General features: G+C 39.2%; 1 protein-coding gene across 1 annotated transcript; it reads left to right on the top strand.

Annotated features, from left to right (window-relative positions):
* The first annotated feature begins 11734 nt into the window (after positions 1-11734).
* Positions 11735-71683, top strand: RAB10 (RAB10, member RAS oncogene family). The gene is made up of 6 exons (XM_040224472.1): positions 11735-12543; positions 54096-54156; positions 64443-64581; positions 67057-67146; positions 67449-67550; positions 69162-71683. Exons 1-6 carry the CDS (start codon positions 12417-12419, stop codon positions 69243-69245), a joined length of 603 nt encoding a protein of 200 aa, XP_040080406.1. The 5' UTR covers positions 11735-12416; the 3' UTR covers positions 69246-71683.
* The last annotated feature ends 406 nt before the right edge of the window (positions 71684-72089 follow it).

Below are 72089 nucleotides of genomic sequence, written 5' to 3'. Positions count from 1 at the left end.
TTTGTTGGCAAAGTAATGTACCTAATGGTTTCAACACAAAATTGATCTGGAAGGTAATTTCTTCTCAATCAGTTACCAAACCATCTCAGTTTTAAAGAGTATCCCAACAAGACTTTACCATTAATATTATCAATATAATCTGCTGGTGGTAGCTTGATTTGGGCATTTTCACAGGTATTATGTTCTTAACTCAGCACTGTGTTCAATGATAGATACCACATTTGGAAAGGGAGATAGGCAAATCAGAATGGTGGCACTATTAGTTATCTAGGGTCATCTTCAGAGAAGGCAATGGCAACGCACTCCAGTACTCTTGCCTGGAAAACCCCATGGGTGGAGGAGCCTGGTAGGCTGCAGTCCATGGGGTCAATAAGAGTCAGACATGACTGAGCGACTTCACTTTCACTTTTCACTGTCATGCATTGGAGAAGGAAATGGCAACCCACTCCAGTGTTCTTGCCTGGAGAATCCCAGGGACGGCGGAGCCTGGTGGGCTGCCGTCTATGGGGTCGCACAGAGTCAGACATGACTGACGTGACTTAGCAGCAGCAGCAAGGGTCATCTTATTTGAAGAGGGTTAGCTCAGAGCAGCTTAGAGGAAAATGTCAATGCTATCTTTAAATAGTTGAAGAGTTGTCATGTGAATGTAGGGAAAGGTTTATTCTGTGTTGCTCCAGAGGACAGAATTAAAACAAATGGATGATATTATATGGGAGCACATTTAGATGTTTCTCTCAGCCCTGAAATCAGTCCTCTTGACATCAGCGAGCTCAGCGGCTATGTTCATTCAGAGGCGGACATAGGTTGCTTATGGCATTTCTTCACGGAACAGAAATTAGTTTAGATGACATCCAAGCTCTCTTCTAATGCAGATGCAATTCAACCTAATTAATATTTATTGAGTCCCTATTACATGCGAGATACTGGGCTAGAGAGAAGAGATGCAACAATAATTCCTTAGATGGTTTACATCTTACAGAGGGAAGAGAATCAATATTTAGTGAATCGCTTGTCCACCTGCCAGGTTCTTTGCATAGATTATTTTAATCTTTACAACAAATTGAATTTGGTAGCTATTGATAACCTCAATTTCCAGATGAGGAAACTGAGTTCAAAATGCTAAACAATGGTCAAGATGAGTCAGCTAAAATGAGATGGAACAAATATTCAAGATCAGATCCCCATGACTCCATTATACCATGCCATGAGTCTATGAATTGTAAGTCTTAAGTAGCTTCACATTACTTGACTTGGCAGAGAGTTAAAGCATTCTCTTTTTAAGTATGATGAATCCTTCTCTAGGTCTTGACTCTCGAGATAAAGTTTTCTGGAGTTTCCATTCCATTTGGGTTTCAAATCTTTCCTTAAGCAGACCTCTTTCCTCACTTTGACAACGCTCCCCTGGGTTCTGCCTTTGGTGGTGGTTGTTTAGTTGCTGAGCTGTGTTTGACTTCTGCGACCCCATGGACTATAGCCTGCCAGGCTCCTTTGTCCATGGAATTTTCCAGCCAAGAATACTGGAGTGGGTTGCCATTTCCTTCTCCAAGAGATCTAGTCAATCCAGAGATCAAACCTGCATCTCTTCTTGGCAGGCAGATTCTTTACCACTGTGCTACCTGGGAACCCCTGGGTTCTGCCTTTAGAAAGTGCCTTTCTCTCCAATTCTATTCTGTCCCAACTTTTCGTGGCTGCTAAGATTTTTTTCCAGTTGTCTCATGCAGATCAAGTTGCCATAACTTTTGCTCTCTGAACTTTTCTCTCAGTTTACCAAAAGCCTCGTTAGCTTTGCTCTTCAGAGCTCTGACCCCTCCTACCATAAACATCCCAATTTTCCTCTGATAGCACAAATGTGCCTGATAGCTCTGTTTTGTATTGCTTCATTCAGGGATCTACTATGCACCTTTCCATGTTAAAAGAGAACTACTGTGTTTGTTTATTTCTTGGTGTGCTCCATTTTCTAAGTAAAAAAAGAATTAACTAATTAAGTAAGTAAATTAATTACTTTAATATATAGTTGAATAGCCAGTTATTAGAAAAGAATCATCCTTTGTCTTGGATGATTCTTTTGTTTTCCTCTAGACATTAAAAAAAAAACAGGATAACTTACATATTTACACTTTAATATGCAAATGTAGGAGAAGGCAATGGCACCCCACTCCAGTACTCTTGCCTGGAAAATCCTATGGATGGAGGCACCTGGTAGGCTGCAGTCCATGGGGCCGCTTCGAGTCAGACATGACTGAGCGACTTCACTTTCACTTTTTACTTTCACACATTGGAGAAGGAAATGGCAACCCAAGCTAGTGTTCTTGCCTGGAGAATCCCATGGATGGAGGAGCCTGGTAGGCTGCAGTCCATGGGGTTGTGAAGAGTCGGACACGGCTGAGCGACTTCCCTTTCACATTTCACTTTCATTCATTGGAGAAGGAAATGGCAACCCACTCCAGTGTTCTTGCCTGGAGAATCCCAGGGAGAGTGGGCTGCTGTCTTTCGAGTCACACAGAGTCGGACATGACTGAAGTGACTTAGCAGCAGCAGTCTGGGTAGGTTCTTGCTTAATTGATAATCACTTATAGAGTAGGCATAAAGTTGCAAAAGATGGATTTCGAGGAATCTTTTCCCTTCCCTTTCAAGATCCCCATGGATTAGCAGAATATGTTCAGTTCAGTTCAGTTGCTCAGTTGTGTCCGACTCTTTGCGACCCCATGAATCGCAGCATGCCAGGCCTCCCTGTCCATCACCAACTCCCGGAGTTCACTCAAACTCACGTCCATCGAATCAGTGATGCCATCCAGCCATCTCATCCTCTGTCATCCCCTTCTCTTCCTGCCCCCGATCCCTCCCAGCATCAGGGTCTTTTCCAATGAGTCAACTCTTCGTATCAGGTGGCCAAAGTACTGGAGTTTCAGCTTTAGCATCATTCCTTCCAAAGAAATCCCAGGGCTGATCTCCTTCAGAATGGACAGGTTGGATCTCCTTGCAGTCCAAGGGACTCTCAAGAGTCTTCTCCAGCACCACAGTTCAAAAGCATCAATTCTTCGGTGCTCAGCTTTCTTCAGTCCAACTCTCACATCCATACATGACTACTAGAAAAACCATAGCCTTGACTAGATGGACCTTAGTTGGCAAAGTAATGTCTCTGCTTTTAAATATGCTATCTAGGTTGGTCATAACTTTCCTTCCAAGGAGTAAGTGTCTTTTAATTTCAAGCCTGCAATCACTATCTGCCATGATTTTGGAGTCCAAGAAAATAAAGTCTGACACTGTTTCCACTGTTTCCCCATAAATATGTGATTTTCAAAAATCTATGTTCATTGAAATTTGTTTTTTTCAACAAGTCAATGACCTGCAAATGGAAAGTGTTCTCTGTTCTTGTGGTGGTAATAACATTTCTGAACATTAACTGAAGGCTAAACACTGTGTCTTATTTAATCCTCATTTAACCCTATGGTAGTTTTTATCTAGTTCCTACTTTACAGATGAGGAAACAGGTTGAAAGAGGTTAGGTAACTCACTCAAGATCTCTAACAATGTGACAGATAGAGAATCTTAGGTCTAGCGGACTCAAGTGAAGTGTGAAAGTGAAAGTGAAAGTCGTTCAGTTGTGTCTGATTCTTTTCAACCCCATGGACTATACACAGTCCATGGAATTCTCCAGGCCAGAATACTGGAGTGGGTAGCCTTTCCCTTCTCCAGAGGATCTTCCTGACCCAGGAATTGAACCTGGGTCTCCTGCATTGCAGGCAGATTCTTCACTGCCTGTTATCAGGGAAGCAAACTCAAGAGCCATGTTTATAACCATGGGACTGGATCAATTGTTCCAATGGAGGTGAATACAGATTCATGGTTGGATTTTTTTTATATTGGGGGGAGTTGTCTGCTACTTTCAGCCATTGAGTTTTCTCTTTTTGTCTCCTTTCGATAATTCCATGAAAGCTTCACAACTCTTCAGTTTCCTTGTTTCTCTCAATTTTAATCTTTCATTTCTTGTTCTGACCTATTCTTGTTCTTGTTCAACTTCCTATGGCATCATTTTTCTTCCAGCATGGCTTGTTGCTTTGATAATTTATAACTATTCTAACTTTACTTGTAATTTTCTGCTTTCTTTTTCCTTATGGTACAAAGCTCTTACCTCTTAGTAATAATAGTAATCATTTATATTTGCATAGTGCTTTATGCTATATAAAGTACATTTACTTGCACTCTCTTATTTAATTTCTAAATCAGTCTCATGAAGTATTATATCCTTTTGACATTTAAGGAAAATAGGCTTAGAGAGGTTAAATAAATCATAGAGCCAGTCAGTAGCAGAGTTGTTTCTTGAGTTTATGTTATCTGACTCCAAATTTAGTGTTCATTCCACTATATCATAGTTGTACCATTTGTCTTAGTGGTATTTCATGTTCATAGAAATAAACTCTGTGATGGAGTTAAGTGAGTTCTTCACGTATTTTCTAAAATTAATAAAATATTACTCTAAATGTATTATCTTCCCATTCACTTCTCTTGAATTTTCAAAATTTTCTGCAAACATTCTGAAAATGTCTCCAAATTATTTCTCCAAATTAATATTGTTTTGCTTACCTGTAGGGGTTTTTTAAATTATTTATTTTTGGCTGCATAGGGTCTTCGTCGTGGCACACGGGCTTCTCTTGAGGGGCACAGGCTCAGCAGTTGTGGTGCACGGGCTTCTTTCCTGTCGAGGGGCACGGACTCAGGAGTGTCACACAGGCTTCCCTCTCCTTAAGGGGCGTGCGCTCAGTAGTTGTGGCCCATGCGCTTAGCTGCCCTGCTGCATGTGGGATCTTAGTTCCCCCACCAGAAATTGAGCCCATGTCCCCAGCATTGGAAGGCAGATTCTCAACCACTGGACCACCTGCAAAGTCCCCTATATGTGGGTTTTACGTTTCTAAAAGTAAATGTGTGTTATTTGTGGAAATGAAAAGGAGGACACGTACTAGAGTTTTTTAAAGTGCTACGGAAGTTCAAAGGGAAACACGTTCCTTCACAGGAGAATGTGCTGGGGAAGACAGGCTATGGTGAGAACATTCAAGCCAAAGGGATATAGATGGAGTGGGGAGAAAGTGCATTTTTAATGTTTTTGGTTGTGCTGAAAGGCATATGGGATCTTAGTCCCTGACCAAGGATTGAACCCACAGCTCCTGCATTGGAAGCTCGGAGTCTTAAACACTGAACCGCCAGGAAAGTCCTGAGGGTGTATTTTGTATGGAGAAAAATGACAGTAAACTGAGCATGAAATCAAGAGGATACATAATAACTGTGAGGAAGGGGACTAGTTCAGCCTGTCTAGAGGCTAGTATGCAGAAGATAGGGTAGGAAATAGTTTACTGGAGTTCCTTAAGTGCCAGGTGAGGAGGCCAGCATTTCAGAACTGAGATATCCCTGAAGGAGACTAGGACAAACACATCCAGTGTGCTGGGCAAAGCTCATGGGGCAATCATTCTCTAACAGGAGGTTGGACTAAATCAAGATATGCAGGCAGAGCAGAATATTGACAGGCTATGGTGATAAGAACACCGGTCTCCTCTGCGCAATCAGTACCTAGCATCAGGAAGGTCAAAGACCTTCCTCTAAGATGGCCCTAGGCAGAATGGGAGGGGGAACAAAGGAACCAGATAGTAGGAGTCAGGCAAAGTCCGAGACTGGAGGGGCAGGTGTTACAGCAAGGTGATGACTTAGCAGTGGTGCTGCCATTGGAGGGAAGATGTGATTCTTTTTTTCTTTTCAATTGTTAAAAGAAAATGTATTTGTTTGGCTGCCTTGGGCCTTAGTTGCCACACGTAGGATCTTCGATGCCTCACATGGAAGCTTTCACTGCTGTGCTTGGACTCTCTAGACTCTAGGTGCAGCACTCAGGCAGTCACTCTGCAGCTCTGGGATCTTAGTTTCCCAGCCAGGGTTCGACCCTGCGTTCCCTGCAGTGAAATGTGGATTCTTAGCCACCAGACCATGAGGAAAGGTGCAAGACTTCATTCTTCAGAGCAAGCAAGGGGTAGAAGGAAGAAAGAGGAAGAAATCAAGGAGAGAGATTGGAAAATATAAGTGGGAAGAATGATAAAGATGATCCTGAGTCAATATCTTTTCAGGCAAGGATTTCTTGCCAACATCCGCTGGATCATGGAAAAAGCAAGAGAGTTCCAGAAAAACATCTAGTTCTGCTTTATTGACTATGCCAAAGCCTTTGACTGTGTGGATCACAGTACACTGTGGAAAATTCTGAAAGAGGGGAATATCAGACCACCTGACCTGCCTCTTGAGAAATCTGCATGCAGGTCAGGAAGCAACAATTAGAACTGGACATGGAACAACAGACTGGTTCCAAATAGGAAAAGGAGGATGTCAAGGCTGTATATTGTCACCCTGCTTATTTAACTTATATGCAGAGTACATCATGAGAAAAGCTGGACTGGAAGAAACACAAGCTGGAATCAAGATTGCCGGGAGAAATATCAATAACCTCAGATATGCAGATGACACCACCCTTATGGCAGAAAGTGAAGAGGAACTAAAAAGCCTCTTGATGAAAGTAAAAGAAGAGAGTGAAAAAGTTGGCTTAAAGCTCAACATTCAGAAAACTCAGATCATGGCATCCAGTCCCATCACTTCATGGGAAATAGATGGGGAGACAGTTGAAACAGTGTTAGACTTTATTTTTGGGGGCTCCAAAATCACTGCAGATGGTGATTGCAGCCATGAAATTAAAAGACGCTTACTCCTTGGAAGGAAAGTTATGACCAACCTAGATAGTATATTTAAAAGCAGAGACATTACTTTGCCAACTAAGGTCTGTCTAGTCAAGGCTATGGTTTTTCCAGTGGTCATGTATGGATGTGAGAGTTGGACTGTGAAGAAGGCTGAGCGCCAAAGAATCGATGCTTTTGAACTGTGGTGTTGGAGAAGACTCTTGAGAATCCCTTGGACTGCAGGGAGATCCAACCTGTCCATTCTGAAGGAGATCAACCCTGGGATTTCTTTGGAAGGAATGATGCTAAAGCTGAAACTCCAGTACTTTGGCCACCTCATGTGAAGAGTTGACTCATTGGAAAAGACTCTGATGCTGGGAGGGATTGGGGGCAGGAGGAGAAGGGGACGACCGAGGATGAGATGGCTGGATGGTATCACTGACTCGATGGACATGAGTCTGAGTGAACTCTGGGAGATGGTGATGGACAGAGAGGCCTGGCGTGCTGCAATTCATGGGGTCGCAAAGAGTTGGACACAACTGAGCGACTGAACTGAACTGATAGAGGCAGGGCCTGAAAGTTGAAGCTGAAGAGTGGAACCATGTGCTGGCTAGCTGTGCACTTTCTAGAAAAATATAGAAATAATACCTAATAATTACTGGTTCGTTGTTTAGTCACTAAGTTGTGTTCAACTCTTTTGCAACCTCATGGACTGCAGCCTGCCAGGCTTCTATGTCCATGGGAGTTTCTAGGCAAGAATACTGGAATGGGTTGCTATATACTTCTCCAGTGCATCTTCCCAACTCAGGGATTGAACCCACTTCTCCTACATTGGGAGGAGGATTCTTTACCACTGAGATACCAGGGAAGCCCAATAACTACTGATATGAACATATAAATACACCTATTTTCTTTCTTGGTTTTTCAAATTATTTGTACTAGATTCTATACAGATCAATTTTTTAAAAAGGTATAAAACCCAAGCTAGTACTAAATCAGTAATTTCTTTCACTATTTCAACTATTATCAACATTACTTCACAACTCTACATTTACCTTTTAGGCCTACATAGACTCTCATTTTATTCTCCCCATCCCCCATCCCCGCCAGAAGCAGAGATCATGCCTGATCATTCTAGTGGTCTTTAGTGGTAAGTAGGGTTTGAGGCTTAGGCTTCACTCCAGCAAAACTTTTAATTTTAGAGAAACCAAACATTACTGGCTGAGCCTCCCAGTTCTTGCCTTCATGCAATATGATGTCCTATAGAGGTTTTCTTTTTCCCTTTAGCATACAGTGCTGGCTCTGCCACTGCCAGTGTGACCTCTCATCACTCCCTAACCTGAACCTTAGACTCACCTGAAAATTATGTGCAGGAGTTGAACTATGACTTAAAAGATATGACAGCTCTAAACTTCTAGGATCCTGATTCAATAGTAAATAAAATTTGTTGGGACTTCCCTAGTGGTCCAGTGATTAAGACTCTGAGCTCTCAATTCAGGGGGCCCAGATTGGATGCCTGGTTAGGAAACTAGATCCTGCATGCTGCAACTAAGACTTGGCACAACCAAATAAATACATAAGTAAATTTTTTTAAGAGTGTAATTAGGAGAAGGCAGTGGCACCCCACTCCAGTACTCTTGCCTGGAAAATCCCATGGACGGAGGAGCCTGGTAGGCTGCAGTCCATGGGGTTGCTAAGAGTCGGACACGACTGAGCGACTTCACTTAACTTCACTCTTGCGACCCAACCACACCTTTGGCCAAGGCCCTCCCCTTGAGCCCCTCGCCCTTGGCCTAGAACGAGCTTGTGCACCCCTCGAGCCCCGTCCCTTCCTTGGCCTAGGCTCTTCCCGGTGTCCAGTGTATTGTCTTCCACGCAGCCCAAGTTTGCAATAAAGCGAAGACTGAGAAAAAAAAAAAAGAGTGTAATTAATACCTAAAGCTCCAGAATATTGGGTCCATGGAAAAAAGGTTCTAATCGATAAAACTGTTGGAAATGACTGGGATAAAGAATAAATTTGTGAAAACTTTTTACATTTTTTACATTATTTTTCACTTTTCAGTTCAGTTCAGTTCAGTCATTCAGTCCTGTCCTACTCTTTGTGACCCCATGGACTGCAGCACACCAGGCCTCCCTGTCCATCACTAACTCCCAGAGCTAACTCAAACTCATGTCCATAGAGTCAGTGATGCCATCCAACCATCTCATCCTCTGTCATTTCCTTCTGCTCACGCCTTCAATCCTTCTCAGAATCAGGGTCTTTTCCAATGAGTCAGTTCTTCAAATCAGGTTGCCAAAGTATTGGAGTTTCAGCTTCCACATTAGTCGTTCCAAAGAACATTCAGGACTGATTTCCTTTAAGATGGACTGGTTGGATCTCCTTGCAGTCCAAGGGACTCTCAAGAGTCTTCTCCAACACCACCCTTCAAAAGTATCAATTCTTTGGCACTCAGCTTTCTTTATAGTCCAACTCTCACATCCATATATGACTCCTGCAAAAACCATAGCTTTGACTAGACGGACCTTTGTTGGCAAAGTAATGTCTCTGCTTTTTAATATGCTGTCTAGGTGGGTTGTAACTTTTCTTCCAAGGAGTAAGTGTCTTTTAATTTCATGGCTGCAGTCACGATCTGCAGTGATTTTGGAGCCCCCCAAAATAAAGCCTCTCATTGTTTCCCCATCTATTTGCCGTGAAGTGATGGGACTGGATGCCATGATCTTCGTTTTCTGAATGTTGAGCTTTAAGCCAACTTTTTCATTCTCTTTCACTTTCATCAAGAGGCTCCTTAGTTCTTCTATGCTTTCTGCCATAAGGGTGGTGCCATCTGCATATCTGAGGTTATTGATATTTCTCCTGGCAATCTTGATTCCAGCTTGTGCTTCCTCCAGCCCAGCATTTCTCATGATGTACTCTGCATACAAGTTAAATAAGTAGGGTGACAATATACAGCCTTGACGTACTCCTTTCCCTGTTTGGAACCAGTCTGTTGTTCCGTGTCCAATTCTAACCATTGCTTCTTGACCTGCATACAGATTTCTCAGGAGGCAGGTCAGGTGGTCTGATATTCCCATCTCTTGAAGAAGTTTCATTTTTAGCTGCCCGCTATCCCTAACGTTATAAAGAAAGCTGAGCGCCGAAGAATTGATGCTTTTGAACCGTGGTGTTGGAGAAGACTTTTGAGAGTCCCTTGGACTGCAAGGAGATCCAACCAGTGTTCATTGGGTATTCATTGGAAGGACTGATGTTGAAGCTGAAACTTCAATACCTTGGTCACCTGATGTGAAGAGCTGATTCATTTGAAAAGACCCTGATGCTGGGAAAGATTGAGGGCAGGAGGAAAAGGGGCAACAGAAGATGAGATGGTTGGATGGCATCACCGACTCAATGGACATGGGTTTGGGTGGACTCTGGTAGTTGGTGATGGACAGGGAGGCCTGGCGTGCTGCGGTTCATGGAGTCACAAAGAGTCGGACACGACTGAGTGACTGAACTGAACTGATCCCTAACGTTTATGTAGTGGAACTAGTCTTTCTACACTTAAAAATCATAGCATTTCTAAAGTGCTTCACAACATTGGGGTTTTAGTTAATCAAACTTATTTTGAAAGGAAGACTAACAGTGGAGATTTTCCTGAATGTTATGACTTGGAATTGGTGACAACTGTGAAGTACTCATAGCTCATTTTGTGATTTGCATGCCTATTTTAGAATTGTTGGTATTATCTGAATAAGGCATTTCCAATGGGAGAAAGAATGAGTCACAGAGAATAAGGTTTAAGAGACAAGAGCAATCACAGAAACAAACTAGAGAGTGAGATTAGAGAAGACAGGCATTTTCAGAAATGAAGCCTTAGGGGTAGTTGTACAGGTAGAATGTAAGACAACTCTTCAAAGAATGAGCCTGAAATACGATCACACTAACTGCCTGAAAGACTAATTTTAATTACATATTTAATATGTAAATGTGCACTGAACTGAACTGATTCAAATACATAAACACTTTGGTGGTGGTAGTGGCGTGTAATACAGTTTCTACCTCTCTGGCAAGCCCTGTTTCTTGTTTTCCGAACGTCCCGGCGTTTACTCCTGGGTCAGGTAGAACCAGCCTACCAGGTTCAACGACTCTGCCATCACACCCTAGGTGTGCTTTGGAGCCATGAAGCACACTGAGAATGGTAGGGCAGGAGTATAAATGTTTAAATTACAGAAAGGAAGAAGAAAGGGAAGGTATAAACTGATTGATGGGAAGTATGAAAAGAAAGTGCAAGTAAGAAGCAGCGGGGTTGGAGTTTGCTTCACTATTCCCCAATTTGGGACACTGGGGGTTCGATTTTGGCGGCAGAGGGGCGGGCCCGGATTCCTCTGTATAGCGCTCCTGGATTCTCCCAGTTCCAAAATGTGGATCAGTTCTGGAGCGGGTTCTCCGTGTTGAGAACACACCGACGCTGCCATTTGGCGGGGAGGTTTCCCCAGCGCCCAGGTGTTCCTCGGTGTTCTTTTTCCCCTCCCTGGAACTTAGATTACATCATCCCAACCTGAGCAGCGTGGCCAGATTTTTACCATTTCAAACTCCCGCTCTCTTGAATGCCAATTCTTGTTCCTTAAGCAAACCAGGTTGGAGCTGTTATGTTTCCCCCAACAAGGGGGAGGACACTCCAGGAGGAACCTCATTTTAGCGAAGAGGCTATTAAATGACCCAGGGTACTACTTTTCCTCGCATTTACAAGCTACAGCTGCACAGGAAACACACGGCCACCCAAGGCCGTGGCTGCGCCAAGACCCTCAGCTCCATACGCTTGTCAAACGCGACCCGAAACATCCTCAGCGAAGTCGGAGAGCAACCGGAAGAAGAAAATCCGGGGTGTCAAGGCGGAGAGGGGGGCGAGGTAACGCCGGCATGCCGCGCCTGCGCAGTCACTATACAGCGCCTCCCCGCGGGGCGTGCTCGCAGGCCGCCGCACCCTATCAGGCGGCCGCAGGGAGCGCGCCCGCGGCCTCGCCCTCTCTCGCTCCACCCCTCTCTCATCTCCGCCGGGCCTTAGACTGAGGTTGGGAGACCCAGAGCGAGCTCCACTCTCCGCCCCGAGCGGTCCCGCACTCCCCCTGGCGCGCGTGCGCAGGGGCGGACCGCAGGACGAGGGCGCAAGGGGAGGGCGGGCGTACGTCCTTGCGTGCGTCTCAGGCAGCGCGCACGCCGGCGTGAGAGGGCACGGGGAAAAGGTGGCTCTGGCCGGGGCGGCTCGGTTTCCTGTGGCTATGTAGCTGAGCTCGTCAGCTCCGGGTCCTCCTTCGCTGACTTCGCCGCGTCCTAGAGCGGAGCTGCTGCTTCGGAAAGAGAGGCTGTCCTCACGCCTACCGCGCTCCCTCGACGGCCGAGCCTGCTCGCTCGCCCGTCGGAGCGTCCCGGCCGAGCAACCCTGAGGGGGGAGGGGAGGCCATTTTGTCCCGACCGACTCCCCGGAACCGGGCGGAGCTGCTGGGAGAGGCTGCGGAGCAGCGGTCGCCGCCCTCGGAGGCACCGGACGCCGCCACCGTCGGGGCTTCCTCGGCGAGGCACTTCCTAGGTCACCCGCGCCCTCTCGAGTCGTCCTTTTTCCCACGGTTCCCCCGGTCCTCCGGCCTGAGAACGCCCGAGCGAGGAGGAGTTGGCCGTAGTGAGAGGGACCGATCCCTTGGGGCCGCCGGCGGCGAGAGCCTGAGCCGCTCCTCCCAATGGCGAAGAAGACGTACGACCTGCTTTTCAAGCTGCTCCTGATCGGGGACTCGGGAGTGGGGAAGACCTGCGTCCTTTTTCGTTTTTCGGATGATGCCTTCAACACCACCTTTATTTCCACCATAGGTAAGACCTGTGGGAGGATGGTGTGCGATCTCTGCAGCTGCAAACCGTTCCTTTTACTCCAGACATCTTTGCTTCCCGTAATATACGCCTTTGTTTCAGTGATCCCGATTCCAAGCGACAGACCAAGTTACTGTTTGAATCGGCATTGAGCTTTCTGGGGCGGGGTCTTCCCCGCTTTCCATCCGGTCTTTTGCTCTCAAGTCTCCCACTCTGCTCAGTGCCTGCTGTTACAAGATATGCAGCATTAGCAGCGTTCCAGAATCCTGTTTCTTTAAGCGTCAGGGTTGGCTTTTTCCATGTTTGTGTGGCGTTACTAGATGTACGATACTTGTAAGGGATTATTTTGATGGTTGGAGTTGAAGCAGTAGGGGTCATTTGGTAAAGACCTGAATTTATATTTCAGGGCAAAGAGATTGCATATGGTCGTAACTTAGAGTAAGCTTGAGGGTTTGTGTAAGGAATAATTAAAGTAAATTAGAAGGGAAAAGTGAGTTGCCCCGCGTTGACTAATCCATTGATGTGTCAAACAATCGGAGGCTCTTAGTGCTTGGGGTGGGACTCTGGCATGTTTGCACACAGTGCTTTTCGAGACATCAGCAGAAGCAGTAATCTGATGGAGATGGTCAGTTTCTGTCCTCGAACCTGAAAAAATGAAGTTTTCCCCTCCTGTGTTACACTAGCATCTTATAGGGAAGTGTCTTGCAAGTCATAGCCTTGGGACTTCTAATGTACTTTTCACCTCATGTTCCAGAATTATTTAATATGAAAGTAAGAGCTAAAGATTGACCTTTTAAATCGGTTTCTTGTTTAGGAAAAGAAAAGGGAAGGCTCTGGGAAAGTCCCTTTCAACTCTACTGAGAAAATTGTCATTTACACGAATTGTGTTAAATTGGGCTGGATGTGAGATCCTTTTCTTCCCCCTCACACGATAAATATCTTAACACCAGGTTGTCTCTGTCACTTGGGGACCAGTACACAGCATTAGGGCAAGTGCAATAAAATTATTTTAAGTGTAATTAATTTTATATTGAAATGATTATAAAAAGCAAGCATAGTTTTCTTTGAACTCTGGGAAGTGTCGAATTTAAGCTGATCTCAATTTATAGCATTTGGAATCGATTTGGATTTCTTGTGATAAGTGTCAGTTACTTAGTTCATTCTCATAAAACAATACTGAAATTTGGCATTAGATCGTTTTGACTAGATTTTGATTTTACTTGTTTTTGGGGGAGGGCGTCTTTGTAATTCTTGTTTCCTGAATCATACTGCTCTCTAGACCTGTTGTAAATTTTGTGAGACTTAGAACTTGTTATCTGCCTGTGGGTTAGCACTTCCTACCACTAACTTTAAAGATTCCACTTTTAGCTGTAGCTGGGTGGATCAGGTGGTTAGATCCTTCAGCAAATATTTATTGAGCACCTAACGCTAGGCACTGTCTTGGGGATAGATAAGTGGTGAACATGGTAGGAGCAGTCTAGAGAGGAAGCACAAGAGTGTGGACAGTGCTGCATTGGGGGTTGGCACAGGGAGAGGGGTGCTTAGTCTAAATTAGGCTTGCATGGAGATGACGTCTGAAATGAAGTCTGAAGGACAAGTAGAAATTGAACTAGAGGGGTGGGATGGGGCCTTACTGGAAAAGGGAGTGTAGACTAAACCTGTAGTAAGATCAGAGATTTAATCCACGTTGGTCAGCTTTAACCTGTGGTTGAGAAAGGTAGAGTGGAAAGTAGGAAGCAAAGCATTAACTCCCATCTACTCTTGGCCTTTTGTAATGGGTGCAGTCGTGTTTATTGTACTCACAACTAAAACCCAGTCCTGTAAGATAATGACACAATCTTCTTACGTAGTTTTGTGGGACCTTAGTTCCCAGACCAGGGTTTGAACCCTCGCCCTCAGCAGTGAAAGCATGGAGCTCCAGGGAATTCCCTCATGTAGTCTTTTTACTAGTGAGAGTGTGTGGTGATTTTGGATCTCACCTGCTGGGTTGGAATCCTAGTTCCACAGGTTACTGGCGGCAGTTTGACAAGTTCATTAACCTTTTCTCCTACTTCAGTTTCTTTATTGTTAATAATAGTACCCATCACAGAAGGTAGTTGTGAGAATTTTATGAGAGCAAAGTGCCTGGCATGGTGCCAGGCACACTGTAGGAGCACAGTGCATGCATATCAGTTACATAGGGAACATGCCCCATGAGCTGTAGGGGGGTGGAATGCCCTGTATGCAGTGGTCATGCAAATATTGGTTAGTGCTCTGCTAAACATTTCACTTTACACTCTGGAATGTTCATATTTTGATACGAAAATATTTGATGTGTGTGATATTTTGATATCTAAGACATACTGAACAGAATATATGGATGTAAAATTCTGAGTGCATCCCCAACATGTGGCATGTATTAGCTCTATACGCATGTTTAGACGTCTCCTGGTGTCTTACATCAGTGCTATCCAAAAGAAACATAATGTGAGTCACATAAGATTTTTTAGTAGCCACATTTAAAAAGGAAAAGAAGTATTTAATACTGTCTTTTAGCTCATTTTATCCGAAGTCTTCTCATTTTATTATATAATCAAAACTTAAAAATAGTTGAGACATTTTATACTTTTCTCCAGCGTGTATGTATGTTATCTTTACAGTTCATCTCAGATTAGGCACATTTGGACAGTGCATGTCTAAACAGTATAAACTAGCCAGTTGGCGAATATGCAGATGATTAGAGATACTTAAAATATGTACTACTTTTAGGGCTTTTAAATTTCATCAGTTGGCTAAGATTTTTGTTTTGCTCTTCTTTTTTAAAAATAAAGAGCATTCTCTATGAATGATACTGAAATTTGAGTTGGCATTTGATTGTTAAAACGTCTTGAGGTTTGAAAGGAAGTGGTTACCTTGCAGGGGTTCAGAAGGGCCAAACTGCGAGTATAATGTAGCCTCTCATTATTTTAGACAGTCATTTTAGTTGCTTATTGATTCTTGGAAGAAATAATTTTTATAGGCTTATGGTCCTTATTTACAAAGCTCACAAAGGCTATTTAAATTTTTCTATGTACTTTTCCACACATCTATATCAGAAGTTGTGTGTGATATGTATGGTCAGATTTACTGCAGATAGAATTTTAAAAACAAATTATGATGGTATGTTCCACACTCACCAATCTCAAAGGAAATTCAAGGGCACTAGAATATAAGCTGCACAAGGGCAGAAGGCTTTGTCTTTGTTTTTTTGCTGACAGATGCTAAGCACCTAGAACAGTCCCTGCATTTAATGGGTGCTTGGTAAATAATGAAGGCAGGCAGACAGGTGGTAAGTACAGTGTAACCAGGATCCTTTAGAATTAGCTAGTTTCATTTTAACATTTCTTCTTTACCTACTTTCTAAACATTAAATATATGATCTAGAGAGAGTTGCTGGATTTTGGATGAGCATATTTCATTGGTTGATTTGGCCAAAGTCACAAAAGCATTACCTCTGGGTTCTAGGTAAAAAACTAAATTGGTAAAGGCTCTTGCCTCTGGGAGAGGCAATGGATGCATCCTTTTTGTTGTCTTTCAGCATATTTTTACCAAATGTTGGAAGTGTAGGTTCTACTAACATGAATTTAAAAATTGGTTTATTGAACTGAGCCCGTTTTATATGGAGAGGCTGCTTTTTAGAAAATTGAGCAAAACCTTTTTCATGTAAATGTGTCTGGACTTTGCTGTGACACCCAGACAGTGGCTCATGCTGCAGAAATGCCAGAGTACATAAGAAATGTCTTTCATTTCAAGATGTATTTTTAGGATTGATTAAAACTATCCAGACATTTTCCCAAGGAAAGTACACAAATGGCCAGTGAACACATGAAAAAATGTTCAACATCTTTTAATAATAAGGGAAATGCAAATCAAAACCATTATGCGATGTTACTTCACACCCATTAGGATGACCGACATAAGAACTGAACTTTTGTCACGCAGTTATCTGTTCCCGCTTTCGGTTCGTTTGGGTCTATACCGAGAAGTGAATTCTGTGATAATAAATGGTTTGAGAAACCACCATATCGTTTTCAACAGTGGCTGCACTGTGTTTACATTCCCACTAGCACGGCACCAGGATTCCATTTCTCCACATCCTCCAACACTTGTTACTGTCTGTTTAGCAGCATTATCACAATAGCCAAAGGATAGAAGCAACTCAAATGTCCATAGACAAATGAATTGATACACAAAATGTAGCATAACATACAATGGAGTATTATTCAGCCTTAAAAAGGAATGAAATTCTGATAGATTTTACAACATGGATAAACTTTGAAAACACTGTGCTAAGTGAAACAAGCCAGAACAAAAGGACAAGTGTTACAGGTAACTGGAATAGGTCAGTTCATAGAGAAAGTAGAATAGTGGTTACAGGGACTGGGTAATGGGAAGTTATTTCCTAATGGGTACAAAATTTCAGTTAATGGGGAATTACTGCTTAAAGGGTACAGAGTTTCAGTTTAGAAGGATGAAAAAGTTGTGGAGATGAATAGTGGTCACGTTTGTACAGCAATGGGAATATATTTAGTGCTACTGAATTGTATACTTAGAAATGGTTAATATGTACAAAAAGACAAATACTGCATGATTCCAAGTACATGAGATATTTAAAGTTGTCAAATTCCTAGAAACAAAGTAGAATTGTAGAAGGTAGGTTGATTGTCTCCCAGGGACTGGGAGAAGGGGGAAATGGGGAGTTGTTTAACGGATATAGTTTTAGTTTTGTGAGATGAAGTAGCTTTGGAATTCTGTTGCATGTCATTGAGGATATACCTAACACTCCTGCACTATACACTTAAAACTGGTTAGGTTGGTAAATTTTTATTTTATGTGTTTTTTTTTCTTTTAAACTGCAATTTAAAAAGTGGTTAAATGTCAATTTTATGTTGAGTATATTTTACTACCAAAAAAGAAAAACAAACCCAAAACACCCTTTGACAGTTGATGCAGCTCTCTAAAAGAGCATTTAATCTCAGACAGCCCCGGCACTGTTTCATGTGGTAGCTACTGTTAACTGGGGGTCATTGAGTCAAGAGGATCCTTTAAGGTACTTTCCCATGCTTAGTATTACTGGCTGTAATTTCAGATACTAAAGGCAGGTTTGTCTTTTTGTTTTGTGTCTCCCTATAGAACCCCTTAGAATATTAATATAGAAAGAACTCGGCAGTGAATTTCAAGTCAGAAAACTGAGACTGATGAGGTGAGAAAGTGGAAGTGTCAGTCATCCAGTGTCTGACTCTTTGCGACCTCATGGACTGTAACTCACTGGGCTCCTCTGTCCATGGAATTCTCCAAAAAGGAGCTTCCCAACTCAGAGATCGAACCACAGTCTCCTGCATTGCAGGCAGATTCTTTACCATCTGAGCCACCAGAGAAGCCAAAAGATTATATGGCTAATTAGTGGAGTTTTGACTAAAATCCAGATACAATCCTGTTTGTCACTGTGTTTCTCATCCTGAGAATGTCATTGTTTTGTTTGAAAAAATTAAGGGTAAGGTCATTCTCCTACTCATCAATTTGTATTTGAAAAATGGAGTTGCAATAGTTTTGACAGAAGTGGGAAAGTCTCAGCACCAAATATCAAGGGGTCTGTTCAGGGTACTTGTCCTTTGCAAACAAAGCATAATACAGCAGACCTGAGGTAATAATGTTGTTGTTGTTCAGTTACTAAGTTGTGTCCAACTCTTTATGACCCCATGGACTGCAGCCTGCTAGGCTAAGGTGTGCTTCACTGTCTCCCAGAGTTTGCTCACACTCGTGTCCTTTGGGTTGGTGATGCCATCCAATCATCTCATCCTCTGTCGCCCCCTTCTCTTGCCCTCAATCTTTCCAAAAGCTCTTAGGATCTTTTCCAGTGAGTTGGCTCTTTGCATTATGGTGTATAATAGTAGACACGAATTGGCAAAGGAAATACTGATTGATGTTACCGTTTGGTTTGTAAAAAGTAAAGAATGATAGAAATACTGGCAGTTTGTTTCAATTAGCAGTAGAGAATTGCCTGGTTAGTTCTGTGGTAGCAGTTTAACAGAGAAATAGGGGCTTTTTGAGTGTTGATTTACAAATAAGAGACCGTTATTTAGCAAAAAATACAAGTTTGTGTGTATCTAAGAGAATCTTCATGGGAACACTTTATGGAGATGGTTCGGTCATAAAGGAAGAGTGTAAAAGCTATAGAGAGCGTTGAGAACATTGTGTGAACCCTAAGACTATAAAAGTCTTTCAAAGGTTTTGCTGCCTTCAAAGAGGTGAATATTGGAGGTTAGTGGGGGTAAATTCTTCAATTTGGATTATAAGAAGAGGAATTTAAAATGATGATTAGAATAAAATTTTGGTGAAGAAAACCTCATCTGAAGGGATATTTCAAATGAGAAATAAATTTTTGTTTGAAGATAGTATCATATACTTTAGCAAAAGTGATTGCTTGATACTTATCCTTCTTTCCAGAGATGCAAAATCATATTTTTGAGGAAAACAGCAACTGGTGATGGAACACTAAGTTTCCAGCATGACCCAGAAACAGAGCATCCAAGGTTGTAAAACGTTAGAAAATGGGAAAAAACCATTATTCTGGAGACCCAAAAAGTACAACGTATCAAAATCAGAACAGAGAGCAGTGTTGATTTGTCTCTTTCATATCAATGGCAATGCTTATGCAGGCTTTTTTAAATTGATGTTTTTATTAAGGCAATTGTAGATTCACATGCAGTTGTGAAAAATAATACAGAAGGATCCCTTGTGCACTTTGCCCAGTTCTCCTAATGGTAACGTTTTATGAAACTGTAGTATCACAACCAGGATATTGTCCTCTGGCACAGCACACCAGTCTTATTCAGATTTCTCTAGTTTTACTTGTACTCATTTGTTTGTGTATATTAAATTCTCAGCAATTTTGTAACTTTTGTAGGTTCATTTTGCCACCACCACAGTCAAGATGCTGAACAGTTCCAAGGGACAAGGATCCTTTGTGTTCTTTTTTAACTATACTCTGTTCCCTCCCCCCCAAAAAATTGTTCTCCTTTTATAAAGTTTTGTTATTCACAAATATAATATAAATGGTGTCAATAGGTTGTAACTTTGGGGGGTTTGCTTTTATTCAGTTGGCTTAATTCCTTGGCAGTTCATCCAAGTTGTGTGCACCAGTAGTTCCTTTTACTGTTGAGTAGTATTTCATGGTATGCATTCCCTACAGTTTGTTTAACCACTCACCCATTGAGAAACACCTGAGTTGATTCTGATTTTTGCCTGTTGTAAATAAAACTGATAGGAATTTTAGTGTAGATGTTTTTGTGTGATTATAAATGTTCATTTCTCGGGAATAAATGCCCAAGTGTGCAGTTACTGGGTCAGTATGGTAACTGCATGTTTAGTTTCATAAGAGTACCAAACTCTTTCCAGAGTGACTACTATTTTATAGTCTCACAGTAGTTTGTGAGTGAGCTAGTTTCTCTGTATCTTCACAAGTATTTGGTGGTGGTGTTCTTTTGTATTTTAGCTATTCTGGTAAATGAGTAGTAGTAATCTCATTGTGGTTTTAATTTGCATTTCCCTGGTGGCCATAGGTGTTGAAAACTGTTTCTGTGTTCCCATCTGCCGTCAGTATATTCTCTGCTGAGATACTTGATCATGTCAGTTGCCCGTTCTCTTGATTGGATTGATTCCTTTTTGTTTGTTTTTTTCCTGTTTTGAAAGTTCTTTATACATTTTAAGTACTCATTGTTGAACATGTGGACATTTGCAAATATTTTCTTCCAGTCTCTGTAGTTGGATTATATTTATTCAGTTATTTTGCTGCATCAGGCCTTAATTGTGGCATATGGGCTTCTCTCTATTTCTCAACTACAATACATGGTTAGTAGTTGTGGCACATGGGGTTAAGGGTTAAATGCCCTGCGACATGTGGGGTCTTAGTTCCCTCACCATGGATCAAACCCATGTCCCCTGTATTGGAAGGCAGATTCTTAACCACTGGACCACCAGGGAAGTCCCCACGTGGGCTTTCACACAGCAAAAATTTTAAATTTAGATGAAGTTGAATTTATTAACTTTTCTTTTCATAGGTCGTGTTTTGGTGTCTAAGAACTCTGTCTGGTTCTAGACACTGAAGATCTTTTCCCATTTTTGTTTGGTAAAAGTTTTATGTTTTACATGTGAGCCTATAATATATTTTGAGTTAGTTTTTGCATTGGGTTTGAAGTTTAGGTTGAGGTTCTTTTATCTTGCTTATGATGGCATCTAGTTGCTCCAGTACCGTTATTGAATGTGCGGGCTTTTGTTTTTTAAGTCTCATGTAGTCAGTTGATGCAGATGTTCTGAAGGCTTCAGAGATACCCTATATGATGCTATGGGATTGAAAGTTGATTTAGTGATTGACTCTTATTTGCAATAATTTATTCTTTGCTTTCTGAAAGGTTTTTAAAATTAATTTTTATCAGTGATATGTACACATATTTGAAGTTAAATAAACTGCTAAAAGATGTATAGTAACAAAATTAAACAGTCTCCTGTCTCATCCCCTTTCTACTCCTATTCTTTAGAAGCATTGTCTAACTCTTCTGTTAAATATTGCTATTTTTCAAAAGATATGCTATATCAACATCTTTTGAGTTACTAATTTAATATTAAACATTTAACCTTTTATAATCTTATCCCACTCTTTATCCCAATTTTTTTTGTTAAATTGATACCCTGTGGTTACATTAATATGCCCATGGGAATATTTCCTTTAAAACCAAGTAGTCTGTTACAACTCTGTTTCCTTTTCTCTGTTGTTAAAAATTCTCTTTATTTGATTTATTTCCTTTACCCATTATCAAGTCTTCCTACATCTTCCAGCAACCTCTCAAAATGAATTTCTGCACAGACAGACCGTTAGAGATTATTGATAAGTTTTTTTCCTGGATACCTCTGTTTGTTCTACGTCTTTCTCCTTCCTGCTTCAGTTCCCTTGGCATCTCTCATGTGAGAGACTGCTGGTTTATTGCTCTGGGTCATAGTAGCTTCTTACAAGAAGGGTGTATGGCAAAGGAAATTTTTTGAGACTTCCCATGTTTGTTTGTATTTACTTAACTGTGTTGGGTCTTAACAACACGATAGATCTTTGTTTTGTCATGCAGGATCTTTCTTTGTGATGCATGGACTCTCCAGTTGTGGCTTGGGGGCTCAGTAGTTGCGATGCATAGGCCTAGTTGCCCCACAGCATATGGGATCTTACTTCCCTGACCAGAGATCCCTGTGTGCCTTGCATTGCAATGCAGATTTCTTAACCAGTGGACCACAGGGGAAGTCTTGAGAATTCCCGTATTTGTTGTTAGTCACGTGTCTGACTCTTTGCGACCCAATGGACTGTAGCCTGGCAGGCTCCTCCATCCATGGGATTTTCCAGGCAAGAATACTGGAGTGGGTTGCCATTTCCTTCTCCAGGAGATCTTCCTGACCCAGGGATTGAACCCAGGTCTCCTGCATTGTAGGCAGATGCCTTACCGTCTGAGCCACCAGGGAAGTCCCTGTTTAGTCGCTAAGCTGTGTCCGATTCTTTGCAACCCCATGGACTGCAGCGTGCCAGGAGTTTGCTCAAACTCATGTCCATTGAATCAGTGATCTTGTCCAACCATCTCATTCTCTGCCGCTCTCTTTGCTTCCTGCCCTCAATCTTTCCTAGCATCAGGGTCTTTTCGTATGAGTTGGCTCTTTGCATCAGGTGGCCAAAGGATTGAAGCTTCAGCATAAGTTCTTCCAATGAATGTTCAGGGTTGATTTCCTTTAGAATTGACTGGCTTGATCTTACAGTCCAAGGGACTCTCAAGAGTCTTCTCCAGCACCACAATTCGAAAGCATCAATTAATTCTTCAGCACTCAGCCTTATTCATGGTCCAACTCTCATATCTGTACATGACTACTGGAAAAACCATAGCTTTGACTATACAGACCTTTGTCAGCAAAGTGATGTCTCTGCTTTTTTAATATGATGTCTAGGTTTGTCATAGTTTTCCTTCAAGGAGCAAGGGTCTTTTGATAATCATGGCTACAGTCACTGTCCACAGTGATTTTGGACCCAAGAAAATAAAATCTGTCACTGTTTTCCACTTTTTTCCTTTCTGCTTGTCATGAAGTGATGAGACTGGACGCCATGATCTTAGTTTGTTTTTTGAATGTTGAGTTTTAAAGCCAGCTTTTTCATTCTTCTTTCACCTTCATCAAAAGGCTGTTTAGTTCCTCTTCACTTTCTGCCATTAGAGTGGTATCATCTACATGTCTGAGGTTGTTGATATTTTCCCCAGCAATATTGATGCCAGCTTGTGATTCATCCAGCCTGGCATTTGGCATGATGTACTCTGCACATAAGTTAAATAAGCAGGATGACAGTATACAGCCTTGACATACTCCTTTCCCGATTTTGAACCAGTCTGTTTCATGTCTGGTTCTAACTGTTGCTTTTGACCTGTATACTAGTTTCTCCAGAGACAGCTAAGGTGGTCTGGTATTCCTGTCTCTTGAAGAATTTTCCACTGTTTGTTATTACCCACACAATCAACAGCTTTAACGAAGTCAATGAAGTGGAAATAGATGTTTTTCTGGAATTCCCTTGCTTTCTCTATGATCCAAAGAATGTTGACAATTTGATCTCGGATAGTTCTGCTTTTTCTAATCCCAGTTTGTACATCTGGAAGTTCTCAGAGGTTCATGTACTGCGGAAGTCTGGCTTGAAAGATTTTGAGCATTACCTTGCTAGTGTGTGAAATGACTGCAGTCGTATGGTAGATTGAACATTCTTTGGCACTGTCTTTCTTTGGGATTGGAATGAAAACTGGCCCTTTTCAGTCCGGTGGCCACTGCTGAATTTTCCAAATTTTCGGATGTATTGAGTGCAGCAGTTTCACAGCATCATCTTTTAGGATTTGGAATTGCTCAGCTGGAATTCCATCACCTTCACTAGCTTTGTTTGTAGTAATGCTTCCTAAGGCCCACTTGACTTCACAGGATGTCTGACTCTAGGTGAGTGACCACACCATCATGGTTATCCAGGTCACTTAAAACCTTTTTTGTGTAGTTCTTCTGTGTATTCTTCCCGCCTTTTCTTAATCTCTTCTGCCTCTGTTAGGTCCTTACTGTTTCTGTTCTTTATCATGCCCATCCTTGCAGGAAATGTTCCTTTGGTATTTCTAATTTCTAATTTTCTTGAAGCGATCTCTAGTCCTTTGCATTCTGTTGTTTTTCTCTTTGCAGTGTTCTCTTAAGATGGCTTTCTTATCTCTCCTTGCTATTGTCTGGAACTCTCCATTCAGCTCTATATGTCTTTACCTTTCTCTCTTGCCTTTCGCTTCGCTTCTCTTCTCTTAGCTGTTTGTAAAGCCTCCTAAGACAACCACCCATGTTTGACAATGTCTAAATTCTTTGACTCAATTAAAAGTTTGACAGGGCTTAGGATTCTGGTTTGAAAATAATGTTTTCCCTTAGAATGTTGAAAATCTGTCTTTTAGTTCCTTTCTAATATTGCTGGCAAGTCCAATACCATTCTAATTTTTTACCCATTATTTCTGGCCTGGTTTATCTCTGCAGATTTTTAGGTTTTTCAGTGTTTTGAATTCTTGGTAACAGATTATGTACCTCATTGGGTAGGTCATTTGTTTTTTTCAGATAAATCCATCCTTCTCAATATTTGGTGGGTCTTTACAAGTTCTTAACTTCAAGTTTTCTTGCTTTTTTCCCTCCTATGATTTTCTTCCTTTTTATTTTCCATTTTTAGTTGGATTTTGGACTTCCTAATTGATCATATAATTTTCTGTTTCTAGCTTTGCTAATTCATTCTTCCTGGGAGATTTCTGAAGACTTTATTTCAACATTTTATTTTTCGACTCTTTTCCTTCAAGTTTTCCATGCCTACCCTCTGCCCCCTCCCCTGATGTTTGTTTTATTCTATATTTTATTTTATAGGCCTTTTGCTGATGATTGGTGGTTTCAGGGTATACAGTGGGTCCTTGAATCAGCTATGCTTCAATACAGTTTTTTTTTTTTTTTTTTTAATGAAAAAAAAAGAAGTGGTTGAAAGATGTTTGTGAGCATGGGTGGGGCTTTTTAATCTCCCTAGTTTTAGTTTCATCACACTCCAGTGGGCTTCTTGTTTTTAAATTCAGAGTATGTCAGTTTCAGATTTTCTAGAGAATAAACCTTTAGACTCATGCTGTAAGTGGAGTGGTAATATCTGGTTATGTGAAATGGAGGCTGTCTTTATAACCTTTAATCAAGCCCTCACTTTCTGTTGGGCTTTCCTGGTGGCTCAGCTGGTAAAGAATCTGCCTGCAATTCAGGATACCTGGGTTTGATCCCTGGGTTGGGAAAATCCCCTGGAGAAGGGAACAGCTACCCACTCCAGTATTCTGGCCTTGGGAATTCGGTACATTATATAGTCCATGGGGTCACAGAGAGACACAACTGAGTGACTTTCACTTTCACTTTCTGTCTGGTACCTGATACCTCCTATATTGAGACATGAATTGGCTTGCTCCTCATTGGTATCTTCTTCAGTGGGTTCTAAGGTCGTAAACTTCTTCATCTGTTGTGGTTAGTTACAGTGCCGGTTATTGAAATCAAGGTAAGCTATATATTTTTTTCCCTTAATGTTTTGGTGTGACTTTGGAGAGAAGGATGAGAAAGATCTTTCTCCTCTAGTTTAACTGGAATTTGAAGTAATTTTTGACTCCAAATGATTTTCAACTCCACTTTTTAATGGATAACATCCAGTAAAATTAGGGATGAATGATAACTTTGCTACTGTTTTTATAAATATCCAGTCTGTTGTCAAAATACAGATATTTTTGTTATTTAAAATAGTTAGATAAATGTAAGGAATCAGCATTCAAAACAGCTGAAAGAGCTTTGGGGACGTCTCTGGTGGTCCAGTGGCTGAGATTCCGCACTCCTACTGCAGGAGGCCCAGTTTCAATTCCTGGTCAGGGAACTAGATCCTGGGTGCCACATCCTGGGTGAGTTCACATGCCTCAGCTGAAACCCAGTGCAGCTAAATAAATTTAAAATTAAGGAAAGAAGTTTAATTTAGATGTATAATATATTCTTTTTTTTAAAGATATATAATCTTGGTTGATTTACTTCAGGAGAGGAAGGAGTATTTTTTGCTTTTTGAACAGAATATGACTGTAGTCTTCAACTTCAGTCTTTTTCTCTTGACGTATATACTGTTTTATAAAATACTAACAAATGATTCAGCAAACTCATAATCTGCCAGAGGATTGCAGTGTGTCCTATATACTATAGCACTTGGCTTTGAATGATAAGGTATCTCCCTCTTGATTTTTAGCTGGTTTGAAACCTACTGGTACAGTGTGAGTATTTTACCTCTTTATATATTCTAAGTCTTACTAAAATGGCTTTGAGTTCCTTAAGTTAGACATTAATGGATATGTGTGAATTTTTAAAAATCCAGTAGTGTGTCTCTGCATATTTTTGTATGTGGGGATATATACTCAGGATAATAAATGGGCTAGAGTGCTATGGAAGAAGTGAAGTCATTCAGCCGTGTCTGACTCTTTGCGACCCCATGGACTGTAACCTGCCAGGCTCCTGTGTCGATGGGATTTTCCAGGCAGGAATAATGGAGGGGGTTGCCATTTCCTTCTCCAAGAATGCTATGAAAGGTAAATGTAAATCAAAATGATTGTTCAAATGTCAGCTCTTTGCTTAAGTAAGAGTTCCAGAAACTTTATTCTTTTGGAAAATGTCAGACCTACAGAAAAGATATTTACTATAATGAATCCCCTTACATCCTTCCTTTAGATTGACCAATTGCCAATATTTTTCAGCATTTGCTTCTATGTCTCTTTAGAGAGTTTATTTTGTATATGATGTGGTGTCTGGTTCAAAGTAGATTGAAGATCTGTATGTCAAGGGGAACATAGTCACTTTTCAAAAATAAAGTAGAAAATTAAATTACAAGCCTTTGCAATTGCTGTTGAGGTTTTACAGTGTGTCAGTCACCATGGATTCAGTGGTGAGTAGCACAGACTTGCTGCCTGTCCTTGTGGAGTTTCAGCTATAGTGGAGAATTTTGAAAAAGTGCACCAATATAACACTACTTGCTGGTCTTCTAAGACATTTTATATTTGTGGGAAATACAAGCTTTATGCCCTTTAAGACACCTCATTTTTCTGTTTTGTTCTCTTATCTTACAAAGTTATGCTTGCTATACCTCAAGAAAGAAAGAATTTTTTCTTAAGATGTAGAATTTTAAACAGTCAGTAACACTTACATGTATCTAGAGACTAAGCTTTCTGAACATAATCCAGACCCAAAATACATAGTATACTTAGAAATCCCCGAAATTAAAGCCACACACAGTACTTGGTGTTTTCTTAGTGCCTTACTGACTTTGATTTTTAACTCTGTTTTAGACTCAGAAGAAGCAGCAGACTTTTGCTGTTATGTAAGTGACAGGTCCAGCCAGCAGTAATGAGACCAGATAGACATTTTAGGCAGGAAACCTGAAAACCTGAAAAATCTAACTCTAACAAAGATTAAAGATTGTATTACTGTACAGCACAGTTACAGATTTTTAAATATTATGTGTTTCTTTTTTGTCTGCTCCGGGGTCTTAGTTGCAGCACCTGGGATCTTTAGTTGTGGCATGTGAACTCTTGGTTGTAGCTTTTGGGATCTAGTTCCCTGACCAAGGATCCAGCACGGGCCCCCTGCCTTGGAACTGAGGAGTCTTAGCCGTTGGACAACCAGGGAAGTCCCTACAGTTTCAGATTTGTGAATTGATGATTATGGCCAATGAGAAGATGTTCTTTTTTTATTTTTTGGGCAACCCACATAGCTTTCTGGATCTTCTGGATCTTAGTTCCCTGACCAGGGGTTGAACCTGGGCCTCAGCAGTGAAAGCTCCAAGTCCTACCCACCATTGAACTGCTAGGGAATTCCCGCGAAGAAGTTTTTATTTTCAGTAGTCTTTGTCAAGGTGGAAACTTTGATATATTTTGGAGACATTGAAAACATGAGCTTTTGTGCCTTATGTATGCCTAATCAGAGCTTAACTTCTGTGAAATAATTTTTGTACAAGATAATAGATGAATGACTTATAATACCATGAAATTATTTCTTGTATTAAATTTTTAAAAAAAATTGGGATGCACTGATGGAAAAGTGAAGCCTGAGGGTGAATATAATCCAAACAAAATTATGAGTGGATAAGGTAAATTTGAGATTTATTCACAAACTCTCAAGTATTAGGAGTGTTGAAGGGTTATCTTTTAAAATGTGAGTGAACTAGTTCAGGAGATAAATATAAGGATTTTTTTTTTTCATATTGAATGAAACATTTACAGAAATAATTTCTGTTTTACATGGATTCAAGAAGGGTCTGCACAGATGTGTGAATGTCAGGACCATAAAGAGCATCTTAATGAAACTAGCTTATAGCTAATATCTGTGATGGACTTTCAGGAAGTCAGCCATGCTCTTAATATGACTCCCTTAATAATAGTGGGCTTTTTGGGTAAGTCAGACAGGGTTTAGCAGTTTGTATTTGTCTGTACAGTAAGATATTATAATTAAAGTATTATATAACAGGTATAAGCAAAATGTGGACTGTTTCCTTGTATATGTGACTAATGGTTAATGTGTGCTTAAGGCAATAAAAATAATTTCAGTGTTAACCTGATAAGTTCATAACTGTAAATATGTATTTATAATTTATAAACTATAAATTCAGTATAATAATTTCTTTACTATAATAACATGACTTCCACCTCTAATTTTTCTTCAATTTCTTTTCTGAAAAATTTTCTGTATTAAGATGTCTATATGTAGGTGCCACAAATTATAGGACTTTTTTTTTTTTAACACAAGTAATTTGAAATTTTTTTTAGACCCCAACGCATATTTTCTTGAACAGACTTTCACTTTTTTCTAGGTTATGCTTTTTAGCAGGCATTGTTTAAGTCATTGGTGAGGAATGCTCTCACTCTTTGCTGTAAGTTGTGGTCTTCCTATTAAATGATGATTTCCAACTCCAGTAGTGATTTAGTTAAGCACAGTTTACTGTTTCAGAACTTTCCTCAGTCTCAGGTAATATTCTCCTCTTTTGCATTCAGTTTCCCTTGGAAACTTTAGCTCCATAAAACTATTTCTGCTGAATGGACTGTTTCTTTGAACATTTTGCCTTTTTCCTGATTTTCTATTGAATTTTGGCAAATCTACTGCGTTTAAAATTTTGTTAATTTTTTCTTCTTTCAGGAAGATGTGTAAATGAAAGCAGTGGTGTCAGTATGTCTGCCTGGTATTGCATGATATATGCAGTACAGTTGTGCGTATGTTGTTTTGTAAATTTTGAAATGCACCATGGAGTACTATTACAGCTTGGCTTATCCTCCTTACTATTTGTTGGTTATGTTTTCTCACATAACTGCCATGATCTGTTTTTAGTGGATGATTTTTAAAAGGCCATGCATGCACACAGCATGTTGGAAAAATGCCAGTAGACTTGCTTGATGCAGGGTTGCCACAGACTCAGTTTGTAAAATTGAACAGTGTCTTTGAAGCACAGTAAAGTGAAATGCAATAAAATGAGGTATGCCTGTATGTTATTTCAGTTCATTGTCACAATAATCCTCTGAGGAAATGTGTATATCCCCATTTTGCTAATCAGAAAATTGAGGATTAAGAAACATTAGGTAATTGAGCCAAGAAGGTCATACAGCTAGCTAGTAGGTGGTGAAACCGAAATTATTAATCCAGGGCCCTCAGATTCAAGCCCATATTCTTTCCAGTACATTATATTAGAGAAGCTGGAAATACAGACTTTTAAAAGAGTAAAATCATTTAAAATCTCTTTTTCAAGAGTAATACATAATTTCAAAGAGAATACATAATTTTGTGGTAGTTATAAACAGACTGGGCTTCCTTGATGGCTCAGATGGTAAAGAATCTGCCCGCAGTGCCGGAGACCCGGGTTCTCTGGGTCCGGAAAGTCTCCTGTAGAAGGGAATGGCTGCCCACTTTGGTATTCTTGCTGGAGAATTACAGTCCCATGGAGTTGAAAAGAGTCCGACACGACTGAGCAACTTAACACTTCACTTTCAGAGCTTTCATTCACTTACAGACTAGGTATAATTTTATAGATAAAGAATTTGATTTGCTTTACTCAGCTGCAGTTTTTTCCCACATGTATCCCTTCTGTTGATAATTGTAAGTATCCATTGATCTTCCCAACATCAAACATCATACCCCTTTATTTGTAAAATTAAAAAAAATTTTGACTGTGAAGGGTCTTTGTTGTGGACTTTCTCTAGTTTCTGTGTGTGTGAGGGTCTTCTCTTGTTGTGGAGCATGCGGGCTCACTAGTTGCAGGGTTTGGGCTTAGTTGCCTTGTGGCATGTGGAGTCGTAGTTCCCAAACCAGGGGTTGAACCCAAGTCCCTGGGTCTGGAACATTGCCTGGAGTAGGAAATCGCAACCTGCTCGTGTTCTTGCCTGGAAGATTCCATGGACAGAGGAGCCTGGCAGGCCATAGTCCATAGGGTTGCAAAGAGTCAGGCGTGATTGAGCCACTAAGCGCATAAGAATGTATAATGTAGAATCGATAAGTACTGTGATGTCCCTCTTCTTTGGAGTCCATTCTTTGCTCCTCACCCTCAATGTAATCTTGATGGCAATACTGTTTTTCAGCATATTTATATATTAGGAAGTGACAGCTTCTTGCTCTCCCCTGCCACCACCCCCCAAACCCAGCTGACTTTAAACAAGAGCAAAATGTTTGAGGATGTGTCACTTCTAGGGTTAGTTTATTAAATGCTCAGCAACCAGAACCTCTTGATGATGGTGAAAGAGGAGGGGGAAACAGCTGTTTTAAAACTCAGCATTCAAGAAACTAAGATCATGGCATCCGGTCCCATCACTTCATGGCAGATAGAGGGGGAAAAAGTGGAAGCAGTGACAGGTTTTATTTTCTTGGGCTCCAAAATCACTGCGGACTGTGACTGCAGCCGTGATATTAAAAGACCCTTGCTCCTTGGAAGGAAAGCTAGGACAAACCTAGACAACACATTAAAAAAGCAGAGACATCACTTTGCTGACAAAGGTCTGTATAGTCAAAGCTGTGGTTTTTCCAGTAGTCCTGTACAGATGTGAAAGTTGGACCCTGAAGAAGTCTGAGTGCTGAAGAATTTGATGCTTTCGAACTGTGGTGTTGGAGAAGCCTCTTGAAGAGTCCTACTGCAAGGAGATCAAACCAGTCAGTCCTAAAGGAAATCAACCCTGAATATTTGTTGGAAGGACTGATGCTGAAGCACCAATCCTTTGGCTACCTGATGTGAAGAACTGACTTGCTGGAAAAGACTCTGATGCTGGGAAAGATTGAGGGCAGGAGAGGAGAAGGGGCAGTGGAGGATGAGATGGTTAGCTCGCATCACCGATTCAGTGCACATGAATTTGAGCCAACTCTAGGGGATAGTGAAGGACAGGGAAGCCTGGCATGCTGCAGTCCATGAGGTTGCAAAGTCAGACAAGACTTAGTGACTGAACAACAGCACAACAAAACCTCACCAAGAACCTAAGTTCTCTTCCATCCTGCCACTCAGTTTGTCCTCCAGCTAGCTCTGTTGGCGTGGAGGTAACTGCTCCAGTTTAGGCTCCAGACATACTGAGTCATAACATCATCCAGAGGAAAAGGGACAGTTTCTTCCTTATGTCTTTTTCCCTTCCAGCTTTTTACTTTGAAAATTTTCGAATGCATTGAAAATTTGAAAAGGTAATGTAACTATTCACATATATATCCTTCATGTAGATTTTCTGATTATTAACATTTTGCTGCATTTGTACACTCATACCATTTTTTTTTTTTTGCTATACCATTTGAGAATTTGAAAGTAAGCTGCAGATATCATGTCACTTCATCCCGAAATACTCCAGTATGTATCCCCTCAAAACAAGAATGTTCTCTTATATAACTAAAATATCATAATTTCACTCAAGAAATTTAATATTTGTTGTTGTTTAGTTGCCAGCTGGGTCTGACTCTTTGCTGTTACTCATATTTTCTCAAGGTTTTTGCCTTTTTGGCTGGGGGTGGTTGGTGGTGGAGGTGTCCAGAGTCCAGTTCAGGATTATGAATTTAGTTGTCCTGTCTTTTTGCTTTTTAAAATCTAGAACAAATCAGTTCCTGACATTGACTTTTTTGTATGAGTTTTAAATATTTTATTAAGAAAATGGTTCACATTTTGGGTTTGCTTCCCTGGTGGTTCAGATGGTAAAGAGTCTGCTTGCAATGCAGGAGACCCTTGGGAAGGAAATGGCAATCCACTCCAGTAATTCTTGCCTGGAGAATTCCATGGACAGGAGCCTGGCGGGCTGTAGTCCATGGGGTCATAAAGAGTCAGACATGGCTGAGTGAAAATCTTATTTTTTCCTCATGATTAGATTAAAATTAAACATTTTGGCAAAAATGCTGCTTAGGTGATGTGTCTTTCTCATTGCATCACATCTCAGTGCATAATGTTATTTTGTCCTGTTATTGGAGATGCTAAGTGTGATTTTCCCCCTTTGTAATGAACACATCATGGGTAGGGACTGTGCTATGAGACTGTGGGACTATCTTATTTTTTAATAGCATTTTACTTGTTGGTTTGATCCATGAATGAATCAGTTGTTAACATTTTGGGTTGCCAAAAATGTTCATCTTTTTCTCGTTCCTTTTTATATTATTATGACTGTACCATGTGGCTTGTGGGATCTTAGTTCCCCAACCAGGGACCAAACCTGTGTCCCCTGCATTGGAAGGTGGATTCTTAACCACTGGACCAGCAGGGAAGTTCCCCAAAGCTTTATTCTTAATATTTACCCACAAAACTTTATAGGGGGAGGTATACCTGGTAATTGGAGGTATGGTGCAAGCAGTAGTCCCTCATGTTCTTATTCTCGTGTTTTCATGCTGAGTCCAGTTGTGAAACAAAACCCCCTTAGAAAGTCCCCAGTCTTTTATCATGTGCCTTAAAGTGTTTTCTGTTCCTGTTTGTTGCCCACAGAAAGGCTTACTTGGTGTTTTTAGATAGCACTTTTAATGACCCTGGGACTTTGAAAATATTTTTAAAATTTATAGAAGTATAAATAACCATTTTGCCATGGTGTTCGTGTAACTGTCCTCTTACATGTAATTTTCAAATTGCGGTATTTTAAGTGCTGAAAGCTTAATTTTGATTCCATAAATTGGATGAAGGAAAACATGCCATTAATGGGGTGATGATTTTCCTATTTGAAACATGACTATCTTTTTGTCAAGTTATTCTGCTAATGCAGCCAACAGATTAGTGATTATTAACTCATTAAAAGTTTTTGAGTGAGAAGAAATTGAAAACGAAAATTTAGAGGAACTCTCATTTGACCTAAACTATGCTTCACAAAAATCTTTTGTAGCTTCATGTGTTCTTGTCATCTTTGGACACAGTCTTAAGTAACTGACTATTGCCTTTTGAATTAAATGCTGATGATGCTTCAGACTTGTTACTTTTTGTCAGTATTAACACTTTAAAGGTGAACTTTTTCTGAGTTGCTGCCTAAAGGGCTTACTGCAGAATATAGTTTGGTTGTAGATATAAACTGTATAATAAATGATAAAATTATCATAGTGAAAGCATTTTTATTCTGAATACTTTTTTTAAACTAATTTCACATACATATATATTAGGTTGGCCAAAAAGTTTGTTCAGTTTTTTCCGTAAGATGGCTCTAGTAGCACTTGGTTGTCTTTAACTTTATTTGAAACAATTTTGATAGATTCTATTGTGATAGCTGTCAAATCAGCGTGCATTAAAAAAACCAACTTAACAAAATTGGTGAATTTTTGTGTAACCAATACTGAGGATGGAAGGAAAAGCAGCATTTTCAGTGTATTATATTTTATTATTTCAGGAAAGGTAAAAATGGAACCGAAAGGCACAAAAGATTTGTGCAGTGTGTGGAGAAGGTGCTGTGACAACCTGTCAGAGGTGGTTTGTGAAGTATAGTGCTGGAGATTTGTTGCTGGACAATGCTCCCTGGTTGGGTAGACCGATTGAAGTTGATAGTGAGCAAATCGAGAAATTGAGAACAATTTACATTAAGCCATACGGGGAGGTAGACCAACATACTCAAAATAGCCAAATCAAGTGTTGAAGATCATTTGCACCAGCTTGGTTACTTTAGTCATTTTGATATTTGGGTTCCACGTAAGTTAAGCGAAAAAAACCTTTTTTGACTCTTATTTCTACATGTGATTCTCTACTTAAATGTAATGAAACTGTTCCATTTTTAAAACATATTGTGATGGTCCATGAAGAGTGGATTCTATGTAATAATGTGGAACAGAAGACACCAGCGGGGCAAGTGACATAAACAGATCATCCTTCACACCAAGGCTGGTCTTCATCCATAGAAGTGATGTTGTGGATTTGGTATGATTGGAAGGGAGTCTTCTATTATATCTCCTTCTGGAAGACCATCAGGTTTGTTCCAACAGGTACTCCTCCCATCTACACCACCTGAAAGCAGCACTCTACTGAAAACGTCGGGAAATATTCAACAGAAAACACACACTCTTCCATCAGATAATGCAAGACTGAATGTTTCTTTGATGACCAGGCAAAAACTGTTATAGCTTGGCTGGAAAGTTGATTCATCTGCCATAGTCTCCAGACATTGCACTTTTGGATTTCCATTTACTTCGATCTTTACAGAATTCTCTTAGTGGAAAAAAATTTCAATTCCCTGGAAGATTGTAAAATGTACCTGGAAGAGTTCTTTGCTCAAAGATAAAAAGTTTTAGGAGGATGGAATTATGAAGTTGCCTGGAAAATGGCAGGTGCTGGAACAAAACGGTGGATATGTTGTTCAATAAAGTTCTTGGTGAATATGAAAAAATGTCTTTTATTTTTACTTAAAAGCCAAAGGAACTTCTTGACCAACCCAGCAGTTTTCCGTATTTCCCATTTATTCCACTGACTGGTGACCTGATAACTTACTGCATTTCAAGGCAGCAGCTTCAAACATTCTCTTTCCAGCATCTGTTAAAACCAGAGGGAATTGGGGACTTCCTTGGTGACCCATTGGTAACTGCAGTGGCCCAGGGTTCAGTCCTTGGTCTGGGAACTAAGATCTCACAAGCTGCATAGGAAGTCAGAAAACCCAAAAAATCAGAGGGAACTGGCTGCCTTTTATTATGCTTGATATCAGCTTGCTATGCTAGAAAGGGAAATGACAGTTATTTTACATTTGTAAAGGGTTGGAAAACAGCAACAGGTTATCTCTGGTCATCTTTTTAGATGTAACCATGTGTTAAAAAGTGGTAACTGTTTGCACTGAACATGTGCCTCACTTTACTTGGTAGGACCTTGGCAGAAATTAGTTAGCAGTCTGCCAAACTCTCCACTTACTTTAATGCAGCTTTGTTTAAAATGTGGAGTCTGAGACAGTAAATTGGAACACAACATTTTGGGAAACATCGCAAATGAAGACTCTTTTGGTCAAACAGACATAGTGATCACCACACTTGTTAGTAGCTTGGTGAGGGTGATACATATGCATCAAACAGAAAGACGAACCAGAATATTTATCTAATTAGATCATTATTATGAATAGAAAATATGTTGTGAAATCAGAGTAAATCAGGGAATGGGGAGGTGGTTCACGGAATTCTGTCCTGAGGAACTGGAAGTTATGATGCGATCTGAGATATTATTTGAAGTTAGGAGAAAAGAATGAGGAGAGAAGGAAGAACATTTTCAACAGAGGATATAGTCAGGGAAAGGTCCTTGGTGAGTAAAACAGCTTATTTAGTTCAGAGAACTGAAAGGCGTGTGCTGCAGGGGTGAGTCAGGTAAGGTGAGCAGAAGCAGTAGCTGTTGAAGCGGAGGTGCTGGCGTGATCATCCAGAGTCGTGTAGTCCATACTAAGAATTCGAATTACATTGAAAGTCTAAGCAGGTATGTGACATGGTTAGATTAAAATTTTTAAATGGTGGTTGGTCCAGACTATGCAGAATGAATTGGAGTTGAACTTTTCTAGAAGACTTATCAAAGGTGTATTTAAGTTCTTACTTGTATATTGAGTAATTTAATCTTCAAGGATCGTAAGAGTGTATATATGAAAGTGCCTGTTGGTGACTGTGCCACTGAACCTTTAGTTAAAGTTTTTAGTACCCAAATACCTGTGACGGATACTGAGCCAGGGGATAGAATTCTAATCATGGTTAGTTTGCTTTGTGAGCTTAAGCAAGTAATTTAACCTTTGAGCCTCTTTATCTGTAAATTGGGCATGTTAGAGAAATGTGTGTTTAACTTAATTGTGTTAATCACTTAACTCTGGTTAACATATGGGCTGAGTCTTGCTGAGTCATTTTCTCAGACTCTGTGGGCAAGGCTTAATTAAAGCCAGTTAAACTTAAAGACATCTTATACCTCTTTGGTAGAAGTCAGAAAAAAGAGTTGTATGTATGTTTTATTTATTGTCTTTTAATAAAAAGGTTTTTTGCAGAGCAGTTAGTGTATCATTCCACACAGATGATTCATTGTTGAGAGAGAATACAGTACACTGTAGCTAGGGGACGGGACTACTGAGGCACCTCTTTGTATTTTAAATTTAAGAATTTCTGATTTGCCTTATGCCTGTTACATCTATAATCTCATATATTTTTTTAAAAATTAGAGCTGTTAGTGCATACTTAGTGTCTAATGGCAGCCTCTTTTTTCCTCTCTAGACATCGAGATGCTTTGAAATTTTTATGGCCCCCAAATTGGCTTTAATAGAAGTAGTTTAAATTTTCAGCAGCACAACTGTGATTGAAGCTAATGGTCCTGTCACCAGCAGCAAGCACCTGTCTAGTTGATGTCAGTAAACTGCATTTGGCCTTTGTATTTAAAAAAGATAATCCTAACTGTCTTTGGAACTGTTGGATTACAGTGTTCTGGCATTTCAGATTTATGTTTTCCTATAATTTAAACTTTTGAGGCATATCTTGAAGATATTAATGTCTTAGATAGCAAGATGTTTAAAAATCGATAACAGTCTTGGTTTTGGAGCATTGTATTTCCATGTGTGTTAGTCTTCGATTTCTCCTTATTTTTGATTGCCTGTTATATTGAGCCATAAATGATGGGCAGCTATAAATATTCTGTGAGAGCTTCTTGATTTTAATGCTTGGGCTCCTTGGAGTGGAAACTTTTTATGCCTAGCTTTACCATGGAAGTTTGTGTTTCTCAGCTTTAAGTTTCTTTTTTTCTGTTTGACTTCTGGCCTTTTCACAAATTGCTTTTGGCTCTTCTGGAAAGTTTAGAAATTTGAGCTTGCTTGTAGGCTAGAGTGCAGTAGACCTGATGGGGAATAGATTAAATCATGAACTTGTGATCTGAACAAAACACTTGTTAAGTCTGGTTTTATCTGTGTGTGTGTGTGTGTGTTTTAAACTGTTTTAAAAATCATTACATTTTCACAATCACTTAATGGAGTGACTGTACCTCTTTTTGAACTTCCAGAATTTTTTTTTTCCTTTTCGGAATTGATTTTTATTTCATAATACTTAATATAGTTCAGCAAAATTTTTGGAGTACTCCTACTTTCCTTCTTAGGAGCCTTGTGCTGTGCTCTGAAGAGGGCAAGGTAGGTTACTATTACATTTCACATGTGTGAAGCAAAGTTTAAATGATCTTGGTAATATGTCAGCTATATCAGAGCCAGTTCTTTAAACATGGGAATAGAAAGCTTTGCAATTAGAAACATTTGGATTTGTTTTTTTGTCTCCACCCAAATTTCCTCATCTGTTAAGAAAAAAAAAATCTTGCAAGAGTATTAGAAGGAGCAAATAAAATACATAATGAAAGCTATCTAACATCTTACAGCATGTAGACTATCAACATACGTTAGTATACCTCTGTAGTTCTCAAAATTTGGATCTTCACAGAACCCCACCTGTGGATCTTTTTTGACCAGAAAGTCAAAACTATTTTCATGTTAATTCCAAGATGTTATTTGCCATTTTTCATTGTGGTAAATTTTAAAGTTTATCATTTTATATAAAATCGCTGGTCTTCTTGTGAATCAGGACAGTGGCACCAAGCTGGACTTGTTAGTATTGTATTCTTCACCACCATGGACTCACAGGAGAAAACAAAGCTTAATTTCACCAAGAATGTCCTTGATGAAGCCGAAAGAAATTTTAGGTATCTTGACCCATGAGTGCAAAATGGGAAGTAAATATAAAATACTTCTGCCTCATTCTGTAACCGTGATCGTTGTTTCAAGGAAAAGCACTTGTGAAATTGTTTAAATTGGCCAATTTTTTTTTTTTTTTTTAAGAAACTCGATTTATTCTTGAAAGAACAACTGGCATCCTGTGGATATTCAGACTTGAGTATTTGGCAGACACTTTCTCAAATAAATGAAATGGCAGTATTTGTTGCCAATGAAAAATTTATGCTTTTAAATGAAAATTAGAATTTTGGAAAACTTGGGTCTGCTTCCATGAACTTGACAGCTTTCCAGTTCTTCGAGATTCACTTGATGAGGTCCATGTTAATATTAGCAAATAATTTTTTTCATATTGTGTAATGAGATGTGTCAGCATTTGGAAGGATTGTGTAGCTTAGTGAACTAATGTTTTCCAAATGATGTTTTAAAATCATGCAAGGATAAAAAGATCCACCAAGAGTATAAAGTAACTGATGGATTTAATGTAATAGAATATGAAAAATTCATTATGATTTTAGGTTCCACATTGCAACTAATCTTTAAAAAGTACAGCTTGGTGAGTTTTCTTATGTCAAAGAAGAATATTTAGGATGATCTGAATAGGCTCTTAAAATAGTCTTCCTTTTTCCAACTACATATCTTCATGGATCTAGGCTTTCTTCTATACTTCATATTCCTCATATGTTTCAGTCAAACCAGTGAATTGCAACAGACTGAATGCCGAAGTAGATATGAAAATTGTGGTCTATTCCCACTCCAGTGTTCTTGCCTGGAAAATCTCATGGATGGAGGAGCCTGGTAGGCTCCAGTCCATAGGACTGCTAAGAGTCGGGCACGACTGAGTGACTTCACTTTCACTTTTCACTTTCATGCATTAGAGAAGGAAATGGCAACCCACTCCAGTGTTCTTGCCTGGAGAATCCCAGGGACGGTGGAGCCTGGTGGGCTGCTATCTATGGGGTCGCACACAGTCGGACACGACTGAAGCGACTTAGCAGCAACAAGCTGGACATTAAAGTTACACAGCTGTAAAATCGTGCCACTCTTCTCGCTGTTTTTGTTTTGGAGAATATATTTTTTGTAAATATCTTATTTATGGGTTTATATATTTTAAAATAAGTTGAAAGTGAAAGTCACTCAGTTGTGTCTGACTCTTTGCGACCTCATGGACTATACAGTCCATGGAATTCTCCAGGCCAGAATACTGGAGTGGATGGGTAGTTGTTCCCTTCTCCAGGGGATCTGCCCAACCCAGGGATCGAACCCAGGTCACCCGCATTGCGGGCGGATTCTTGACCAGCTGAGGCCACCAGGGAGGCTCCAGAATACTGGAGTGGGTAGCCTATCCCTTCTCCAGCGGATCTTCCCGACCCAGGAATCAGACTGGGGTCTCCTGCATTGCAGGTGGATTCTTTACCAGCTGAGCTATCAGGGAAGCTCAATTTCTTGCATTAGTAATTTAAAATTTTCTTAGTTTTAATTTCTGATATGGTAACTATAAATTTATATAATCCACATAAAAGCTCATTGGGCTTTTGAGTAATTCAGAAGTTATAAGGGGTCCTCAGAACAAAAAGTTTGAGTACTAGTGGTGTGTACCTCTTCATTGCCTTTGTGGTCCATCCTAGCTCAGTTTATAATCTAGTAGGACAGACTGACACAAAATGAAAAAATCAAATGGTAGGATAATTATGAAATAATGATACTGAGGAAAGTCACTTAAAGGGAATCCATTCAAAACAGTAAAAGAAATTTCCTAGCAAATAATGGAAAACCCAGAAATGTTGGGAAATTGTTGAGAAATGGAATTAAAACTTAATGAAACCTAGTTTGTTTTGTCTTGTATTTGACAAAATTTAAATAATTTTAATTTTTGGTTACTTTTTGGCATTGAGAGAAAGAATCTAATGTTGGAAAGGTTGGCATACTTTTTCTGATAAAAGTATGTGAATAAAATCCTTGAATCTTTTGACTTTTACAGTATGAACATTGAAAGTCATTAAAAATGTGTTTAATAGTCTTACTTGTTTCTTCAAGAGACTCTTAACCCTTTGTTCATATAATTTTAATTTTAGGCCCACTTCTCTCCACTTATCTGTTTATCAGTTAACTGTTCCTTTGTCAGTGACTTAGCAGTTCTTCCCTATCGTTTTTAAAAATTTCATGTATTTGTTTTTGTTTGTACTGGGTCTTCGTTGCGAAGAGTGGGCTTCTCATCGTGGCCTCTCTTGTGTGGACGGGCTCTAGGTGCGCAGGCCCAGCAATTGCTGGGTGCAGCTCGAGGGCATGCGGGGCTCAGTTGTTGCAGCGCCACAGGCTCAGGTGCAGCTCATGGGCCCTGGGTGCGTGGGCTCATGAGCTGTGGTGCGTGGGCTCAGTTGCGCGTGGCATCTGTAATCTTCCCGGTCCAGAGATCGAAACCTCGTCCTCTGTATTGGCAGGCAGGTTCCTGTCTGCTCTGCCACCAGGGAACTCCTTCCCCGTCGTCACAGTTAATCTTTTACTAGATTTCCAGTCTCTCTTTATAGCTAAATTACACTGTATTATTGGAACATCTAGTCAGAGACATAACAAGGATGTCTGTGTGATGGCTGAGAGGTGGGTGATAGTAAGTTGTCAATTTATTAGTATTTTCATGTTATATCTAGCTTTTTACAACCTTGTGACTTGAAATCTAGATAAGGAAGACTTCTGTGGGCAAGTATGGAATCACTGAGCAGAAGCATTTATCACGGTGTGGCATGTGGGGTGTTTTAGGAAATGTAAAGGGCAAATAAGAGGGTGCTCCTTTCAGGCAATTTGAAATTAATGCTTTCTATATTGTTATTATAATTGTTACTCTGTTTGATTTAGAAATAGATAAACAGGTTAGAAGTAGAATGCTTTGTTTTTAGCAGTCCTGGAGCCCTCTAAATAGAAGAACAATTCCTTATTTGTTCTATGATTTCAGTGAAAGATAACCAAGATAACCAATTAATGGGAGGTTGATATAAACCAGTATGAGTTAGAAATGGGCTTGAACTTAGATTTGTGCCTGTCATCATCATTTTGTAGCACAAAGAGAAGAAGAAAGAGCAATTGGTAAAAGTTACGGAGTGGAGAGATTAAGTTGAGTGACTGAATGAGTCCTTGGATTTTTAAACTAATTCCAGAGACTCTAAACTGAAATACTTCCTTTGTTCTGCTCTGTAGTAATCTTTTGGTAGTATAGCAGTGCTGTGCTGTGCCTAGTTGCTCAGTCATGTATAACTCTTTTCGACCCCATGGACTACAGCCCACCAGGCTCCTCTGTCCATGGGGATTCTCCAGACAAGAATACTGGAGTAGGTTGCCATGCCCTCCTCCAGATCTCCAGCATTGCAGGTGGATTTTTTACTGTCAGAGCCACCAGGGAAGCCCAGTATAGTAGTAAACAGAACTTTATACTGGAGACAGAAAAATAGCTTGGTTAACAATTAAATGTTTTAAATAGGCAAATGACTTCATCTCTTGGCCTTCATTTCTTGTCTGTAATAAAAGTAATACAATCTAACACTTAGGCTAGCTAACATGCTTGAAACTGTACTAAGGGGTTTACGTGGGTTGTCTTTTCAGTTCTTACGTTAGCATTGTTCAAGAGATGGTTTGTGGAGTCCTACATACAGAGAAATAGCAGTGTCCCAGAAGTAATGCCTCTGTGAGAGAGCAAAGCAACATTTCTTCAAGAGATTTGAAGGAAAGTGACTTAAAGGCAAAAAAATACGCTTACTCGGAGAAGGTAATGGCACCCCACTCCAGTACTCTTGCCAGGAAAATCCCATGGGCGGAGGAGCCTGGTGGGCTGCAGTCCATGGGGTCGCAAAGAGTCGGACACAACTGAGCAACTTCACTTTTCACTTTCATGCATTGGAGAAGGAAATGGCAACCCACTCCAGTGTTCTTGCCTGGAGAATCCCAGGCACGGGGGAGCCTGGTGGGCTGCCGTCTCTGGGGTCGCACAGAGTCGGACACAACTGAAGCAACTTAGCAGCAGCAGCAGCAAGGACTTTCCTGGTGGCTCAGTGGTAAAGAGTCTACCTGCCAGTGCAGGAGACACGGGTTCAGTCTGTGATCCAGGAAGATCTTACATGCTGCGGAGCAACTAAGCTGCTGCGGAGCAACTAAGCTGCTGCGGAGCAACTACCAAATCCCATGTGCTCTAGAGTCCATGCTCTGCAACTAGAGAAGCTACTGCAATGAGAAGCCCGCACACTGCACCAGAGAGTAGCCCCTGCTCACCACAACTAAGAAAAGCCCATGCAGCAACAGAGACTCAGCATAGCCAAAAAAAAAAAAGGAACAGTAAAGTGAAAGGCTGTGGTAGTGGTAGTGTTTATATTGATTGGATCCTGAGGACTTAGTCTTTGCACCTTTTCTTTGTCATCTGTCACCTTTGGTAACAGTGTATGATTGGCCCTATAGAGAAGAGAGGACCATTGCTCTAATTTCTTGCACTAATTTCCAGTCATGTTGGACTCTGCGACCCCATGGACTATATAGTCCATGGAATTCTCCAGACAAGATTACTGGAGTGGGCAGACTTTCCCTTCTCCAGGGGATCTTCCCAACCCAGGGATTGAACCCAGGTCTCCCACATTGCAGGTGGATTCTTTAGCAGCTAAACCACAAGGGAAGCCCAAGAATACTGGAGTAGGTAGCCTATCCCTTCTTCAGTGGATCTTCCCGACCCAGGAATCAAACCGGGGTCTCCTGCGTTGCAGGTGGATTCTTTACCAACTGAGCTATCAGGGAAGCTCAGTTTCTTGCACAGGCATTCTGTAAGTTACAGATTTTATTTATCGAAGTAAAAAACAGAAGCAATGGCATTCATAGTTAAGAGCATGGATGGTGAGATATAAATGTTAGATAAAACAAAATTAGTAGCAAAAGCCAAGAATCCCTGGGAGGAATAGTAAGTTGGGGCAAAAGGCAGAGGTTCTTCTCCCACATTTCTTGGGAGTGGAAACTGAGACTAACTTGGAGGTCTTGAAGAGACAGGCCTGGTTCTAAATTTTGAAGCAGCTCCATGCATCAGTGTGAGAGTATCGGCTTCCTGGAGAGTAGAAGAGAAAAAGTGCCAAGATGAGATAATTGAACGTAGAATATTGCTAAGGAATTAGAGAACATTATGCTTAAATTTTACTAGTACATCTCCCCCCGACCCCGCCTCCACCCCCCCATACACAAAACATTCTTAACAAGCCGTGTCTCCTAAATTGTTAAGTGCCAAAAGTAGAAGTGTCCTTTATTTTCTAGTAGGGAGAAGAGTCCTCATCTTCTCCATTAAGTCATTTGTTACCTGGTACCATTGTAGACAGGCACTTTACCGGCTGAGCCAAATATCCATAAAAGAGGAAGGAAGGTAGAATGCAGCGAAGGACTAGAAGAAAGTGAGCAAACTCTGGAAAAGTTGAGAACAAAATTGCTGACTTGAGTTACTGCTGCCTGTACAGTTTGGTCTGGATCAAGGAAAATAAGATAAGGGCAGACCAAAAAGGATAGTTTGCTGACCAGTGGCAGAGAAGGCTGAAACTGGGTAGCTGTGCTTAGTCCTGTCCGACTTTGCAAGAAATGTTTAAAACCAATAGAAAAGCTTAATTGAAGGCTTTTTATGTGCCATCCTAGACTTTTTACACATTTAACCCTTGTGTAATCCTCATAACATATTGGCAATGGAAGTTTTAATAATTGTTGTGGATGGGGGAAACAGGTCTAGAGAGGTTAAAGTTTCAGCCAGTGCAACACAGCTAATGCGTGGCAGTCAGATAACACATTTGTCTGACTCCTTCATCACTTTGGTCCATACTGCGTTTCTTTATTCCTAAGGCAAGTTCACTGTCAGCCTTACACTTATATATTTGCTTCCTGATGTGTAGTATATAACCTGATATGATTTATGCTATTACAATCAGAATATGATTGTAGTAGTTTTATAAGGATCATGATAGTTGAGTAAGAGCTTTTGATGCTGTGGCGAAATAATTTATGAAAATAAATTTGGAGACTACCGCGTTCTGGAAAGTGCCTCCAAAAATTTGAGTAGTGTCTCTACCCTTTCCATTTCCTTCCATTACTTAAATCAGCAGGTATTTAGTGTGAGTACACAGGACTAGGGTGACTTTTGAGGTGTTTTGTTCACATACATGTGACCTGACAGCTGGCTTGTACTCTTAAGGACTCATATCCTAGAAGAATGCCAGCTTTTAGTAACAGAGAAGAATGGTGAATAAATATGCCTGTGAAATATGTGTATGTTTATAATTCTGCATCAGTATTGCTGTTGGCTAGATCTAGGATAATAAAGAACAATTTTCTTTTTAATAATTGTATAATGAAAGAAAGCTAATTAGGAAATCAGGTGCAAATCCAGATTACTTTAGCTTTGTTTCTTCAGTCTGTAGTGTCAGAATGCCAGTATGTTCATAATGAAGATATGTGAAAAATACTATCTGTCACGGGTAGAGAAAGAATAATACCTGGATTGTTTTTGAACTTTGTAATAAACTCCTTTTATGGTGTGTCGTCTTTGATTTTAAAATATTAGCTCAAATACTTTAATTTCAGCCTTAGCAAGTTTTCAGTAAATAAAAATTGGCCCTAAAACCTGGAAAGAATGATAGCGTGGTACACCAGTACTATAAATTACAACCTTGGAAACAGTAGAAGTGGGTGGGTGGGGTGGGGCGGGGCGGGGCGGGGCGGGTACTCCGGCAGGGGCTTTGAATTCCCTGAGATTCTACTTCACATTTTGTATGTGTGCACATTGGTGTGAGGTCACAGGCAAGGGAGCCATGATTTTCATTAGGTTCTCAAATGGTTTGGAACATATCCCCAAAAAGATAAAGGACTGCTTAATCTTTAGAAGACAATATGATTGTTGAGAACTTTTACTTTGGGACATTACAGAGTAATTTATGGCTACCAGATTAGCCCTCTGGCTATAAATAAATAGGAACCTGAACAAAACACATAAAACAACTGTTTTTGGATATTTTGTAACAGTATAGGCAGGACTGCATTCCCTGAGAGAAGGGAAATAACAGTCACTCCTGCAATCTCCCAGGCTTTCTTTCTGAAACTAGATGCCAGTTAGAATCTAAGAAGGGTGAGGCAGTTTTGTTGAGAGGAGGAGACAGAAGTCAGAGAATACAGACTGGGGAGGTTGGCATTTGCAGGGGTGATTACCATAGATTGAGTTGCAGGACAGTGAGATACAGAGATAATGCGGAGAGTTTCTTTGACTCTGGCTGGAACTCTGTAGGCTGGGCAAAAGAAATACTATTAGAGGAAGGACAGTTACCAGAGACTTGCTAGAATATTGGGACTTCACGTTTGGTTGGGAGACATTTCTAGTTTTGACCAGCCAGAATGGAGAGACTTGGTTGAATATCAGAACCATTTGAGAGAGTCCCCAGCAATGGCACTCTTCAAGGATGGAGTCAAAGTAACTTGAGAAGAGGCTACTCAAGCTCCACCTTAAAACTGTGCTGAAAAATAGGCCTCAGAAGGTTTCAGCTGATTCTCAACTAATTTGGCTGAACAAATCTCAACATTTAAGGAATCCATATATTAATAAATAGAAAACATTCAGCATCTCATCCAGAATTACTAGACCTATGAAGAAATAGGAGAATGTAACCCTTAACTAGGAGAAAAATCAGTTGATGGAAACAGACCCAGAAGTGACAGAGATGATGAATTTTTAAGATGGAGCTAAGTTAAGGAATTGAAAGGAAGCATGAACTTGAGAGAAATGTCACAAGTAAAAAACTGCTAGAACAGAAAAACCATAGTATCAGAAGAGAAAAATTCAGCTGATGGGCTTAACAGCAGATTAAAAGAGGAAAAGACACTGCAGAAGAAAAAAATCAGTGTAAGGCAATAGGAACTGTCCAAAATGAAGCACAGGGGAAACGTCTCGGGGCAAAAAGAGCCTCAGTGACATGTGGGACATTATCATCAGGTGGTCTCATGTATGTGCATTTGGAGACCAGGATGGGAGGTAGGGATGCTGTGGTTGCAGAAAAAGTATTTGAAGAAATAGTGGCTAGAAATTTTCCAAATACCTATGAAAACTTTAATCCCAAAGATGTTATAAAACTAGGTAGGATAAGTATAAAGGCACACTGAGACACATCAGTGGCTAAAAGCCAGTTACAAAGAAAAACCTCAAGAGGAGCCAGAGAGGGGAAAAAGACCATATTATACTTGCAAAAGAACAAAGATTAGAGCAAATGTTGATTTGTCATTAAACAATGTAAGCCAGCAAATGAGCAACATAACCACACAGAAGGAAGAAAAAGATAATCAAAATGCCTATTCTGATTTGATATTGTAAGGCTAAAGATAAAAAGGACTGTAAGTGTGTATTTTAGTATATCTGATTTCTAATAAGGGTATGGGTTAGCAAGTCAGAAACTATATACTAAGATTGAACATATCAGTAAATATATTTTAGATAATGAGAGCCAGATTTCTAATTGTTAAAGAGGTTACAGGTAAGGAAGGAAGAAGACTAGAAGGAACTCTGATGTTGGATTGGAATCAGAACTATCATTATAAACTGATGGTTTTAATGTAGATGCATTATGATGGTTGTGGAAATGCAGATGTATGTGTATGCATGGATTAGCATACATGAGTATGTTTTCTCTGTCCTGTGGAAATGCCTAGAAGAAGCAATGATGTGCCAGTAGCAGTGAGCATATCTAGTGCCCAGATCTTGGCCACTTCATTCAGTTTTTCAACAAAAGGAACCAGGGCTCATAAGAACTGACTGTTTCCAGAACTGGATTATAGGAAATCCAAGATGATCCTAGAGCTGCCAGAAAACAAAGATGTGCTCAAAAAAGGATGGGAAACGTCAGAAGGATGTAAGAATCAACTTGAAAGAGCTTCTGATATCCAAAGTTGGAATGAAATAATTTTAGTATTGCATTATTATCAGTAGAATAAAACATCCATTAGTCCATATTGTTATGTGTACCAACAAATAAATGATAGGTAAGTAGAAGGGACAAATTGTAAGTGAAGAATCCCAATTAGTAAGTATAAAACAATGACTGAAACAAAATCACTCATAAGCGAATACTGCAGTAATAATTGTCACAGGCAATCCAATGATAGAAGGTAAAGTCAGTGGGTGAAGGTATGATGAGAAACATTTGCATAGTCTCAAAAGATACTATTGATTACAATTTCTCTAAGAAATTATTGATTACAAAGGGAAAAGCAGTAAATTGAGAGAGAGATTTTGTGGATACCGCTTGCACCAAGTTATCAAGGTTAATGTCACAGAAAGATATCCATAATATATACCTTTTGATACAATGAACCAAGAAAGGCAGAACATTACATCTGTTGTGTTTTTGTGGTATTCTTTTAAAAAACAATGTAAAACCTTACTCAATTGTGAGGAGACAGCAGACAAACCCAAATTGAGGGAGACTGCTACTAAAATCTGACCAGTATTCTTCAAAAGTGTCAAGGTTATGAAAGAGAAGAAAAGATTGAGTAACTGTCACAGATTGGAGGAGGCCAGGGACACATGACAGCTAAATTTAGAGTGGGAACCTGGATTGGATCCTGGAGTACAGTGACATCAGTTTTAAAAAAAAGGCAAAAGACTGGTGGATTAGAACTGTAGTTATATATTAATTGCTTTGTACCAGTGTTACTTATTTTTGATGCATATACTATGGTTATGTAAGAGTCAACATTAGAAGAAGCGGCATGAAACGTATAGGTAAACTCAGCTATTCTTGTAACTTTTTGTAAAATAATTTCAAAATAAAATGTTTCTTAAATCTACAGTTTTCCCAAAATGGGGGGAAAGAGTTGTAGAAACAGAGAAAGCCAGAAGACAATAGAATTACATAGTTTTTTCCTTTCAAGTTAGATTTCAGTCCTAACAAAAATAATCTTTAAAAAATGAAGCCAAAATAAAGACACTTTCCAGACAAAAGCTGAGAGAATTTCTTCTCAGCAATCTTGAACTATTAAAAATGTTAAAGGAAGTTTTTCAGGCTGAAGAAAAGCATTCATCTACACAAAGGAATGAGATTAAAAAATGATAAATATGTGGGAAATATACAGTACCATTTTCTTAAATTTTGATTTCTTTCAAAGACAGTTGGCTATCTAAAGCAAAAATTTTTTATGTTTTGTAGGATCCATGTTTAGGGAAATGTGGAAGTGTAACACATAGAAGAGAAACGTTTTTTAAATAGTCCAGTCATAGGAGAAAGAGGCTTCCCTGGTGGCTCAGTGGTAAAGAATCTGCCTGCAATGCCGGAGATGTGTGTTCAGTCCCTGGGTCAGGAAGATATAGAGAAAAATGGCAGCCCACTCCAATATTATTGCCTGGGAAATCCCATGGACAGGGGAGCCTGGTGGGCTATAGTTCATGGGGTTGCAAAAGCATCAGACACAACTTAGCAACTAAACAATAGGAGAAAAGGGAAGTGTACTTCCGTATTAGTACTAGAAGTGGTATAATGTTCGAAGGTAGACTGTCCTAAGTTTAAAATGTGTATTATAAATTGCTAGCATAACCATTTAAAACAATTGTTGTTCATTCACTAAGTTGTGTCCAACTCTGCAACCCCATGAACTGCATGCAGAACACCAGGCTTCCCTGTCCTTCACTATTTCCCCAAATTTGCTCAGATTCATGTCCTTTGAGTCGGTGATGCCATCCAACCATCTCTTTCTCTTTTGCCCCCTTCTCCTGCCTCAATCTTTCCCAGCATCAGAGTCTTTTCTAGTGAGTTGGCTCTTCACATGAAGTGATGAAAGGATTGGATCTTCAGCTTCAGCATCAGTCCTTCCAGTGAATATTCAGGGTTGATTTTCTTGGTTTTGATCTCCTTGCTGTCCAAGAAACTCTGAAGGGTCTTCTCTGGCACATAGTTCAAAACCATAAATTTTTTGGTGCTCAGCCTTTATAATTCAGCTCTCACAGTCATACGTGATTACTTTAAAAACCATAGCTTTGATTGTATGGACATATGTCAGCAAAGTGATGTCTCTGCTTTTTAAAATGCTGTTTAGGTTTGTCATAACTTTTCTTCCAAGGAGCAAGCGTCTTTTAATTTCATGGCTGCAGTCACCATCTGCAGTGATTTTGGAGCCCAAGAGAATAAAATTTGCCACTGATTCCGTTTTTCTACCATCTGTTCGCCATGAAGTGATGAGACCAGATGCCATGATCTTAGTTTTTTGAATGTTGAGTTTTAGAATGTAGAAAAATTGAATGCTCATACATTGCTGGTGGAAATATAAAATGGTTCCGCTGCTGTGGAAAACAATGGTTCCTCAGAAAGTTAAACCTAAAATTACCACATGACCTAGAAATTCCACTCCTTGTGTATAACCCAAAGATTTCGAAACAGGTACTGGTATATACACATGTACATGCATATTCATGGGTATTCTTTACCAAGGCCAAAAAGGAAGACGTCAAATGTCCATCACCAGATGAGTGGATAAGCGATTTATGATCTATATGCATGTGGTGGAATATTATTTAGTCATAAAAAGTGATGGGGTACTGATACATGTGACAAGTGGATGGACCTTGGAAATATGCTAACTGAAAGAAGCCAGACACAAAAGGTCACATGTTATATGCTTTCTTTTATATGAAACACCCAAAAGAGAGAAATCTATAGAGACAGAATGCAGACTGGTGGTTTCTGGGAGAGTGGGGGGTGGGGTAATGGAAAGCCAGTACTTAATGGGTATGGAGTTTCTTTCTGAAATGATAAAAGTGTTTTAGAACTGGACAGAGGTTCTGCCGCACAATATTGTGAATATACTGGATCATTCATTTTAAAATGGTAAATTTTATATTAACGTGAATTTTACCTTGATAGAAAAATGGTTAATAGTGTGTATGGCCTAGAGTTAAACAGACATGGAATTGAGTCCTGGTTTTTACCATCTGTTAATTCTGTGACCTTTAGTAAATTACTGTTAAGTTTTCTTCTCTGTAAAATAGGCATATTAAGGACATTCCTTGGTAGTCTAGTGGTTAGGACTCTTACTGCCAGGGGCCAGGTGCAATCCCTGGTTGGGGAACTTAAAATCCTGAAAGCTGTGTCACATGGCCAAAATGAAATAAAAAAAAAATAGGATTTAGTACTTTATCAGGATTTTTGTTAATATTAAATGAAATATTACATGTGAAATGCTTAGAATACTTAATAATTATCTAGCAAACATTAGTGTTAATTGATTTTTCTTTTGCTGCTGCTATTGGTTTTGATTTTATTCTCCATTGGTAGACTGGAAATAGTACAGACTAGAATTGTTCTGATGGTTTAATGAGATATTCATGCAAAGGGCTTAAAAAAGTACCTAGTGTGTTGTAAATTTTCAAAGTGTATACTAAGCTATTACTATTAAATGAAAGGATCTTAGAGGGAACTTTTCTGCATTCTGCATTTTCATATTTGCATCCTGATAAAGAAGCTAATGTGCATATTGGAAAATAGCCTTTTCAAAATTTTTGCTGTTATGACTAGTGAGGTGAAGTCGCTCAGTCGTGTCCGTCTCTTTGCGATCCCATGGATTGTAGTCTACCAGGCTTCTCTGTCCATGGGATTTTCCAGGCAAGAGTACTGGACTGGGTTATGACTGGACTTGGTCTTATAAATATATCAGATTAAGCTACATTCAAAGGATTACAGGTGTGCAATTCTTATTTCCTCTCCTGGTGTGGTGAAAACTCTTGATTTTCACTTGTGAAAACCACAGATACTGATTATTTAGCTATAAGTTGTTAAACTTCTGTTGTCTGGAGTTTATTATATAGGTTATTTCTACTTGCATTAATTACCATTGGTGTGTCATCAGAAGCCAAGCTTTGGAGAACTACTCTTTATAGTGACTAGAAGTTGCAGTTATTTTTCTTGCCATTGGATGGTGCTTCTATAGCATCATTAAAGCAAATGTTTTGGCTGATACTTTCTCACTTTCCTGAGCAACTGAAAATTGATAAATGAGTTAGACTGTGGTAAATTGAAATACCCGTTTGAACTGGATCCCAGGAATCTGTAAAAAGCAAGGATTTCCTCTAGTATGTTTTTACGTAAGCAGAACCTGGAGATAAATCTCTGGTTGAATCAAACCCTATGATTCTGTGGTAATTTAAGAAATGATAGTGTTGCAGGAGAATATGATTCCTCCTGGCAAAATCTTAAAGGATGGTAGGTTTTCCTAGCTTCCCTTGGCAGCTATCAATTCTGCTCTGATCAAATTGTATCAAAAACTTTTCTGTTTTGTCTTCAAGTGTAGGTTTTTCCAACTTACGTTTGGGGGTGTGGAAAGTGCGTGACAAAGGTATTAGAAAAGTGCACAGTTGTAAAAGTTGTGTTTGAGAGTGACTGTTAGAAGACTGGAGGGAGTAAGACAGTAGAGGTGGCTTGGGGCCGTGCTAGAAATTCAGGGATCAAGCTGGAGTGCTTGCACAGTAGAGAGAACATTTGTAAACATACTTCCTCCTCTGTTAACTTAATTTTTATTTCTGTTAATGTAATAAATACTTGCAGAGTTTTAGAAGTTACATAGTAGTTCAAGACCGGTGACAACAGCAGCGGCAATAAATCCTTGCCCCATGCTCACTTGTGTGTTAACCTATCCCAAACATTTTTTGGTCTGGTCTTGTGATATTCAACCCCATATTCCACTTTTTTTAAAAAAAAAAAAAAAGCTAATTTGAGAAATTTTCTCTTGTTGTTATGAAATGTGAGAAGTAAATTCTCTAATGGTATGAGACATTGTTGGCACCTCTCCCTTTATCTTCTCAGATAGTTCTAACACATGTTAACTGCTAAGCCAAGCAGTGCACTATAATTGCATTTCCTTTCTTGGACAGCTTTCTGTTGTCACTGTAGCTTGCAGTCCCTTCATTGTTACATTTGCTTAGATTTCAAGGGCCTATTCATACTTTCTCCCAAACTCTGCCACAGAATTACCAGACGCTCTGAATTCTTTTCATTTAAATTTCAGTCATACCACTTCATTCCCTTCCATCTTAGGAGGCGTATCTCTTGGACCGTTTCTCTGCATTTTGTCTTGTTTTCTGTCGTCATTCTCTTCTGAACTGGTGGCTTCTCTTGGCCAGTTTGAACTGCCCTTTACATCAGTCTTTTTTTCCCTCTGGCCATGCTTTGCAGCTTTCAGAATCTTAGTTCCCAGACCAGGGATTGAACCTAGGCCACGGTAGTGAAATCATCGGACTGTCGGAATTCCCTCCATCACTCTCTTTGCTGGATTTCTTTTCTTCCTATTCTTGGTAAAGCAACCTCTCCTTGTAACTGTTTTAGAAAATACGTGGGAAAAATATTTTGAGACCTTTCATGTTTGGAGATACCTTTATTTTACTCTCTCATTTGATTTTGGCTGGATATAGATTGAAAATACTTTTTATTTACCTTTTTGTATTCTGGATTCTAGTGTTGTTGAGTTGTTCAGAGTTGTTGTTTTTGATTATTTAATATGGCCTAGTTTGTTTCTCTAAGCTTTTGTATATATTATTCCTGAAATTTATCTCTAGCCCTGAAATTTCATGATGGTATGACTTGGTATAGATACTATTTTATTCATTATGCTAGGCTCTTGGTGAGTCTTTCAGTCTCAGATTCCTTTGCCTCTGTCATTGCGTAGGGTCTTTGTTGCTGTGCGGGCTTTTCTCTAGTTGTGGTGAGTGAGGGCTACTCTCTAGTTGTGGTGCACAGGCTTCTCTATGTGCTGGCTTCCCTTGTTGCAGAGCATGGGCTCTAGGGGGCTTGGGCTTCAGTAGTTGTGGCCGTTGAGCTCTAGAGCACAGACTCAGTAGTCATACTGCACCAGCTTAGTTGCTCCGAGGCATGTGGGATTTTCCAGGATCAGGGATCGAACCTGTGTTGGCAGGTGGATTCTTACCATTGAGCCACCAGGGAAGTCCTTTCTTGAACTTCTTGAGTTAGATGTCAGCCTCCTGGTTTGATCTTCTGCCTTGTCATGCATGTCTCACATATATTCCATTCTTTGTCGTTTTATTGTATTTTCTGGGAGATCTCATTTTTCCCTAACAGCCTTTCTGTTGAATATATTATTTCTGCCTTTTTAATTTCCGGGAGTTCGGATTCTAGTTTGGATTTCTGTTCCTTCTTCCCCACTTCCTTCCCTTCCGTCTTGTTCTGAGAAGATAAAAGGAACTATATCTTTTCCTCTGCATTGCCCCTGTTTCCTCCAGGTTTCCTTTTTTGTTTGCTTGTTGTATTTCATTGGGTTAGTTGGATTGTTCAGTCCTGTTCAGAGTTGGTCTTGACAACCAGGTCATTTTAGGATGTTTTTTTTTTTTTTCCAGTAATTCCCAGAGAAACAAAAATACAGGCTGTAGACATAGTTTGAGGTTTATAAATGTCAGACAAATGGCCCTTTTTTCCTTTTGATTGGGTGTAGGAAACAAATTGAAAGGGCCGAGCTGAAGATTTAGTTGGTAAAAAGAGCGAGACAGGTCCTTGGGGATCTATAATACTTTTGCATCATGTACTTTGAAACTCTGTGTTACTAGATGTGTCAGTTCAGTTCAGTCACTCAGTCGTGTCCGACTCTTTGCAACCCCATGAATCGCAGCACGCCAGGCCTCCCTGTCCATCACCATCTCCTGGAGTTCACTCAGACTCACGTCCATCGAGTCCGTGATGCCATCCAGCCATCTCATCCTCTGTTGTCCCCTTCTCCTGCCCCCAATCCCTCCCAGCATCAGAGTCTTTTCCAATGAGTCAGCTCTTCCATGAGGTGGCCAAAGTACTGGAGTTTCAGCTTTAGCATCATTCCTTCCAAAGAAATCCCAGGGCTGATCTCCTTCAGAATGGACTGGTTGGATCTCCTTGCAGTCCAAGGGACTAGATGCATAAACATATAATATTTTTATGCCTTCTAATTCATTGACATGTTAATCATTATGAAATGACCCTGTTTATCCCTGGTAGTACTCTTTTCTGCAAGTTATTGAAGGCAGTGGTTTTTTGCTAATAAGGAAACATCTTTTTATTCTTTTGTATTAACATATTAGGTATTAAAATTTTCTTTCAATTTCCTAATTGTAAAAAAGCTATATAATTCTTTCTTTTCTGTCTTGGATCTTACGTATGTTTTAAATGGGGCACTTTGCTCAAAATTGCATACATGGTGAACTTCCAGAACCAAACATTTTGAAAGTGTGTTTTTATGCCAATTAAATTTAGTATAGCCACATTCAGAGCCATAGATACAATTTACCTTTTTTTTTCCCCTGTGTTGTAGGAATAGACTTTAAGATCAAAACAGTTGAATTACAAGGAAAGAAGATCAAGCTACAGATATGGTAAGTGATTCTAATTTACTTACTTTATGTAGTAGAATGCCAAGTTTCCTGAAGTTTAGACAGTGAAATCCTTCCTTGTCAACTGTTTAATTCTAGGAGACTTCCCTTTCCAAGCCAATAGTCAGGTGACCTTTCAGTAATGTTTATTTATTTTTAAAAATTTTATTCTATTTTAGTTTTTAATATAAATTTATTTATTTTAATTTGAGGCTAATTACTTTACAATATTGTATTGGTTTTGCCATACATCAACATGAATCCGCCACGGATGTACACGTGTTCCCCATCCTGAACCCCCCTCCCACCTCAGTGATGTTTAAAAAAAGAATTGTCATGGGCTTTGGAGTCCATGAGAGCTGACTTGAGTGTTTTACCTTTTCCACTTATAGTATGAACTTGAGTAAGTTACATACCACTGTGAGGCCCTTACATCTTCACATGTAAAGTGGAGATAATATCATTTATCTTAAAAGATTGTTACAAGGATTCATGAAGTAATCTGTGTAATGCCTTTAGCACAGTACTTGGCTCAGAAACACCATATAAAAATTAATATAATTTCTTTTTTTTTTGCTTTAGAGGATCTTAAGCTAAAATATTTGTTTTCTTTAGTGTGTATAAATCTTTATAGGCTTTAGCATTATTTTCATTAGTTTGTATAGGGTTTGACCCATTGAAGTGCAAAAAAGTTCTTTAAATTTGCATTCAAGTATGTATCATAGACTTTAAAATTATAATATCTGTATTTTTCAGTGAATGTTAGGTGTTCACAATGACCTGTGAGATGTATATTATTCCTTCCCTTCCCCCCCACCCAACAGCCTTATTGAAGTATAACTAGTATACAGTAAACCACCCATATTACAGTGTGGTAAGCTTTGAAATATGTATAAATCTGTGAAACCATCACCACAGTCAAGATAACCAACATATCCATCACCTCAGGAGTTTCTTCAAACTTCTTAGTAATCTCTCCCTCCTGCCTATCCCTGGCTCCCAGGCAACCACCCTCTGCTTTCTGTCACTATAGACCAGTTTCTGTTTTCTACTACTATATACAAATGGAATCATATAATGTGTTACTTTTCTTTGTCTTTTTTGAGAAGGAGGAGTCTGGCTTCTTTACTCAGCATAGTTATTTTGAAAGCTATCAGTGATTTTATGTGTAGCAGTAAGTTCATTGCTTTTTATTGCTAAGTTGTATTCTGTTGTTAAGATACACAACAACAACTTTATTCACCATAAAGCTGCTACAAATGCTTCCTTTTCTCTTGAATTACTCCTATTTTATAGGTAAGGAGATGGAGGCATTTTGAAATAGTTTAAGAAAATAGTTTTGTGTTTTTTTTTTTTTTAATGAAAAACTATTTCAAAATAGTTTAAACAAAGGTCTTACAGCATGTTAATAGCAGAGCTGGGAGGCATTACATCCTCTCAATGTAGGGCTGGGAGTGACATTCTTAATTACATTACTGGCTCTTCTAAATAGTAGTGTGTCGATTGATTTTGTCACTCTTTCCAGTAACTGTTATTCTTCTTTCTTCATTTCCAGTCAACAGTTGTGTTAAATTTGAACTCATGTTATCTTTGGTAGTTGGGATTCCCTAGTGACTCAGAGGGTAAAGCATCTGCCCTCAATGTGGGAGACCCAGGTTCCATCTGGGTCCGGAAGATCCCCTGGAGAAGGAAATGACAACCCACTCCAGTACTCTTGCCTAGAAAATTCCATGGATGGAGGAGCCTGGTGGGCTATATAGTCCGTGGGGTCGCAAAGAGTCAGACGCGACTGAACAACTTCACTTGTTCACTGTCTTTGGTAGTTACTGTAATCAGATCTGTTGTGGAATGGTTATGAGGATTAGTGGTCCATGTAAAGAGCTTGGAACAATCTCCAGTGCATAACTCAAGAAATCAGGTGTTATTATTTGGGGATCTCCGATGATGAGTTTAGAACCCTAAAAGTAGTAACATATTTGAGTAGAGGAAAAGCTAAGTCATAGTTGGAGAGTTAGAAGGAGAATTAATTAGGAGAGGACATTGTCTCAGAATCCAAAAGATGGTTTCAAAAGTTAGGCATAATTAGAAGTGGTATATGTCTAATCAGGATGTCTTCATTACCTGACCATGTAATTAGAAGTCCAATCTTTATAACATCTTTCAAATTGAATACAAATGTTTTTAAAGATTAGAAAGTATTTCCTAAATTTAATAGTTCTCTGAAGCCCAGTCCACTTGATCATTGTTTTTTTTTCCTTTCTTTTCTTCTCTTTAGCTAGGAAATAACTCAGCAAATGAAATGTCTCATATATAATTTCATTATAATTAAAATGATCTCAAGGGAAAAGATGTTAGTTATTTAGTATTCTGAATTTCAACCAGCCCCTCCCATCCTCCTCTATTCTTAGCCTCGGGTCTTATTCAGACCATGTCCCTACAAAACATTTGTCTTTCAAGCCCTCTCTGAAGCTCTGCCACACTGATTGGCTCTCTTCTTAACTGTATCTCCTCTATACAGGGGATACAATTAGTGTTTAAGCTAATAATTTTCAAACTTTGTGACAATAGTAAAGATACATATTACATTGTGACTCAGTATGCGTGTGTGTGTGTGTGTGTGTGTATGTAGCAGAAGCACACGCCTCTGTGTGTTTTTCCTCATGCGTGTATCAGACCTTGCCTTGCTAAATGCGCTGTTTCTCCTCTACACCATGTCCTCCACAAACTTTCCCTGCTGTTTCTTGACTCGTGACTGGAAACATTTTCCCCTCCCCTCACCATTTTAGTCTCTAGCTATTAGAAGTGTAACATATTAACTAATACTTGGTCTTAAAAAGAGCCTTCCTCAGAAGATGCTTTTTTGAAATAGTAAGTCTTCCAGTCTAGCTTTCAAGATTAATATAGAAAAGATTATTACTGTTTCTATAAGACTCAAGTATAGCACAGAAGTGATAACATTTATAATTTAGAGTTGTTTAATTTTTTACAAAATTTTAATAGAACCTCTGTTTCCTTTCAAACACTTTGGAAGGAAAGTTTGCTGTAGTTTAGATTGTCATGTATACAGCTGACTGCTTTTAATTTGAACTACCATTTGCTTATAAAGACCAGAAATGAGTTGACTGGTTAAAATTTGTGCTTAATATAAGAGATTAGCATTATGCCAGCTGATTTTGTTTCTTTGCTTGAGTTGATGTGCTTGTTAATATTCCAGGGAAGAAAAAAAAGTCTTGTAGCTCTAGGTTAAAAGATCTGGGATATGCAAAGTGTTTCAAGAAGGCTTTTAGTGTGAAAAACCCCATTACTCATAATTTATAACGGTTCTAAAAATTCAAAAGGCTATTCTCAACTTAAATGCTTTGCTTCAAAAAGTGTGCTACCAAAAAAGCACAGTGATTTTTATCTCTCTTTAGTTGAATGAATATATTCAGGTTCTTGTTTCAGCATGAAAAATTGTTCTGTGATTGAATATTTCTTTTGGAAACTGTCTTTAGACTGTGCTACTAAAGCTGTGTCTTATTTTTCTTACTTGAGTGATCTTCACTTCTTGCTTTCTTTCCAGGAATCTTTCAGTTTAACTGTTGCATAAGGGTCTCACCTGTCCTGTACAAGTGTGTGGGCCTAAAATTAGCTTGTTTGGCTGATAGAGAAGCAGCTGAGGCTTTTTAAATCCTGGATCTCTAGAAAGTTTCTACTGAAGTATCTTTGACTAACTACATTTACCAGAGTAGTGAGGAAAACAGTTACAGTGAGTTACTTCAAATCTGCTTTTTTTTCTCTCTCTTTTCTTTTCCTTTTTGTTAATTGTTGAGGGAAGGGAGGTGTCAGAAATGTTTGCCACTGTCAACATCTATATCTTGTACCAGCAACACATTTTAGCATCAACACAGTTACCAGAAACCAGTAGTATCATATTGTAGAGGAATTAACCATTTACCTACATGAAGTGTCAGATACATGGAAGTCATCTTTGAGTCTTCCGATTCCCTTAGCCCAGCTTTCAAGTTAGCAAGTCTTACTGATCCTATCTCTAAAATATGTCTGGAATCCAAATACAGTTTGCTGTCTCCATTGCTATCCCTGGTCCTCCATTACCTCTTTGGACCATTGCAGTAGGCTTTTAACATTCGAACAAGTCCTTACTTCGCCTTTGCCTTCTTCCAGTACTTTTCCCAAGTAATAGCCTTGGTAACCTTTTTGAAATACAAATATGATCATGATTGTCATTCCTTCCTCTATTTATAGCCATTTTGACTTTCCATTGTATTTCAAATGAAAACCAAAGTTCCAAATCCAAGTTCCTTTCCACAGTTTACAGAGGAGTCCCCTGCCCATTGTTCCAACCTCATTTTTTGCTCCCTGTGTGTATAGTCTCTACCCTCAGGTGATCTCCTTTCAGTTCCATGAACACAGCAAGCTTTTTTCTGGCCTTTGTACATACCTTGTAGATCCCCGTTTAACCCACCCAACTGTAGCTAGACTAAGCATTCCGAAGTACCACTCCATTCCAGAGGCTTCTCATTTCAACAAATAAATTTTAAAATTCCAGGTTCTGGCTACAGCCCTTTCTGACTTTCCATCTCTTACCAGTTCTGCTCCAGCCACTGTGGCCACTTTTTCCCGTCTGCAGGAAATGTGTTCCCATCTTCAGGCCCTTGAAATTCACCTGTTCCTTCTGCTTGGAATGCTTTTCATCAGATCTTTGTGATGCTGCTGTCTCTCATTCAATCTCAGTTCATTGTTACCCTCTGAGAGAGGCCCTGCTTGATAACTAGCTAAAGCCACACCAGTCCTTTAGGTGGCTGCTGCTGCTGCTGCTAAGTCACTTCAGTTGCGTCCGACTCGGTGCCACCCCATAGACGGCAGCCCACCAGGCTCCCCCGTCCCTGGGATTCTCCAGGCAAGAACACTGGAGTGGGTTGCCATTTCCTTCTCCAATGCATGAAAGTGAAAAGTGAAAGTGTCGTCGCTCAGTTGTGTCCGACTCTTTGCGACCCCATGGACTGCAGCCCACCAGGCTCCTCCGTCCATGGGATTTTCCAGGCAAGAGTACTGGAGTGGGGTGCCATTGCCTTGTCCGTCCTTTAGGCTAGGGGTCCCCAATCCCCCTGACATTGAGACTGTGGCCTGTTAGGAACTGGGCTGCACAGCAAGAAGGGATCAGTGGGTGGTTGAGCAAGGGAAACTTCATCTGTATTTACAGCAGCTCCCCATCACAGGTATCCTGAGCTCTGGCTCCTGTCAGATCAGTGATGGCATTAGGTTCTCATAGGAGCACAGACCCTACTGTGAAATACACATGCGAGGGATCTAGGTTCCCTGCTTATGAGAATCATCCCCAAACCAATCCCACTCCACATCACCCCCAGTCCATGGAAAAATTGTCTTCCATGAAACCTGTCCCTGGTTCCGAAAAAGGTTGGTGGCCGCTGCTTTAGGCATGATCACACTTATCTTAGTTTATCTTTGTCATAGTATCTTTTAGTATCTAAATTTACCACTTTTAAAAACTGTGTTCATTCTTATTCCCCTCACTAGAATATCAGCTTTTTAAAGGTAGGGATCCCAACTGTCTGATTTGTGGCTATATAACCACTCCCTACAACAGAGCCTAGCAGATACAGATGCTGAATACGTATTTGTTGACTGAATGACTGATTTCTGTTCATACTTCACTTTTCACTCAACCTTCAGCATCACCTCTAGAGAGAGGACTGCCCTGATTATACTATCTAGATTTCTTCCTCCCTCCCCTTTACGTCATTCTTGATCGTTCCACCCTGTTTACCTTGTTAGCATTTGTCACAATTTGGCATCATACATATTACTTATTCCTTTCCCCCACTGGAATGCAATCTCTGCAAGGGCAGTTATCAGGCTTTGTTTGACTTTTGACCTTTTTTGGAAGGTGAAGATGAGCATAATTTCAACTCACGGTATTTTGGGTGTAGAGAAGTTGCATATCAGTGAGGAAATCCAAGTCTTGTTAAAATAAAACTCAGTGGGTACTTTCCTGGTGGACCAGTGGTAAAGAATCCATGGTCTGGGATGATCTCACATGCCTCGGGCAACTAAGCCCATTCACCACAACTATTGAGCCTGTGGTCTAGAGCCTGGGAACCCCAACAAGAGAAACCACTGCAGTGAGAAGCGTGTGCACCACAATTAGAGAATAGTCCCCGCTTGCCACCACTAGAGAAAGCTGATGCACGGCAATAAAGACCCAGCACAGTAGTAAGTAGGTAAAATTTTTTTTAAAAAAACCTCAATGTGAGAAATTTAGTGTCTTAATTTTTAAAGTAAAGAATAGCTTCATTATGTTACCAAAAACATAAAGTCAGGAAATTTGAAGTCTCTGCTTTTCCAAACAGGTTAATGTTGTCTCTGGGCTGTTCTAGTGCTGTTAGTGCCCATACTAAAAATAACTGTCATAATAGCATCCAGAGTACACAGCTTCCTTGACCCTATGTGTGGGTCTAAACTATTAAGGAAATATGCTATTTTCGTTCTAGGAATGTATCACTCCTTTAATTATGTGTCAATGGGGAAAAATAGGGTTTTATAATAGTCTCTTAGCTATACACCTCTTACTTTATGTAAAGGAAATTATATTGCCATTGATTAATAAGTTAAAAAACCTGTTTATACTACGTAGGCAGAGAAAAAATTTTTAATAGAGGAAAACTGAGTGGTTTTTGAAAACAGGCTTAAAAAAAACCTGTAACATGGGACATAAAAAGATAATGTGAACATGCACAATGTATAATTGCTCTTCAGATAAGAAAAACCTGGTTTTGGTGATTGGAGTCAACTAGTCTTTAGACCTGAGTGTATGTGTGTATGTAAACCTAAAAATAATTTGACTGTGAATTAGCAGCTGTGACTATTTGTTCCTCTGGGCAAAGGGTCACAATTAGCATAGAGGTAGTGAGACAGGGTCTATCTAGTTTGAAATAAGTTGTTGATTGCCTTAACAGTTGTTAGGGTTGGTATTAGCATCCAGGAAAAGGATAATTTTAAAAGACTTGGCAAGGAGAGCATATTAAAAAGAAGGAAGATAGGATGGAAGAAGTTTTGGAAAATGAAAGAGACAAAAATCAGAGAACAGATGGAGTCGTATGCAATTAATCAAAACAAAAACTCTGAACCTGAATAATGAGTATCTTTTTGGAGGGGCCATTAATATTTCAGTATCTTTTGTATTAGTATTTCATAACTAAGCGGGATTATAACATAAAATTTCCTGTCTAGGTGCCACTGGTTTAGATTTAACTCAGTAGTTTTGACATAATACTGAGGTAATGGAGGTAAAAAATTGTGGCGTAAGAATGTATATAAATACATAAATACAAATTCTTATATGTGTAGTCTCTTAGTGGTCTAACCTAATTCTAGGATATAACAGAAGAACTGATTGCATGTCTATTCGATGGTTTTCTTAAATGATATATAATTTTTCTGTTTTGATTAAATTACATTTGGGGGGCAGTTTTTTTGATAAATAGTGTGTATTCTACAGTGAACAAGACAAATCTCTGATGGGACCTACCTTTTAGAGGTCATGGGAGGCAGTAAATAAATCTATAATAAGTGCTTTGCAGAGAAGTGAAGTAAAGTAAGGAGATAGAATGGAGAGATATTGGAAGACTATTTAAATTGGAGGACAGAGAAGACTTCTGATAAGGTGATGGTTAAAATGCAAAGATGATGTGTCAACCGTGTATATGTGCCCTTGTGAGCATAGCCAATACGGAAGCTGTCAGGTGAGACCAAGCTTGTGAATTTGGGGATATGAAAAAATGTGGCTCAAGCTATCAGGAAAAAAGAGTGCTTCAAAATTTGAGGGTCTGGTGAAAAGTGCAAATTCTGTTAATACTTTGTAAACTTCAGGGCAAGGGTTTTGGAATTGGTTGTGGTTATAATGAATTGTCATTGGTATGTTTAGTTTGTATTTTAACCTGTCATGTTTTCCACTTGTTTTGTTGTGACTTTGAAGCATAATTCACATACCTTACAGTTCACCCATTTAAAATATAAAGTTAGTTTTTTAGTAATTTTCCAAGGTATATTCACCATCATCACAATTTTAGAATGTTTTTATACTTCTAGAAAGAAACCCATACCTTTTAGCAGCTTCTTCCCATCCTATCCAAACCATCTTCAGTTGGGGCAACCACTAATCTCTGTAGACTCCTATTCTGCATGTTTCATTTAAGTGAGATTAATTAATCAAAACTATATCATCTGTTCAAATGCAAAACTATGAGACTTTGAGAAGAAAACATAGAGGAGAAAATCTTTGGGAACTAAGATTAGGTGAAGGGTAGACCGCAATTCATAAAGATTTAAAAATAAATAAATTGGACTTCAACAAAATTTAAAATTTTTGGTCTACCAAAGACCCTGTCAAAAGAATGAAAAAACTCGTTATAGACCTGGAGAAAATTATTCTAAATCAAATATCTGACAGAGAACTTTTGTGTAAAAAGAACTCTCAACACTCAGTAGTTTAAAAAGAAGAAAGAAATAGGCAAACCATCCAGTTAGAAGACACACAAAAGACACAAACAGACACTTTACTGGAGAGGATATATGGATGACAATTAGTTACATGAAAAAATGTATAACATCGATTAGTCATCAGTTCAGTCCAGTTGCTCAGTCATGTCCGACTCTTCGAAACCCCATGGACTGCAGCACACCAGGCTTCCCTGTCCATCACCAACTCCCAGAGCTTGCTCAATCTTATGTCCATCGAGTCAGTGATGCCATCCAACCATCTCATCCTCTGTCGTCCCCTTCTCCTGATTTCAATCATTCCTAGCATCAGGGTCTTTTCCACTGAGTCAAGTTTTTTGCATCAGGTGGCCAGAGTATTGGAGTTTCAGCTTCAGCATCAGCCCTTCCAATGAATATTCAGGACTTATTTCCTTTAGGATGGACTGGTTGGATAGAGAAATACAAATTAAACTGATGATATCACTGCATGCCCTATTAGAACAACTGAAATAAAATATAGTGAGATCACCAAATGCTGAAGAAGATGCAAAGAAACTAGGTCTCCTACATTGCTAGTGGGAATGTAAAGTAGCACAGCCACTTTAGAAAAGCTTGGCAGTTTCTTACAAAGTTAAACCTATCCTTATCATCTGACTTAGCAGTAATATTCCTGGATGTTCGCCCCAGAGAAATGAAAACTTATGAACTTACAAATGAATATTCGTATCAACTTTATTTGTAATAGCCCAAAACTAGAACAACCCAAATGTCCTTCCATGGGCAAGTGATTAAACAAATTGTGATACTTGCGTACAATGGAATACTACCCAGTAATAAAATGAAACAGACTAGTATTACATGAAACAACTTGGATAAATCTCAAGGGCATTATGCTGGAAAAAGTAAATAAGCATTTGAAAAAGTTGCATTCAAACCAACACAACACTGTGATTTTCTTCCGATTAAAGAAAACAAACCAAGACGATTGTTTTATATGACATTCTAGAAATGGCAAAATTACAGAAAACTACACGAATCTAAATGCCCTGAAATTGCAGAGAACAATACATGTATGTGCACACACAAGTGCATATAAAAAAAGAGAAGTCTGAGGCCTGTAGCCTGTGCCGTTGTCAGTCTGTACTATGATGTCAGATGTTACCGTTTGGGAAAGCTGGATGAAGGCTACACAGGACCTCTTTGTACTGCTTTCTGAAATATCCTGTGAGGCTATAGTTATATTAAAACAAAACTTTTTAAAAAAAGTTTGCCAGGAAGGGAAGCAGAAATGCAGTGTTAGTTGGATTTTTGTCTTGTTATTTATAAATGGGGTTATCTATACAACTTTTGTAAATGATTCTAAAAGATAAATATGGCTCTGATATGGTGTAGTCCCTTAATGTTCTAAAAATTCTACATGCTTTTGTATTACATTATGGAACTAGATCACTAAATAAATGGAATTCCTACAGATTTTACACTTGGCTAGTATTCATTTTTAAGTAACTTTAAGAATTTTTTGTGTCACTTTACACTGTTTACCCTTTCAGATTTTTATCCAGTATTGGTAGATTTTTAATTTCCTTAAAGTAGTCAGTATTTCTACGTATATATGTTTATGAATAACCTTGTTTACTATTTAAGAGTTAAAAGTGGTGGGTCCCTTGTGTTTTGTGTCACATGGTGGATTTTAATCCCTGTTTTTACTAAACTAGTCTACTGTTTTGCCCTTCAGCTAGAACATAGTAATATCAAAATGCTCAGTACAAATTATTGGCTGTTTATTTCAGGGATACAGCAGGCCAGGAGCGATTTCACACCATCACAACCTCCTACTACAGAGGAGCAATGGGTATCATGCTAGTATATGACATCACCAATGGTAAAAGCTTTGAAAACATCAGCAAGTGGCTTAGAAACATAGATGAGGTAAGACCTAGAAATTGTATAAACTCTACATAAACACACATTTGTGTCCTTGCTTAAGAAGAATAAATATTCCTGTTTATCTTTAGGATATAGTGTTTGCTATCATTATTGTTGAGTATTTTTACTTGTTACATGGTAATGTTATTTTTTGCCTACCCTTAAAATTTTGGGCAGATCTGTTTTGAACCCCATCAAGGGTGGTTGACAAATTACCCAAAAACTCTATACAGCCATCTTATAAGATGGCCCCAGATGGAAGCTACCAGTGATTTTACAGATTTTTCTAAGTGAATTCTTTCTTGGTGATTTTTTTTTTTTGAATGAATGAATTACATTTTCAGTAGTAATTTTTAAAACATATTTTTGGAAATTGCCTGGTGGTCCAAGGCTTCATTTTTAAGTTTCTTTTGTCAACGGTGACTGCAGCCATGAAATCAGAAGACAGTTGCTTCTTGGCAAAAAAGCAGTGAGTAACCTAGACAGTGTGTTGAAAAACAGAGACATTACTCTGCCGACAAAGGTCCATATAGTCAAGGCTATGGTCTTCCCAGTGGTCACTACGGTTGTGAGAGTTGGACCCTAAAGAAGGCAGAATGCCAAAGAATTGATGCCTTCAAACTGTGGTACTGGAGAAGACTCCTGAAAGTCCCTTGGAGCGCAAGGAGATCAAACCATTCAGTCTTAAGGGAGGTCAACCCTGAATATTCACTGGAAGGACTGATGCTGAAGCTGAAGCTCCAGTATTTTGGTCATCTGATGTGAACAGACAACTCATTGAAAAGTCCCTGATGCTGGGAAAGATCGAAGGCAGAAGAAGAGGGCATCAGAGGATGAGATGGCTGGATGGCATCACTGATGCAATGAGCATGAACTTGGGCAAACTCTGGAAGATGGTGAGGGACAGGGAGGCCTGGGATGCTGCTGTCCATGGGTTGCAGAGTCAGATACAACTGGGTGACTGCTCAACAACAACAAAAGCCTTTATTTCATAGTTGAGCCAAGAAGTATGTGTAGTAAGAGCAATTTATATAGAGAGATTATGCATTGTTGTTCCAACAACAACTGATTTTCCAATTCTGTGACATCAGGTAGATATCCTACAATTTAATCCATTTTGACACTTAACTACCAAGTCTCAGTGTCACTATCAGCCAAATGACAAGGCAACCCATGGGATGTGAAAAATACCTCACATCATCCATCTCTGGCCTTTCCCTGAATATCCCTGTAGCCACACAATTATGTGCTCTGGACACAAAATGTTTTTAATTTTGATGAAGTGCAGTTATTTTTTTCTCTTTTGTTGCCTATGCTTTTGATGTCATATCTGAGAAAGCACTGCCAAATCCAAGGTCATAAAACTTCTCCCCTATATTTTTTTCTAAGAGTTCAATAGTTTTAGATCTTGGATCCATTTTTTAGTTCATTTTTGGGTATAAACTAAAGATCCAATTTCATTCTTTTACATGTTGATATGTGGTATTTCTAACACTATTTCTTGAGAAGACTGTCTTTTCCCCCATTGAACGATCTTGGCACTCTTGTCAAAAATCATTTGATGGTGTGCACAAGAGTTCACTTCCGGCCTCTGTGTTGTGTTCCTTTGCCCATGTCTGTTATACCAGGAGCATACTGTTGTGATTACTGCAGCTTTGTAGTAAGGTTTGAAATAAGGAAATAAGTATGAATCTTGCAACTTTATACTACTTTTCAGGATTGTTTTGGCCTTCAGGATCCCTTGAAATTCCACTTGAATTTTAAGATGGATTTTTTATTTGTGTGAAAGGTGTCATTAGGATTTCAGTGGAGCAGCATTTGTTTTTGTCTGATTTCTGTGCATGGACTCCCCTAACATTGTGACTTTTTGAAACTTTAAGAGCTCTATAGAATTTTTAATTAAGGCTTCTTGTAGGGCCATATACACGTTATTTAAGTCATGATCCAGCTTGGATTTACATTATGTAGAGGAAGTTCCATATGTCCTCTTCTGCATACTTATACACGTCCTCTGTTGTTGAGAATTTTTTAGAAAGTAGACAGCCTCCTATAGGGGAAAATAATAATTTGACCAAGAATATGTCTTAGAAATTATATGTATCTTTCTAGGTAATTTAAGAGTTTGTGTTGTCTTTTAGCATGTGGTTTTGAGATCACTGGGCTTTCCTAGTAGTTCAGATGGTAAAGAATCTGCCTGACATATGGGAGACCTGGGTTCAGTCCCTGGGTCAGGAATATCTCCTGGAGAAGGGAATGGCTGCCCATTCCAGAATTCTTGCCTGGAGAATTCCATGGACAGAGAAGCCCTGCAAGCTACAGTCCATGGGGTCGCAAAGAGTCACATGACTGAGCGACGAGATCACTGCTTTAAAACTTCCAGACTATAGAAATGACACCATAAAGTGAGAAAAATAAAGTCATTTTTGTTAAGCCACAGTTTCATGATAGTATGTGAACTAAACTTTTATTTCATTTTAGCATGCCAATGAAGATGTGGAAAGGATGTTACTAGGAAACAAATGTGATATGGACGATAAAAGAGTTGTACCTAAAGGAAAAGGAGAACAGGTAAAAAGCTCTGAGTGAGACAGCTTTGTGACGATGATGTTGCATTTGTTTTTACAATAGAGGTAGTGGAATGCTATTCATATCCTTTAAAAAAATGCTGTTGAAAATGATAGCTTATCGTTTGAGTGGATTTTTTATTTGTTGTTTAAGGAGCTTGAACCCATTAGAATAATCTGTTCATTTTAGATAACCTAGTTGAGACTGCTACCTTTAGACTAATATTACTGTTTCCTTTAGGAAGCTGAAGTCATCAGTTGATAACCTATACTTGATAATTTTGTGATATTTTGCTTCTTTTTTAGATTGCAAGAGAGCATGGTATTAGATTTTTTGAGACTAGTGCAAAAGCAAATATAAACATTGAAAAGGCATTTCTCACATTAGCTGAAGATATCCTTCGAAAGGTAAATTTCTTTCTTTTCTGTTTTTTTACTGCTAAGGTGTTGGGTGTCAACAGTTGAACATTTTCCTGTTTTCTAAAGTACTATATTTACATTAAAAAATTGGATTTGCTACATTTGGATGGGTCACCAGTATCTAATCCTCCAGAGAGCAGAGAGCAGTATAGAAATCTCAGTCTCTAATTCCCAATTTCATACTCCTTTTTCCAGCTTTTTGTTCGGTCCATGGTCTTGTGGCTCTTTTTGATTAATTTCTCTTATATAACCTTTGCCTTCTCATAAATAATTTTTTAAAATTCAAGAGGTGAATCTATTCTGTACTTAATTGCTACAGAATCCCTATTCCTTTATATAGTCATTTCTCAGATGTGCCAGTGAAAGGGATGTATATACTATATACTGAATAGAGTAAGTCTATAACCAAATTGAAAGCAGGAGAAGGGGACAACAGAGGATGAGATGTTTGGATGGCATCACTGACTTGATGGACATGAGTTTGAGCAAGCTCTGGCACTTGGTGATGAACAGGGAAGCCTGGCGTGCTGCAGTCCATGGGGTTGCAAAGAGTCAGACACGACTGAGTAACTGAACTGAACTGATAACCAAATTTCATCTACCCGATCATTTCAACCTGTGAGTTTTTTAAAAAGAAAATGCTGAAAATTGATCTCAGGGAATTCATTTTACCTCACGGTTAGTTTCTGGGTTTAATTTGTGAAATGCATAAGTTGCCAGTACAAATAACTTGTAGCAAAATTGGGAAATCAGATATTCATATTTTCCCTCAAATGACTAGGTAAAATACACAGATTTGATATGAGTCCTGAATTCTCTATTAGTCTTCCGGTATATTTAAATGTACATAAAATAGAGAAAATCTGATACAGTCCTGAAGGAGAAGCAAGCATTATATAGGAGAAAAGGAGAAAATTTAATTGCTTCTGGTAACCTTTCTGTTTTTATACTTGAAATATCAATATCTGCCCCCACCCCAAATAAACCCACCGCCTAAGGTTTGCTACTGTTAAAATTTTGGCATCTCTTATTTTGATCTTTTCCTATATTGGCCTTTAACATGAATTATTCAACTTTGCATTCTGCCCCACTGTATTTCCTTCATTTAATGTTAGTGTATCATCATAAAATTGCCTTTTTAAAACAACGCTATGGTAATACAAGCTCCAGTCTCAAAAGGCAAGTAAAACGAAACAGAAAAGGGCTCTTTCACCTCTCTGAAGTTAGACATGATACAGCATTAGTCTCATCATATGCATGAATGCATATGCATTTTTTTTTTAAGTACTAAGTACTCAGGGCTCAGATCTAAGAGATAACATACCAATCATCACAAGAGGTAGGGCGGAGGAGATTTCAGAAGTTCTACAAAAGGAAGCCAGGAGGCCTGTGGACATTTCACAATTGGAAGAAGACAAAATGAAGGTCAAAAACAAAGCTTCCATTTCTTTACTTTGTGTGGAGGAGAAAACGTTATCTCATGTGACTTTAATTGTATTTTGTTTCATAAATTAACCTTTATGGGAAAACTTCTGTTGAATCTTGGTGTATCCATGGCAGTGTTTTTCACGGGTTGCTCTCCTTGTGTGTTTGTTGCAGACCCCTGTAAAAGAGCCCAACAGTGAAAACGTAGATATCAGCAGTGGAGGAGGTGTGACAGGCTGGAAGAGCAAATGCTGCTGAGCGCTCTGCTGTTCCATCAGTTGCCATCCACCGCCCTGTTTTCTCTTCTTGCTGCAAAATAAACCACTCTGTCCCATTTTTAACTCTTAAACAGATATTTTTGTTCCTCATCTTAACTCTCTAGTCCACCTGTTTTATTTGTTGTTTCATCTGTGACTGCTTGCTGACTTTATAATTTTCCTCAAACAAAAAATGTATAGAAGAATCATGTCTGTGAGTTCATTTTTAAATGTACTTGCTCAGCTCACCACTGCATTTCAGTTGTATTATAGTCCAATTCTTATCAACATTAAAACCTATAGCAATCATTTCAACTCTATTCTGCAAATTGTATAAGAATAAAAGTTAGAATTAACAATTTTATTTTGTACAACAGTGGAATTTTCTGTCATGGATAAATGTGCTTGAGTCCCTATAATCTATAGACATGTGATAGCAAAAGAAAAAAGCCAGGAAAACATTCATTTTCGCCTTGAATATGTAAATGGGGTTAATTTTGTCCTGTGCCTTATGTGGAAAGGAACTTCTTTGGTTTTTCCTTTTTTTTGTTGTTTTGGTGGAAGCATGTGCAGGAGACATATCATCGAAACATAAAGCATTAAAATGTTTGTGGTTTGCTTGGCTGTAATTTTCAAAGTAGTTAATTGAGGACAAAGGATAATACAGAAATGATCGCTTTGGTTTGCTGAGTCTCATTTTAAGTGGCCTTGATATTTAAAACTATTCCTGCCACCAGTTCTTTTCCTTGGCCACTTTTTCCTCGTGTCTCTTCCTGCATGCTGCTTTATTTGCTTCTTCCCCACCACCCTGTGGTATGAGTTATTTAAAAATGAAAGGGGTAAACTAGTGGGTTTGTGGAGTTTAACATAAAGCACTGATTTAACTTGCTAAGTAAACTGAAAGATAAATCCTAACTGCCTACTATCCAATGTCAGTTAACCATGTCCTCACCTCATTTTCTCACTCCCCTAAAGTTTCTGTCCCGAGTTCCTTCATTTGCTGTTGACTTCACGTTGCTCTTCTCTTTCCCGCTTTGTTCCCTTCCTGTCTCTCTCCATTGAGTTTATGAAATGGAAGAGTTAATTGCATGCACTAGTGTTTGGAGAGTGTTGTGGTTTGTCTTTCTAACTAAGTGTATAGCCTATTCACTTTCCTAGAATAAATATTTTAACCTAAATTTGAATAGTCTCCATTTTGGCAACTCCTCTAGCAGTTCGGTAGCCCAAAATTGTTTTAAAAAGATGGGAAGGAGGAGTGAAATTTATTAACATGTTTGCCAAATATATTGAAATTTGGCCTATGAAGAACACTTTCAGTGTTAAGTTGTCTTTACCTTAAGATTTAGAAGTACTTTAGGCTGTTACTGATTTTAAGTCCTGTCTTCACATCCCTTTGGGAAACTTGTATTACCCTGGATTTGAAAAAAAGAACAACAAAGGCTTTTCATGTAAAGATTAGAAACTCTAGGCTCTCTCTTGCCCTGCCATTTTTTCCCCTTCATTTTTCTAGTTTTGCTTTACTGCTTATCATTAGGGTAGGGTAAGTTAAGTTTGCTATGCTGCTAACATCCTAAGATGATACCTTTGTTGAAATAATTGTGAATAGCATGATTCATTTCTAGCAGAGGCTGAGTTTAGGACAGCAGCTTCCATTGAAAAGTCTTTCTGTGTCGTGGATAGCATTTTAATGACCTCTTGGCTAACGTAAACAACGTAGGGACATATCTGCTATGAACATCCATGAATTTTCAGATTGTACCCTAAAAGTGACTTCATCTGCCTCACTGGTGGTGGTTGTTAGGTTTTCCCCTCACTTGACTTTATCATTGTTTACTACTAGTAAAAGCAGCATTGCCAAATAATCCCTAATTTTCCACTAAAAATAATAACGAAATGATGTTAAACTTCTCAAAAGTTTTAGGTTAAACCTATTGTTAGATTAATTTTTAATGTGTTTGTTGTTTTTCTTTATCTGGAATGTGGCAGTAGCTTTTTTACTTTTAACCCTCTTTAATCCTTAATTCAGTGACTTAAGGTTTGAGAGCTAAACACTGGGATTTTTGGGTAACAGACTGACAGTTTTGTTGTTTGCAATAAATTATAATCGGCATTGTACATAGAAAGGATATGGCTACCTTTTGTTAAATCTGCACTTTCTAAATATCAAAAAAAAAAAAGGGAAATGGAGTATAAATCAATTTTTGTATAACCTGTTTGAAACCTGAGTTTTATTTGCTTAATAATAGGGCTTTGCCCCTTTTTCTGTAAGTCTCTTGGGATCCTGTGTAGAAGCTGTTCTCATTAAACACCAAACAGTTAAGTCCATTCTCTGGTACTAGCTACAAATTCGGTTTCATATTCTACTTAACAATTTAAATAAACTGAAATATTTCTAGATGGTCTACTTATGTTCATATAAAAACAAAACTTGATTTCCAACTGCGTGACTTGGTTTCCGTTTATTTATGGAGTCTAAGATGGAAGATTCCTTCTGAAAATAGTGCAATAGCAAACTGGATATTAGAGGAACAGAAATAGAGGGGAATAACTTTTCAACTAGGGAAAGCTGGGAAGGCAATTTCAATAGCTATTGTTGGAAGAAACTGCATTTTAGAAGCAGAATCATACTAGCGTCAAGAGAGAACACACAACTGTAGTCACTTGCCAGCCAACACTACTAGAATGTGCCAACTACAACTGAAGTCAGCTGATTACTCAGGGGCACCAAGGTAAGGTTACCATGCTGAGGAGAAATTCTTGTTTTAGTAGTGACTATCCTCTTACCTGAAACATGTAAAGTGTTTCCCACTTTGTTTGTGAACCATAAGAAACAACTTTGGCTTTT

The sequence above is a fragment of the Oryx dammah genome, unplaced genomic scaffold, assembly GCF_014754425.2.
Source record: "Oryx dammah isolate SB20612 unplaced genomic scaffold, SCBI_Odam_1.1 HiC_scaffold_25, whole genome shotgun sequence".
NCBI lineage: Eukaryota > Metazoa > Chordata > Mammalia > Artiodactyla > Bovidae > Oryx > Oryx dammah.
The sequence above is the reverse complement of the archived record's forward strand: the minus strand, read 5'-3'. Positions and strand labels throughout refer to the sequence as shown.

What these genes read in the sequence shown, in the direction of transcription:
- RAB10 (XM_040224472.1), top strand. Translation starts at nt 12,417, where the DNA reads ATGGCGAAGAAGACGTACGACCTGCTTTTCAAGCTGCTCCTGATCGGG. An exon ending in CACCTTTATTTCCACCATAG is followed by an intron (nt 12,544 to 54,095) that starts GTAAGACCTGTG and finishes CCTGTGTTGTAG; the next exon opens with GAATAGACTTTAAGATCAAA. An exon ending in CTAAAGGAAAAGGAGAACAG is followed by an intron (nt 67,147 to 67,448) that starts GTAAAAAGCTCT and finishes CTTCTTTTTTAG; the next exon opens with ATTGCAAGAGAGCATGGTAT.